Below are 72,089 nucleotides of genomic sequence, written 5' to 3' on the forward strand. Positions count from 1 at the left end.
CCGCATTCCCAACAGAAGAGGATCGATGGGTTGGTGCAGTCGCGAGAAACATGTCTAGCTTCTCCAGCAGCGTCGACAGGCTGCGTTTGGGTTGGCGATGGGGGTGGTGATCATTCGATGTGCCGTTTCGTGTGCTGGAGCGCCGGCCTGGTGCGGCTTCCTTGCGGGTTCCGATGTGTCCCAGTGAGGTTTTCGGAATTGGGACCGATTCGTCCCACTTTCGTTTTGCATTTGTTGCGCCGTTGGCCGCGTGTACCTGGGTGGTTGTCGAGGGGGGATGAGGATCGCCGGTACGTTTCGTTCCTGGATACTCTCGAACTCTGTGGCCAACATTGTTAATTGCGCCAGACTTCTCAGTTCGTGCCTTCGCACGTACAGCTGGTACGCCGGGAGGGTGTTGTCATAGATCCGGCTAAGCTCCTTGGCGTCGTCGTACCCGGCGTGGTGCATGAGCAACCGGAGCTCGATGACGAAGTCCTTGAACGGTTCGCCCACCGTTTGTTTGCGGTCCCTGATCTGGTCTTCCAATTGCTCGAAGTACCGGGGAGGCAGAAAAAAGGCCAGGAATTCCTGGCGGAAATCGGCAAATGAGGCGCTCTGGAGTCGGCTGGTGCGGAACCAACGGTTGGTCGGTGAGGAGCTCTGCCATGGCTCGCGGCAGGTAGTTCATGTCTACCCCGTACGATAGGGCACGCTCTTCCAGTAGTTCGACGAACGACAGTGGGTCGTCCTGCCCGTCGAACTGGATTCCCCACTTTCGGATCCGTTCCGCCATCTGTGCGGCGTGACTGTAGTGTTGACCGTCTGTGGGGCCATTTCCTCCTGCTGTCGGCAAGATCCTTCTCATGGGCAAAGGCCTTGGCTCCGGGGGCGAGGGCTTGGGTAGATCTTCGACGGTTATCGATGACGGTGAGGTGCTGGCTTTGCCCTCCATGACTCAGGGAACTTGTAGGCTGATATTGGGGTCCGTCTTCCGCTTCTCTGTTGGTGCTGAGGTTTCGGGCTGGGGCGATCTGGCTCGTCCTGGCGATCTGGCGTACTGCCGCTCGAGCTCCACCAATCTGACCCAGGCATCGTGTTCGAGGGGCCCGGCGACTAATTCGGCGAAATTTCTCCGCAAATCTTCCACGTTACCCTCGCGACTGATTCCGAATTCCTCCGCGAAGGACTCCAGCTCCTCTCGGCGGCGTTTGTGTATCCAGCCGGTACTCACCCCTGGGTTGGCGACAAATTCTCCAGGGTAATACCCACTGGGCTGTTCCTCTGTATGGGATTTTATCGCTCCGATTGTTACTCGAGTTGGCTGTTTCGCTGGGCTTGCGCTTTTCCTTCACTAGGGCACTGTGTCGAGCTTCGCGGCTGACGCTTCGAATTTCTTCTCGGGGTGACGGCACTGTTCGCGTTTCTCTGTCGCTGTGTCGCGCTTTTGTCTGCTCGTTGCGCAACTCTTGCCGTTGGTATTGCGCGAGGTCGGGGTTTTCTTTGGGTTGTTCTCTAGTGTTCTTGCTCTAGTGGCCGTGGGGTTTTATTCCACAAACCCTACTTCAGGCTGAGGTAAGCTCAGTCACGTCCAGGGGTCAATCCACAAGAAATTTTTAGAAATGGATGGAACCTTAAGGGCGGAGTCGGGGGCGGCCTTTCGTAGAGAGGTGGATCGGGGCTAGAGTAGGCGTCGCTCGTCGTGTATAAGAAACGGCGTGCGTGGACTCGGGGTGGGGTAGTGTCGGTGCCTCGGCTAGTTGGAGTGAACTTACGCAATCGGGGGTAGACACCGATATTATATATTACCGATGTATATATTACAATTTCACTGACGCTCTCCGGATGACGCTGCCTGTGGGTTATGCCCAGAATCTGGTTAACAGTCAGGGTTTCCAGTGAAAGGCTGTCCGTGTCCCAAATGTTCCGGTGATAGGCATTCTTTAGGAGCTTTATGATTGCGCATAAGTCTTTGCGCTGCTTTCGGTTTTCGTCCAGCGTCTGCTATTGCTCCCCACTGACCGACTGAACGCGGTCCATGATCTTGCCGTATGCCTCCCCTTTAATTGCCGACAAGTTCGTGAACATGACGCTGTTGACATTTAGTAGGACGTCCACCCACTCTTGAAAAGTGATCAGGCGCAGCTGGAGTGGGAGGCAATCCAACCCCAGCCTCTGGGGTGGATTGTGTAGGCACTCATCTCGTCCAGCCGTTTTAGGAATGTCTTGTTCAGCTGCAGATTCATCTGAGCGCTCATGTCGTGTGCCTCAGGCAGTTTGTCCACCAGACGGTGAAAGTACTCCGTGGCTATGGGCTCAGTGCGAGCATTGCACCTGGAGTGGTCTTGGTTGCTGTAGTCCGTGAAGACACCGGATTGATTTTCGACATTCCCTGTGTCCTGGTGTAGAGCCTTTTGGCTTTGCTGATCCTTCAGCACCAGCTGTCCCGAGTTCGTGGGAGTATCCGGATTGGACAGCCCCATAGAGTTTGACTCCAAGACGATTATTCCGATTTCTTCGTCCGCATCGACTATTATTCAAAGTTTTATGTTCAAGTCAAGTTTTACTCTACGGAGAAGTGTACGTCTGCCAGGTTTTACAGTTTCGAGATCAGACGTTCACTTCGTAATGGGAATTTAAAGGTACTCGTGATGGGCGTAGCAGTAGCAGTTTTCAGGTCTACGAGCACTCGACTCGACGCTAAACAAAACGAAAACCTCTGCTCTGAAGAACTCACATGTTTTTAGTGCTTTTGTGTGCTTAGACATAATATAAAAGCTTCACTCATACCGTATTTGAATCCCGTGGTGACCCTCACAGGCTCACAGGAAGAAACACATACTGCTAATCTTCCCGTCTTGCTTCCACCTTTCCAAAAAACTAACTTCTCTTTTAGTAACCTATCAGAATGTAAGAGGCTTGCGTAGTAAGCTCAGCATTCTTTTCCGGGATAGTGTTGCATTTGCTTCCCACGTTATTGTGTTTACTGAAACCTGGTTAAAGCCGGACATTCTTAGTACCGAGGTTTTGGCAGGTCTGTACACAACTTTTAGAAAGGACCGTTCGTCTCGACGTGCAGGGGGTTCTAATTGCAGTGGACTCTTACTTCACGTCGGAACACTTCACAGTCCAAGTTCAACAGGAACTGGAATTCCTGTGTGTAAAACTGATTCTTCCCGCTTTCGCTATATTCATTACTTGCTCGTATATCCCACCTTCTTCGGATATTTCAATTTATGAGCAGCACTTGTCCGCTTTAACTGCTGTTTCTTCCTCGCTATCTGATAAAGATCGTATGATAGTTCTTGGTGACTTCAACTTGCCAGGAACTGTTTGGTCTTCGGTAAACGAGTCTAGTATCCTAGTGCCCATGTCACGACATGACTTTGTTGACGGCTTGCTTGACCTCTCCCTGTCTCAAGTCAACCATGTGAAAAATTCCTTGGGTCGATTGCTTGATCTGTGCTTTGTATCGGATCCGACCATAGTGTTGTTAACCCGAGCCCTTCCGCTCACTATAAATGAAGACGCCTACCACCCTACTTTCGAGGTGTCGCTAGATATAGGACCAACTGTATTGGATCGGTCGAGTAGGCTGCCCGAACGTGTCCGCTGCTTTCGTAAAGCCGAGTTTGCGAAGCTTAATAACCTCATTAGGGATTTTGATTGGTCCGCTTTGTACTTGTGCACTGATATCATAAAAGGCACAAACATTTTTTACAATGCTCTTGGCACATTTTTCGATTCTTGTGTCCCGCTTTCTTGTCCGACTAGATCTGGAAAACCCCCTTGGTTTACCAAAGAGTTATCCAGTCTAAAAAACTTAAAATCAAGACTTTATAAAAAATTTCAAGAAGTGGGTTCTCCTACTTCTCACTCTCGCTATGTATTAGCTCGGTCTAACTTTTCAGTTCTTAATGCTCAATGCTATAAGAACTACCTATCTCGATGCAGGATACGTTTTTCTCAGGACCCTAAACAGTTTTACAGCTTCGTAAACAGTAAGCGTAGAACGTCCGCACACCCATCCTCGCTATCATTTTGTAATACGTCGGCAAATAATGATCAGGCAATTGCCGATCTTTTTGCCCAATTCTTCCAAACCACCTATTCTGAGGAAAGCTACTCTGGTCATCCGTACCCATACGGTTTACCGAGGTCGAACGGCATTTTCAGTCCCTTGTTAAATGAATGTTCCCTACTTCATGATCTTCGACTAGTTAAGCCGGTGCTTTCACCGGGTCCAGACGGGGTTCCAGGTTGTGTACTCAGGTACTGCGCCGAGGATCTGTGTGGACCTTTGCTTAAACTATTCACCCTGTCCATTGATTCTTCTTGCTTCCCCCGATCTGGAAGGAATCGTTTATAATTTCTCTCCATAAAAAAGGTAGCAAGTCTGATGCAAAAAATTATAGAGGTATAGCAAAGTTATCCGCTATTCCTAAAATGTTTGAGAAGGTTTTAACTCCGCACTTGCAACATCTCTGCAAGTCACTTATATCTCCAACTCAGCATGGATTTATAAGGCGGCGATCAACCACCACGAACTTGTTAGAGTTTACCTCTTTCATTATTAAAGGCTTTCAATGTAACTTACAGACGGATGTTAATTACGCCGACTTTAGTAAAGCATTCGACTCTGTAAACCATTCCCTTTTAGCGCATAAACTTGACCTTTTAGGGTTTCCGCCCAACCTCCTGAGATGGATTTCTAGCTATCTTTGTTCTAGGTCTCAAAGAGTCCTCTTCAAAAACTCCCTCTCTTTACCAGTAAAGGTTTCTTCGGGAGTACCACAAGGCAGCCATCTAGGCCCCTTACTCTTCACACTCTTTATTAATGACTTACCTTCAGTATTAACATACTCTCGAGTACTTATGTATGCGGATGATGTTAAACTCTGTGTCCAGTACAAGGACATTTCATTTCATTCTCGCTTGCAATCCGATCTCAATAACTTTCAGTCATGGTGTTGTGCAAACTTGTTACACCTTAATGCCTCGAAATGCAAAGTTATGACATTTCATCGTTCTAGCCCTTTGTTGGCTCCCTACACCCTATTTGGTGGTTCTCTTGAGAGAATTACCCTGGTGGATGATCTGGGTGTTATGTTAGACCCCAAGTTAAAGTTTTCCGAACACATTTCTACCATGGTAAATAAGGCCATGGGCGTGCTTGGGTTTATAAAGAGGTGGTCAAAGGAATTTGACGACCCCTATATAACAAAGACTCTCTATGCCTCTCTTGTTCGTCCGATCTTAAAATACGGCTCCTGTGTATGGTGCCCTCAGTACAAAGTACACCAGGACCGTATAGAATCAGTACAGAAAAACTTTTTGCTCTTTGCTCCCATCTTACTCTAGTAGACTACTATTAGTAAACCTCCCATCCTTATTTAACCGTAGAAAAATGCTTGGTGTGATATTTATGCACAACTTGATCAGGGGTGACATAGACAGCCCTGATCTGTTGAGCCGCATAAGCTTCACGATTCCTATTAGACTGACTAGAAATTTTATACCGTTGTTCCTTCCACTTTGTAGATCGAATTATTCCTTGCATGAACCGTTTAGGGTCTTATGCTCGGATTATAATTCCCTCTACCATATTATATCCACCACTAATTCTCTTCCTCTTATTAAATTATTAATCCTTACACACCTTTCTATTAATTAGTAACTGTAGTGGTATTTGTATTTTGATTGCATGCTTAGTTTCTTAGTAAGTTTAGTACTAATTTTCCTCGAATGTTAGTCTAATAGCTATCTTTCTTGCATGTTCGCGTTTGGTTCGGCTACGCACCGCGCGTCATGCGGCAGCGCCCCTCGGTCGGTTGGGCGGGAGGAGGGCTGCGTTTTGCCTGGGATCCGCGCGTAACAGCCTTCTGCTGGTGTCACAAGGGCCACTTGACGGTGCAGTAACTGCATCGCCTCTTGAAAGATGCAGTCATTGCATTTCAACGTCCAAAGATCTCCCTACACCCCTGACTTGGCACTTACCATTGTACCACTTGTTCTTGCCCTGAGTTTCTTTGCATGCTCAGTGGCATGCTCAATAACTATTGAAAAATATACAAACACAAGGCACGCAGCCTCTTGTACAATACATCGCACACGAACACACACAATGTTTGAAACTTCTCTTTGGTATACTGAGACTCCTCTGAGATGTTTTAGTAAATGCACTTAATTTGTTTACTTAAATTCAATTTATCTTTTTTAATTATTCGTTTCGTCACAGCAATACAAAATCAAGAAGTTAAACGACGCACAATGGCGAGTTAGACGAAAAGAGGTGGCAAAAGTCGAAGATTTGTTTACCGCTTAGGATACAAATACAAAAACGGCTATCATAGTTTTTAAATCCTTAAAAGATCATATTGTGACCGTTTTTCGTGCGAGGTTGTGGCAGGTAAATCGTACCTGTCTTTGTGACCAGGTTTTCCATGCAAGAATTATATGTATGTAAGATTAATAATAATGTATCGTTTATTAATAGTGTTTTTCGAAAAAGAGTACAAAGTGTATGATTTAAGATGTGCAATTAATGAGTCTGTTTTTCCGACTTTTTGTTCAACTTTCTGCTTCTCCTTCCAACAACCGAATCCCGTATCGATAACCCCTTATCGGTTAGGTCTTTTAAACATCGGTTAAGTCTGGTTATATCGGTTAGGTCTTATCGATGGTATCTTAAGTTCAAATGTTAACTTAGATAAGATAGTGTTAACTGCTTGATACACTGTCCTTTACATTCGGCCCTCCTGCTCATCTTCATCTGTCCCAGATGATAATATATCATCGTTCTCTGAGACAAAACGCCATAGCTTCATATTGTCACTGCTCGTTGCTGTGATATTTGGCCCCTCGACTTGAGCAACCTTTCTGACGTCGTAGCGACCGTTCCGCTTTACCTTGGTGACTTCATATGGGCCTAGATACTCGCTGGCCAACTTGCGTCCTGCGACGAACTGCGTCCTCTTGATCGCGACCATGTCTCCTAGTCTGTAGCCGTGCTCAGGTCGTCGTTTTTTATCATAATTGCGCTTGTACACCTCATGCGCCTTCTCAATGTTTTGTTTCGCTTGGTCACGCAGTTCTTGGCGCTCGTTGTTCAACTGCGTAACCAACTACTCGTTGAGCACCTCCAATAGTCGACTTTCAGCTTGTCTGTGCATCTTTGTCCCAAAAATGACCTCGAATGGCGACGACTTCAACGTAGAATGCACATGCGAATTAATCGCCATCTGGACCTGTGGCACATGCTTGTACCACTTCGTTGACTCCTGAGCTGAGAGCTTTGCGATGATACCCAAAATTGAACGGTTCACCCGCTCGATCTGACCGTTGCCTCTCGCCACACCTGTCGTTGTACACACATGTTCGACTTTGTTCTCGTTGAGAAACTCTCTGAATGCGTTGGATGTAAACGCTGCTCCTCTGTCGCTGACTATGCGCTTGGGAAAACCAAACACAAATGACCAATCGCTCAGCCTCTTCACAACTTCTTCGTGACCTGTTGACTTAGTTGGGAACAGCCACACAAACTTGGAGAATGCATCTACCACAACAAAAATGTACTTGTATTGCTTGGCTGTCGCATCCATTGGTCCCAAATGATCAACGTGCAGCGTGAATAGTTGTTTGGCACCCTTGTCAATGCAATGAAGATAGCCTTCTTGTTTGCCCAACTTTTTGCTGAAAATTATACAACTGATACAATTTGTAATCAACTTATTTACTTTCCTATACAGAATCCACTGGGAAACTTCTCTGGGTATATCTGCTTTCGTTGTTGTCTGCTTAAACGCCGCACAGTCAGTGGCAAGATCAAATTTGATCCCCAACAGGTAGTGACGAAACTTCTTGAGTGCGAGGTATGCAGCTTTGACCTCCAAATAGTAACTGTGACTTTTGGACTCGGCTTGTGTAGTCTTTTTACTCCAATAGTAAATCGGGTGGAAATTGCCATCAGACTGCTGCAACAGAACTGCTCCGAAACCTTCTTTGGATGCATCCGTGTGGAGTTCCGTTGGCGCCTCTCGTGAGTATAAATGTAATACAGGTGCGATTACAAGCAGATTCTTTAAGGTTTGTAGCGATTGTTGCTCTGCTTCGCCAATGTCGAAAACTGCTTCCTTCCTGAGTAGATTCATGAGCGGCCGGGCAACTTGTGCATAGCCAGGGATGAACTTTCTGAAAAAGCCTGTGAGTCCCAGAAATGCTTGAACTGCTTTAATGTCTTTGGGCGTAGCAAACCGACTGACAGCTGCTGTCTTCTCTTTGCCGGGCCAGATTCTCCCGTCCTCAATGATATGGCCCAGAGAGCTAATGCGTGGCTGCATGAAGCTACATTTCTTCCACTTGATCTTTAGGCCACACTGCGCAGCTGTCTCCAGGACCAACTTCGTCTTCCTCATGCATACCTCGGGCGACGCGGCGTAAACAATTATGTCGTCCATATAAAGCTGCATAATGTCAGAGTTGATTAATTCTTGAAAAATATAGCTTACGAACCGAATGAACGCAGCTGGCGAGTTCTTGAATCCGAAAGGCGCTTTATTAAACTCGAATAATCCCTCCTTTGTGACGAAGGCCGTATACGACTTGCTTTGCTCTTCCATAGGCACATGGAAAAATCCGTTTTTAAGGTCCATTATGGTAAACCACTTAGCCGACTGCAGCTTTTCCAAGACTTCCTCCATGATCGGGACTGGGAAGCAGTCCAGCAATACCATGCTGTTTAACTTCCTGTAGTCTACGCAAACTCTAAGTGTACCATCTTTTTTCTTCACGACGACAACTCTGCTCGCTACATTTGAAGACGACTTGCGCACGATTCCTTGCTCGATCTATTCTTCGACTTGCTTCTTTACGGCACTGGCTTCGTCTGTTGATAAACGACTCGGTGAGTGATGAAACGGCTTGATTACTCCGTCGGGAACTATCTTCAGTTGGATTGGAGACTGCTTTGCAACTTCTGTGGGCATTTGGTAAATGTTTCTTATCTTCTGTTCAACGTCTTTTCGATATTGCGGCGGAGCTACAAAGGATGACTCTGACTCTGACATTATATATAAGAGCATGCTCATCTGTTGGCACAGGATCTGCGTCATGCTTCAAAAACGTGTATCCTTGCATATCAGCGACGAAACGGAACTTTTTAATGAAATCATGCCCCAAAAGTGCGTCGAAATCAATCTGGCTACTGGGGACTACTGAAAACTTCTGTGTGGTCTGCATTAAAGTATCCAACAGGCTTTGTTGATATCTGACCCAGACCGCGCAACATAGTTGTGCACTTCAAAAGTTTAACGTTTTTCATGGTCTTCAACATACTCTCTTTGATTATGGTTACATCTGACCCTGTATCCACAAGACAGTCAACAACAATGCCGTTTATTTGAATTTTTTTCATGCGACTGCGATCCAAAATGACGCGAACTTTATCAACTTTATCAGCTTCATAAGGACAGTTACGCGAAATGTGACCATTCTGATTGCACTTAAAACACTTTGTTTCGGCTTTGCAGTCTGTGACGCCCAGCGCCAGGAAGACCAAGCGCCGGCGCCACAAACACCACAACAATATCACTAGAAACACCAAGACAAGCCATGAAGACTATAAAATAAGTATTAGTAGGATAAGGAGAACATAAGCTACAAATACATGAAGACCTGCCACATAAGAAATAAATATAAATAAACAAACAATAAAAGATACATAAAACCAACCACAGCTGATCACCACCAATGGGCCCGTAGCACAGCCACCCACGGTCACACCCACAGCTGACCGCCCCAAGTGTGACCATAACCCAAGCTCCAACGGGCACACTATCAGCCGATCCGTACAAACGCGTTAGGGACCCCTCAGCACAACGCGCTAGGGACAGACCGTACGATCAGCTGCTTTTCGGAAATAAAAGGGGCTCCGCCAGAGCGATCAGCATCAGTTCGGCTCCGGCCCGTGGAGAGGTAAGCATCAGTAGCAGCCACCAGCAGCCCCAGCGATCGCATTAGACCTCCGCCACCTTTCCCCTCGGAGCGCATTCACCCTCCAGAACATTATTTCTCCTCGAAGCGCATTCACCCTCCGCAACATTATTCCTCCTCGGAGCGCATTCACCCTCCGCAACATCATTTCTCCTCGGAGCGCATTCACCCTCCGCAACATTATTTCTCCTCGGAGCGCATTCACCCTCCGCAACATTATTTCTCCTCGGAGCGCATTCACCCTCCGCAACATTATTTCTCCTCGGAGCGCATTCACCCTCTGCAACATTATTTCTCCTCGGAGCGCATTCACCCTCTGCAACATTATTTCTCCTCGGAGCGCATTCACCCTCCGCAACATCATTTCTCCTCGGAGCGCATTCACCCTCCGCAACATCATTTCTCCTCGGAGCGCATTCACCCTACGCAACATTATTTCTCCTCGGAGCGCATTCACCCTCCACAACATTAGTTCTCCTCGGAGCGCATAAACCCTCCGCAGCATTATTTATCCTCGGAGCGCATTAACCTTCCGCAACATTATTCCTCCTCGGAGCGCATTCACCTTCCGCAACATCATTTCTCCTCGGAGCGCATTCACCCTCCGCAACATTATTTCTCCTCGGAGCGCATTCACCCTCCACAACATTATTTCTCCTCGGAGCGCATTCACCCTCCGCAACATTATTTCTCCTCGGAGCGCATTCACCCTCCGCAGCATTATTTCTCCTCGGAGCGCATTCACCCTCCGCAACATTAGTTCTCCTCGGAGCGCATAAGCCCTCCGCAACATTATTTATCCTCGGAGCGCATCAACCCTCCGCAACATTATTCCTCCTCGGAGCGCATTCACCCTCCGCAACATTATTCCTCCTCGGAGCGCATTAACCCTCCGCAACATTATTTCTCCTCGTAGCCCTTTCACCCTCCGCAACATTCTTCCCCTCGGAGCGCATTAGACCTCCGCGACCTCAACCGACACCGACCAGAAGACTACCAGGACCCGCACGCAACCACCCGCCACGTGCGGCCAACCCGAAGGACGACCCCGAAGGAAGAGCCGGCAGAAAAACACCCGCGCCACTACCAAACTTTGTACCTTTAAGAACAATAAAAATAACTCTATCTCTTTTATTACCGCTCAAAGACCTCCTTATTCTTGAACCACGAGACTCTCTTTCAGCTACCACACCCAGAGATCAAACAAATTTCTGTGGAACCCGGCGCGACGAGCATACCCCGGCCGAAGCGCCGTCACAGTGGCGCCCGAGCAGGTTGTGGTAGCATAAGAAGCATAATCTCAAGGGTCAAGATGGCAAAACAATGGATAAACCAAGCAACGAAACTGGAGTTACAAAACTATTGCGAGGAATTCGGATTGGAGAAACTGGATGGACTAGAAACCCAAAAGAAACAACTACTACAATTTTCGGAGAGAACAGACCTCCCAATACATATTCGAGAGAGGCTAGAACAACTAGCAAATACCCAAACACGAGGGAGAAGCCCGAGAACCAAGAGCCCAAGGCAACGATCACCAAAAGGAGTACCACAAAAACCAACAATGGAAGAGAGCCAAGGGGAGACCAGGACAGGCAGGAAGAAATCGCTATTTCCAAAACAGATAAAGAAAGGATCACCAGAAGCAGTAGCGATAATAGAAAAAATACGCAAGTGGGAACTGATCTTTACAGGAAAAGGAGGGCTGCTAGAATTCCTGAGCAGGATGGAGGAATAAGCAGAAACCTACGGGGTAGAACCGGACCACCTCGTATTCGCAATGCCGATAATTCTGCAAGAAAGCGCACTAGACTGGTGGCACACAAAGCCAGCGCCAGTCACATCATGGGAGGATGCAAAGGTCGGATTATAAGAGAACTTCATATCCCCCAGATACCAAGAGGAGCTTGCAAAACAAGTGGCAGAGCGAAAACATGCGGAAACAGAACCAGTTCGAGACTTTATCCAAGAAATAAGGAAGTTAATGAGGTTCGGAACCTACACAGAGCAGGAAAAACTGGAAATAATATACCAGAACTGCCGGCTGCCGCTGAAACTATACGTGAAGAGGAGAGAATTCCAAACGCTGTCGGAATTCATGATCATCACAGAGGAATTCGAAAAAATTGAGACAGATGCAGGACTCTCCAAGGTTACAGCTCGCCAATGGAATTACCCACAAAACGACCAACCAGCTTGGCAAAGGACGCAATACCGACAAAGGAAATGTCAAAGATGTGGAAACTATGGGCACGAGGCCCGAACATGCAACAGGGAACCCGTACTGTACTGCTGGACCTGCAACAAACAAGGAGTACGCACAATAGACTGCTGCAGAAAACAACCGGAAAACACACAGGGCGCAGGACAAACCCGCGAATCTCCTGTGGCCCAAAACCAGCTGAGCGGGACAACACACAACTAATATTTAACAAGAACCAACTTTTAGGACGGGCCAGGATTGGATCACAACTGATGGATGTAATCATCGATACAGGGGCAACAAGATACATGATAAACGAAAGGGCGGCCGAAAAACTAAAAGAAGAAGGCATCGAAGGAGTGGAAAACAGATTAATCCGTCTCGCGGATGGGAGCACTCGGAGAACAACACGGAGAATCCAACTAACAGTAGAACTAGGGGGAAAAGAGACCACCCAATCATTCCTAATCATGACAGGGGTACCGGACACCCCCATACTAGGGATGGAATTTTTAAAGGATGCAGGCACATCAATAACATGCGGAGAAGCCACAGTAAACTTCAACGGGGAACCAAACCCAAAGAGAAAGGAGGAAAGCGCAAGAAATTCAGTAACAGAGCCGACGGACGAAGAAATCGAAAAATGGATTAAAACGGAGGGACAAAAATCCAACACTCTGGAAGGGGTGAGCTATGTTACGAAACATCGGATATTTCTGAAGGATGACAGACCAGTCAAACAGAGGTATTACCCAAGAAACCCAACGCAAATGGAAATCATCAACAAAGAGATCAGCGAACTCATAACGCAAGATCTAATAGAACCATCACACAGCCCATACAGCTCGCCGATTGTTCTCATAAAAAAGAAAACCGGAGATTGGAGGGTCTGCGTGGACTACCGACTGTTAAACGAAAAAACAGAGAAGGATGCATACCCATTACCACGGATGGACTTTATTCTACATCAGCTTAAAGAGGCTAAATACATTAGCACGCTCGACTTAAAGTCATGGTATTGGCAAATCCCAATGGAAAACCAGAGCCGACACTACACAGCCTTTACAGCTCCCGGGCGAGGATTGTACCAATGGAAGGTCATGCCATTCGGACTCACAACAGCACCTGCTACGTTCCAAAGAGTCCTAGACTAGGTAATCGGACCGGACATGGAACCATTCGCTTTCGCATACCTAGACGACATAATCGTAATTGGGCGGACGAAAGTTGAACACATGCTGAAACTACAAACGGTATTCGAACGACTACGGACAGCAAACCTACGCATTAACGCAGCAAAATGTCACTTTTTCCAAAAGAAACTTAAATACCTAGGACACATGGTGAGCGAGGAAGGAATACACACAGACCCAGATAAAGTGGCGGCCATTAAAGAACTCACCGCACCAACTACACTGAAACAGCTGCACAGTTTTTTGGGCCTGGCATCTTGGTACCGCAGATTCGTACCAGCGTACACCGAACGAGCAAAAGCTCTACAAGACCTATTAAAAAAGGGGCAAAAATTTGAGTGGGGCGAAGCACAAGAGAACAGCTTCCAAGACCTAAAGCTGTGTCTAACGGAAGCACCAATATTAGCATGCCCGGACTTCAGAAAAACATTCATACTGCAAACAGACGCAAGCAACTGCGGCCTAGGAGCGGTGTTGACCCAGGAAGATGCGGACGGAGAACATGTAATTTCCTACGCAAGCCGCAAGCTCAAAAGCGAGGAAACAAAATACTCCGCAACGGAAAAAGAAACCCTAGCCATCTACTGGGGTATACACAAGATGAGGTTCTACCTGGAAGGCTACCAATTTATCGTAATTACAGATCACCTAGCCCTCAAATGGTTAAATTCCATCGAAAGCCCATCCGGACGAGTAGCAAGATGGGCATTGGGACTGCAACCATTCTCATTCGAAATACGATATCGGAAAGGCAAGTTGAACGCAGTGGCGGACGGACTCTCCCGCTTACCACGCGAAGAAACCCGAATAGCAGAAATCGTAGAATGCGCTTGGTATCAAAACAAATGGAACCAAGTAGAGATAACACCAAAAGAAGCTATGGATTATACCATAAAACACGGAAGATTATACCGACACATACCAAGCCAAAACGACGAAGACGATCAACCCTGGAAACTGTGCGTTCCAAAACAAGAGAGACAGAGGGTACTAAACGAAAATCACACAAACCCAACAGCCGGACATCTCGGGATCAGACGCACGAAAATCAGAATAAGGCAGCGATACTTTTGGCCAGGGCTAAGCAGAGACGTAACACGATTTGTACGAACATGCGAAAGCTGCCAAAAATTTAAAGTATCGCAACAAGCAGCGGCAGGCAAAATGCTGACCAAAATCGCAAACGCACCATGGGAAACAATATGCGTCGATTTCGTGGGACCACTCCCAAGATCGCCGCACGGCAACACCGCACTAATCGTGTTTATCGATAAATTTTCGAAATGGTTGGAGGTCACACCGACAAGAAGCGCAACAGCTGACGCATTCCTAAAGGCGTTCAGAGAAAAAATACTGGCGAGGGGAGGTGCACCAAAGCGAGTGATCTCAGACAACGGCGTACAATTTACAAGCAGAAAGACGAAACAGGTAATGAAAACGTTGGGCATCACCCAACAATTCACGGCACCATACACACCACAAGAAAACCCAACCGAACGAGCGAACCGAACACTAAAGACTATGATCGCACAATTCGCGGGAGGGAAACACAACAAATGGGACGAACAACTACCAGAACTAACCCTAGCGATAAATAGCAGCAAGTCAGAAGCAACAGGGTTTAGTCCAGCATACCTGATATTCGGGAGAGAACTTAGATTGCCGGGCAACCTATTCGACGAGGTAACACTAGGGTCAGGGTTCAACAATCAAACAAACCAGGAAAACACCGACAAACGAAAACAAATAGAAACAATAGCCAGGCAAAACATGGAAGAAGCAGCAGCAAAACAAGCAAGACATTACAATTTGCGAAAGCGAGCATGGAAGCCAAAAAGAGGGGACTTAGTATGGGTACGAACGCACCCACTATCGAAAAAAATCGACAAGACAACAGCGAAACTAGAACCGAAATACACCGGTCCGTGCAAGGTACTCGAACTAACCTCTCCAGTGATCATAACAGTACAAGATACGACAACGAACAAAAAACTACGGGCACACGTCTCACAACTAAAACCAGCAAAAATAGAGGAAGCAAACACAATAACGATGCCCTCTCTCTACCTTTTCAGACAGATGGAAGATAAAGAAAATAAATTCAACATTTCGGCCCGGAAATTCAAAGAAAGGATGGCACAGGCCAGCCACAAAAACCGAGCGGCAAAACTACTATCGGCCGCCCCCCACTCAGCTCACGGATGAAAGTATCAGGAACAAAGGTGTCAGCACCCAGGTAAACAGCAACAAACAAAACGATGGAAACCACGGCAGGACACTCGAGAGAGACTCGAGGAGAACAAGTAGCAACGCACAATGAAGTAATCCCAACAAAAAAGAGGATCAGCTGGGCAAACCAGGCCAACCTACAGGAACAAACGGCACGAAGAATCAGCGAACAACGAGGCCCGGAACTTTCCTGGGCAAAACAAGTGGAAGACGAAGAGTCCGACCGGGACGTGCTAGACCTAAACCCCGAGCGGCCAACACCAGAACCGGAAACCGAGAAACCCATCCAGAGAGGCACCATCCCGGGCGAATGGGAGGTCCCGGAAAAATTCGAACTAGCGACCACGGCGATCGAACTAGTCAAAGCAAAACTCCACGACCGCCCAAAACACACGCAACGACGGTACAAACTATGGAACGAGAAACAGGAGACGTGTTAGGTGAAGATCGGCCTATTGGCGAAGCTCCACTGGGAAAGGAGAGGGGAGTGTGACGCCCAGCGCCAGGAAGACCAAGCGCCGGCGCCACAAACACCACAACAATATCACTAGAACCACAAAGACAAGCCATGAAGACTATAAAATAAGTATTAGTAGGATAAGGAGAACATAAGCTACAAATACATGAAGACCTGCCACATAAGAAATAAATATAAATAAACAAACAATAAAAGATACATAAAACCAACCACAGCTGATCACCACCAATGGGCCCGTAGCACAGCCACCCACGGTCACACCCACAGCTGACCGCCCCAAGTGTGACCATAACCCAAGCTCCAACGGGCACACTATCAGCCGATCCGTACAAACGCGTTAGGGACCCCTCAGCACAACGCGCTAGGGACAGACCGTACGATCAGCTGCTTTTCGGAAATAAAAGGGGCTCCGCCAGAGCGATCAGCACCAGTTCGGCTCCGGCCCGTGGAGAGGTAAGCATCAGTAGCAGCCACCAGCAGCCTCAGCGATCCTCCAATCCTCCTCGGAGCGCATTAAACCTCCGCCACCTTTCCCCTCGGAGCGCATTCACCCTCCGCAACATTATTTCTCCTCGGAGCGCATAAACCCTCCGCAGCATTATTTATCCTCGGAGCGCATTCACCCTCCGCAACATTATTTCTCCTCGGAGCGCATTCACCCTCCGCAACATTATTCCTCCTCGGAGCGCATAAACCCTCCGCAGCATTATTTATCCTCGGAGCGCATTCACCCTCCGCAACATTATTTCTCCTCGGAGCGCATTCACCCTCCGCAACATTATTTCTCCTCGGAGCGCATTCACCCTCCGCAACATTATTTCTCCTCGGAGCGCATTCACCCTCCGCAACATTAATTCTCCTCGGAGCGCATTAAACCTCCGCAACATTATTTCTCCTCGGAGCGCATTCACCCTCCGCAACATTATTCCTCCTCGGAGCGCATAAACCCTCCGCAGCATTATTTATCCTCGGAGCGCATTCACCCTCCGCAACATTATTTCTCCTCGGAGCGCATTCACCCTCCGCAACATCATTTATCCTCGGAGCGCATTCACCCTCCGCAACATTATTTCTGCTCGGAGCGCATTCACCCTCCGCAACATTATCTCTCCTCGGAGCGCATTCACCCTCCGCAACATTAATTCTCCTCGGAGCGCATTAAACCTCCGCAACATTATTTCTCCTCGGAGCGCATTCACCCTCCGCAACATTATTCCTCCTCGGAGCGCATAAACCCTCCGCAGCATTATTTATCCTCGGAGCGCATTCACCCTCCGCAACATTATTCCTCCTCGGAGCGCATTAACCCTCCGCAACATTATTTCTCCTCGGAGCGCATTCACCCTCCGCAACATTATTCCTCCTCGGAGCGCATAAACCCTCCGCAGCATTATTTATCCTCGGAGCGCATTCACCCTCCGCAACATTATTTCTCCTCGGAGCGCATTCACGCTCCGCAACATTATTTCTCCTCGGAGCGCATTCACCCTCCGCAACATCATTTCTCCTCGGAGCGCATTCACCCTCCGCAACATTATTTCTCCTCGGAGCACATTCACCCTCCGCAACATTATTTCTCCTCGGAGCGCATTCACCCTCCGCAACATTATTTCTCCTCGGAGCGCATTCACCCTCCGCAACATTATTCCTCCTCGGAGCGCATAAACCCTCCGCAGCATTATTTATCCTCGGAGCGCATTCACCCTCCGCAACATTATTTCTCCTCGGAGCGCATTCACCCTCCGCAACATTATTTCTCCTCGGAGCGCATTCACCCTCCGCAACATTATTTCTCCTCGGAGCGCATTCACCCTCCGCAACATTAATTCTCCTCGGAGCGCATTAAACCTCCGCAACATTATTTCTCCTCGGAGCGCATTCACCCTCCGCAACATTATTCCTCCTCGGAGCGCATAAACCCTCCGCAGCATTATTTATCCTCGGAGCGCATTCACCCTCCGCAACATTATTCCTCCTCGGAGCGCATTAACCCTCCGCAACATTATTTCTCCTCGGAACGCATTCACCCTCCGCAACATCATTTCTCCTCGGAGCGCATTCACCCTCCGCAACATTATTTCTCCTCGGAGCGCATTCACCCTCCGCAACATTATTTCTCCTCGGAGCGCATTAACCCTCCGCAACAATATTCCTCCTCGGAGCGCATTAACCCTCCGCAACATTATTTCTCCTCGGAGCGCATTCACCCTCCGCAACATTATTTATCCTCGGAGCGCATTCACCCTCCGCAACATTATTTCTCCTCGGAGCGCATTCACCCTCCGCAACATCATTTATCCTCGGAGCGCATTCACCCTCCGCAACATTATTTCTGCTCGGAGCGCATTCACCCTCCGCAACATTATCTCTCCTCGGAGCGCATTCACCCTCCGCAACATTATTTCTCCTCGGAGCGCATTAACCCTCCGCAACACTAGTTCTCCTCGGAGCGCATAAACCCTCCGCAACATTATTTATCCTCGGAGCGCATTAACCCTCCGCAACATTATTCCTCCTCGGAGCGCATTCACCCTCCGCAACATCATTTCTCCTCGGAGCGCATTCACCCTCCGCAACATTATTTCTCCTCGGAGCGCATTCACCCTCCGCAACATTATTTCTCCTCGGAGCGCATTCACCCCCCGCAACATTATTTCTCCTCGGAGCGCATTCACCCTCCGCAACATTATTCCTCCTCGGAGCGCATAAACCCTCCGCAGCATTATTTATCCTCGGAGCGCATTCACCCTCCGCAACATTATTTCTCCTCGGAGCGCATTCCCCCTCCGCAACATTATTTCTCCTCGGAGCGCATTCACCCTCCGCAACATTATTTCTCCTCGGAGCGCATTCACCCTCCGCAACATTAATTCTCCTCGGAGCGCATTAAACCTCCGTAACATTATTTATCCTCGGAGCGCATTCACCCTCCGCAACATTATTCCTCCTCGGAGCGCATAAACCCTCCGCAGCATTATTTATCCTCGGAGCGCATTCACCCTCCGCAACATTATTCCTCCTCGGAGCGCATTAACCCTCCGCAACATTATTTCTCCTCGGAGCGCATTCACCCTCCGCAACATCATTTCTCCTCGGAGCGCATTCACCCTCCGCAACATTATTTCTCCTCGGAGCGCATTCACCCTCCGCAACATTATTTCTCCTCGGAGCGCATTAACCCTCCGCAACATTATTCCTCCTCGGAGCGCATTCACCCTCCGCAACATTATTCCTCCTCGGAGCGCATTAACCCTCCGCAACATTATTTCTCCTCGGAGCGCATTCACCCTCCGCAACATTATTTCTCCTCGGAGCGCATTCACCCTCCACAACATTATTTCTCCTCGGAGCGCATTCACCCTCCGCAACATTATTTCTCCTCGGAGCGCATTCACCCTCCGCAACATCATTTATCCTCGGAGCGCATTCACTCTCCGCAACATTATTTCTCCTCGGAGCGCATTCACCCTCCGCAACATTATCTCTCCTCGGAGCGCATTCACCCTCCGCAACATTATTTCTCCTCGGAGCGCATTAACCCTCCGCAACACTAGTTCTCCTCGGAGCGCATAAACCCTCCGCAACATTATTTATCCTCGGAGCGCATTAACCCTCCGCAACATTATTCCTCCTCGGAGCGCATTCACCCTCCGCAACATTATTCCTCCTCGGAGCGCATTAACCCTCCGCAACATTATTTCTCCTCGGAGCGCATTCACCCTCCGCAACATTCTTCCCCTCGGAGCGCATTAGACCTCCGCGACCTCAACCGACACCGACCAGAAGACTACCAGGACCCGCACGCAACCATCTGCCACGTGCGGCCAACCCGAAGGACGACCCCGAAGGAAGAGCCGGCAGAAAAACACCGGCGCCACTACCAAACTTTGTACCTTTAAGAACAATAAAAATAACTCTATCTCTTTTATTACCGCTCAAAGACCTCCTTATTCTTGAACCACGAGACTCTCTTTCAGCTACCACACCCAGAGATCAAACAAATTTCTGTGGAACCCGGCGCGACGAGCATACCCCGGCCGAAGCGCCGTCACAGTGGCGCCCGAGCAGGTTGTGGTAGCATAAGAAGCATAATCTCAAAGGTCAAGATGGCAAAACAATGGATAAACCAAGCAACGAAACTGGAGTTACAAAACTATTGCGAGGAATTCGGATTGGAGATTCTGGATGGACTAGAAACCCAAAAGAAACAACTACTACAATTTTCGGAGAGAACAGACCTCCCAATACATATTCGAGAGAGGCTAGAACAACTAGCAAATACCCAAACACGAGGGAGAAGCCCGAGAACCAAGAGCCCAAGGCAACGATCACCAAAAGGAGTACCACAAAAACCAACAATGGAAGAGAGCCAAGGGGAGACCAGGACAGGCAGGAAGAAATCGCTATTTCCAAAACAGATAAAGAAAGGATCACCAGAAGCAGTAGCGATAATAGAAAAAATACGCAAGTGGGAACTGATCTTTACAGGAAAAGGAGGGCTGCTAGAATTCCTGAGCAGGATGGAGGAATAAGCAGAAACCTACGGGGTAGAACCGGACCACCTCGTATTCGCAATGCCGATAATTCTGGAAGAAAGCGCACTAGACTGGTGGCACACAAAGCCAGCGCCAGTCACATCATGGGAGGATGCAAAGGTCGGACTAAAAGAGAACTTCATATCCCCCAGATACCAAGAGGAGCTTGCAAAACAAGTGGCAGAGCGAAAACATGCGGAAACAGAACCAGTTCGAGACTTTATCCAAGAAATAAGGAAGTTAATGAGGTTCGGAACCTACACAGAGCAGGAAAAACCGGAAATAATATACCAGAACTGCCGGCTGCCGCTGAAACTATACGTGAAGAGGAGAGAATTCCAAACGCTGTCGGAATTCATGATCATCACAGAGGAATTCGAAAAAATTGAGACAGATGCAGGACTCTCCAAGGTTTCAGGTCGCCAATGGAATTACCCACAAAACGACCAACCAGCTTGGCAAAGGACGCAATACCGACAAAGGAAATGTCAAAGATGTGGAAACTATGGGCACGAGGCCCGAACATGCAACAGGGAACCCGTACTGTACTGCTGTACCTGCAACAAACAAGGAGTACGCACAATAGACTGCTGCAGAAAACAACCGGAAAACACACAGGGCGCAGGACCAACCCGCGAATCTCCTGTGGCCCAAAACCAGCTGAGCGGGACAACACACAACTAATATTTAACAAGAACCAACTTTTAGGACGGGCCAGGATTGGATCACAACTGATGGATGTAATCATCGATACAGGGGCAACAAGATGCATGATAAACGAAAGGGCACCGAAAAACTAAAAGAAGAAGGCATCGAAGGAGTGGAAAACAGATTAATCCGTCTCGCGGATGGGAGCACTCGGAGAACAACACGGAGAATCCAACTAACAGTAGAACTAGGGGGAAAAGAGACCACCCAATCATTCCTAATCATGACAGGGGTACCGGACACCCCCATACTAGGGATGGCATTTTTAAAGGATGCAGGCACATCAATAACATGCGGAGAAGCCACAGTAAACTTCAACGGGGAACCAAACCCAAAGAGAAAGGAGGAAAGCGCAAGAAATTCAGTAACAGAGCCGACGGACGAAGAAATCGAAAAATGGATTAAAACGGAGGTACAAAAATCCAACACTCTGGAAGGGGTGAGCAATGTTACGAAACATCGGATATTTCTGAAGGATGACAGACCAGTCAAACAGAGGTATTACCCAAGAAACCCAACGCAAATGGAAATCATCAACAAAGAGATCAGCGAACTCATAACGCAAGATCTAATAGAACCATCACACAGCCCATACAGCTCGCCGATTGTTCTCATAAAAAAGAAAACCGGAGATTGGAGGGTCTGCGTGGACTACCGACTGTTAAACGAAAAAACAGAGAAGGATGCATACCCATTACCACGGATGGACTTTATTCTACATCAGCTTAAAGAGGCTAAATACATTAGCACGCTCGACTTAAAGTCAGGGTATTGGCAAATCCCAATGGAAAAACAGAGCCGACACTACACAGCCTTTACAGCTCCCGGGCGAGGATTGTACCAATGGAAGGTCATGCCATTCGGACTCACAACAGCACCTGCTACGTTCCAAAGAGTCCTAGACTAGGTAATCGGACCGGACATGGAACCATTCGCTTTCGCATACCTAGACGACATAATCGTAATTGGGCGGACGAAAGTTGAACACATGCTGAAACTACAAACGGTATTCGAACGACTACGGACAGCAAACCTACGCATTAACGCAGCAAAATGTCACTTTTTCCAAAAGAAACTTAAATACCTAGGACACATGGTGAGCGAGGAAGGAATACACACAGACCCAGATAAAGTGGCGGCCATTAAAGAACTCACCGCACCAACTACACTGAAACAGCTGCACAGTTTTTTTGGCCTGGCATCTTGGTACCGCAGATTCGTACCAGCGTACACCGAACGAGCAAAAGCTCTACAAGACCTATTAAAAAAGGGGCAAAAATTTGAGTGGGGCGAAGCACAAGTGAACAGTTTCCAAGACCTAAAGCTGTGTCTAACGGAAGCATCAATATTAGCATGCCCGGACTTCAGAAAAACATTCATACTGCAAACAGACGCAAGCGACTGCGGCCTAGGAGCGGTGTTGACCCAGGAAGATGCGGACGGAGAACATGTAATTTCCTACGCAAGCCGCAAGCACAAAAGCGAGGAAACAAAATACTCCGCAACGGAAAAAGAAACCCTAGCCATCTACTGGGGTATACACAAGATGAGGTTCTACCTGGAAGGCTACCAATTTATCGTAATTACAGATCACCTAGCCCTCAAATGGTTAAATTCCATCGAAAGCCCATCCGGACGAGTAGCAAGATGGGCATTGGGACTGCAACCATTCTCATTCGAAATACGATATCGGAAAGGCAAGTTGAACGCAGTGGCGGACGGACTCTCCCGCTTACCACGCGAAGAAACCCGAATAGCAGAAATCGTAGAATGCGCTTGGTATCAAAACAAATGGAACCAAGTAGAGATAACACCAAAAGAAGCTATGGATTATACCATAAAACACGGAAGATTATACCGACACATACCAAGCCAAAACGACGAAGACGATCAACCCTGGAAACTGTGCGTTCCAAAACAAGAGAGACAGAGGGTACTAAACGAAAATCACACAAACCCAACAGCCAGACATCTCGGGATCAGACGCACGAAAATCAGAATAAGGCAGCGATACTTTTGGCCAGGGCTAAGCAGAGACGTAACACGATTCGTACGAACATGCGAAAGCTGCCAAAAATTTAAGGTATCGCAACAAGCAGCGGCAGGCAAAATGCTGACCAAAATCGCAAACGCACCATGGGAAACAATATGCGTCGATTTCGTGGGACCACTCCCAAGATCGCCGCACGGCAACACCGCACTAATCGTGTTTATCGATAAATTTTCGAAATGGGTGGAGGTCACACCGACAAGAAGCGCAACAGCTGACGCATTCCTAAAGGCGTTCAGAGAAAAAATACTGGCGAGGGGAGGTGCACCAAAGCGAGTGATCTCAGACAACGGCGTACAATTTACAAGCAGAAAGACGAAACAGGTAATGAAAACGTGGGGCATCACCCAACAATTCACGGCACCATACACACCACAAGAAAACCCAACCGAACGAGCGAACCGAACACTAAAGACGATGATCGCACAATTCGCGGGAGGGAAACACAACAAATGGGACGAACAACTACCAGAACTAACCCTAGCGATAAATAGCAGCAAGTCAGAAGCAACAGGATTTAGTCCAGCATACCTGATATTCGGGAGAGAACTTAGATTGCCGGGCAACCTATTCGACGAGGTAACACTAGGGTCAGGGTTCAACAATCAAACAAACCAGGAAAACACCGACAAACGAAAACAAACAGAAACAATAGCAAGGAAAAACATGGAAGAAGCAGCAGCAAAACAAGCAAGACATTACAATTTGCGAAAGCGAGCATGGAAGCCAAAAAGAGGGGACTTAGTATGGGTACGAACGCACCCACTATCGAAAAAAATCGACAAGACAACAGCGAAACTAGAACCGAAATACACCGGTCCGTGCAAGGTACTCGACCTAACCTCTCCAGTGATCATAACAGTACAAGATACGACAACGAACAAAAAACTACGGGCACACGTCTCACAACTATAACCAGCAAAAATAGAGGAAGCAAACACAATAACGATGCCCTCTCTGTACCTTTTCAGACAGATGGAAAATAAAGAAGATAAATTCAACATTTCGGCCCGGAAATTCAAAGAAAGGATGGCACAGGCCAGCCACAAAAACCGAGCGGCAAAACTACTATCGGCCGCCCCCCCACTCAGCTCACGGATGAAAGTATCAGGAACAAAGGTGTCAGCACCCAGGTAAACAGCAACAAACAAAACGATGGAAACCACGGCAGGACACTCGAGAGAGACTCGAGGAGAACAAGTAGCAACGCACAATGAAGTAATCCCAACAAAAAAGAGGATCAGCTGGGCAAACCAGGCCAACCTACAGGAACAAACGGCACGAAGAATCAGCGAACAACGAGGCCCGGAACTTTCCTGGGCAAAACAAGTGGAAGACGAAGAGTCCGACCGGGACGTGCTAGACCTAAGCCCCGAGCGGCCAACACCAGAACCGGAAACCCAGAAACCCATCCAGAGAGGCACCATCCCGGGCGAATGGGAGGTCCCGGAAAAATTCGAACTAGCGACCACGGCGATCGAACTAGTCAAAGCAAAACTCCACGACCGCCCAAAACACACGCAACGACGGTACAAACTATGGAACGAGAAACAGGAGACGTGTTGGGTGAAGATCGGCCGAGCTGGAGATGTCCGCATCAGCGCATGGTTCCAAACAAAGTCAATTGGCGAAGCTCCACTGGGAAAGGAGAGGGGAGTGTGACGCCCAGCGCCAGGAAGACCAAGCGCCGGCGCCACAAACACCACAACAATATCACTAGAAACACCAAGACAAGCCATGAAGACTATAAAATAAGTATTAGTAGGATAAGGAGAACATAAGCTACAAATACATGAAGACCTGCCACATAAGAAATAAATATAAATAAACAAACAATAAAAGATACATAAAACCAACCACAGCTGATCACCACCAATGGGCCCGTAGCACAGCCACCCACGGTCACACCCACAGCTGACCGCCCCAAGTGTGACCATAACCCAAGCTCCAACGGGCACACTAGCAGCCGATCCGTACAAAAGCGTTAGGGACCCCTCAGCACCGAACACTAAAGACGATGATCGCACAATTCGCGGGAGGGAAACACAACAAATGGGACGAACAACTACCAGAACTAACCCTAGCGATAAATAGCAGCAAGTCAGAAGCAACAGGATTTAGTCCAGCATACCTGATATTCGGGAGAGAACTTAGATTGCCGGGCAACCTATTCGACGAGGTAACACTAGGGTCAGGGTTCAACAATCAAACAAACCAGGAAAACACCGACAAACGAAAACAAACAGAAACAATAGCAAGGAAAAACATGGAAGAAGCAGCAGCAAAACAAGCAAGACATTACAATTTGCGAAAGCGAGCATGGAAGCCAAAAAGAGGGGACTTAGTATGGGTACGAACGCACCCACTATCGAAAAAAATCGACAAGACAACAGCGAAACTAGAACCGAAATACACCGGTCCGTGCAAGGTACTCGAACTAACCTCTCCAGTGATCATAACAGTACAAGATACGACAACGAACAAAAAACTACGGGCACACGTCTCACAACTAAAACCAGCAAAAATAGAGGAAGCAAACACAATAACGATGCCCTCTCTCTACCTTTTCAGACAGATGGAAAATAAAGAAGATAAATTCAACATTTCGGCCCGGAAATTCAAAGAAAGGATGGCACAGGCCAGCCACAAAAACCGAGCGGCAAAACTACTATCGGCCGCCCCCCCACTCAGCTCACGGATGAAAGTATCAGGAACAAAGGTGTCAGCACCCAGGTAAACAGCAACAAACAAAACGATGGAAACCACGGCAGGACACTCGAGAGAGACTCGAGGAGAACAAGTAGCAACGCACAATGAAGTAATCCCAACAAAAAAGAGGATCAGCTGGGCAAACCAGGCCAACCTACAGGAACAAACGGCACGAAGAATCAGCGAACAACGAGGCCCGGAACTTTCCTGGGCAAAACAAGTGGAAGACGAAGAGTCCGACCGGGACGTGCTAGACCTAAACCCCGAGCGGCCAACACCAGAACCGGAAACCGAGAAACCCATCCAGAGAGGCACCATCCCGGGCGAATGGGAGGTCCCGGAAAAATTCGAACTAGCGACCACGGCGATCGAACTAGTCAAAGCAAAACTCCACGACCGCCCAAAACACACGCAACGACGGTACAAACTATGGAACGAGAAACAGGAGACGTGTTAGGTGAAGATCGGCCGAGCTGGAGATGTCCGCATCAGCGCATGGTTCCAAACAAAGTCTATTGGCGAAGCTCCACTGGGAAAGGAGAGGGGAGTGTGACGCCCAGCGCCAGGAAGACCAAGCGCCGGCGCCACAAACACCACAACAATATCACTAGAAACACCAAGACAAGCCATGAAGACTATAAAATAAGTATTAGTAGGATAAGGAGAACATAAGCTACAAATACATGAAGACCTGCCACATAAGAAATAAATATAAATAAACAAACAATAAAAGATACATAAAACCAACCACAGCTGATCACCACCAATGGGCCCGTAGCACAGCCACCCACGGTCACACCCACAGCTGACCGCCCCAAGTGTGACCATAACCCAAGCTCCAACGGGCACACTATCAGCCGATCCGTACAAACGCGTTAGGGACCCCTCGGCACAACGCGCTAGGGACAGACCGTACGATCAGCTGCTTTTCGGAAATAAAAGGGGCTCCGCCAGAGCGATCAGCACCAGTTCGGCTCCGGCCCGTGGAGAGGTAAGCATCAGTAGCAGCCACCAGCAGCCTCAGCGATCCTCCAATCCTCCTCGGAGCGCATTAAACCTCCGCCACCTTTCCCCTCGGAGCGCATTCACCCTCCGCAACATTATTTCTCCTCGGAGCGCATTCACGCTCCGCAACATTATTTCTCCTCGGAGCGCATTCACCCTCCGCAACATCATTTCTCCTCGGAGCGCATTCACCCTCCGCAACATTATTTCTCCTCGGAGCGCATTCACCCTCCGCAACATTATTTCTCCTCGGAGCGCATTCACCCTCCGCAACATTATTCCTCCTCGGAGCGCATAAACCCTCCGCAGCATTATTTATCCTCGGAGCGCATTCACCCTCCGCAACATTATTTCTCCTCGGAGCGCATTCACCCTCCGCAACATTATTTCTCCTCGGAGCGCATTCACCCTCCGCAACATTATTTCTCCTCGGAGCGCATTCACCCTCCGCAACATTAATTCTCCTCGGAGCGCATTAAACCTCCGCAACATTATTTCTCCTCGGAGCGCATTCACCCTCCGCAACATTATTCCTCCTCGGAGCGCATAAACCCTCCGCAGCATTATTTATCCTCGGAGCGCATTCACCCTCCGCAACATTATTCCTCCTCGGAGCGCATTAACCCTCCGCAACATTATTTCTCCTCGGAGCGCATTCACCCTCCGCAACATCATTTCTCCTCGGAGCGCATTCACCCTCCGCAACATTATTTCTCCTCGGAGCGCATTCACCCTCCGCAACATTATTTCTCCTCGGAGCGCATTAACCCTCCGCAACATTATTCCTCCTCGGAGCGCATTCACCCTCCGCAACATTATTCCTCCTCGGAGCGCATTAACCCTCCGCAACATTATTTCTCCTCGGAGCGCATTCACCCTCCGCAACATTATTTCTCCTCGGAGCGCATTCACCCTCCACAACATTATTTCTCCTCGGAGCGCATTCCCCCTCCGCAACATTATTTCTCCTCGGAGCGCATTCACCCTCCGCAACATCATTTATCCTCGGAGCGCATTCACCCTCCGCAACATTATTTCTCCTCGGAGCGCATTCCCCCTCCGCAACATTATTTCTCCTCGGAGCGCATTCACCCTCCGCAACATTATTTCTCCTCGGAGCGCATTAACCCTCCGCAACACTAGTTCTCCTCGGAGCGCATAAACCCTCCGCAACATTATTTATCCTCGGAGCGCATTAACCCTCCGCAACATTATTCCTCCTCGGAGCGCATTCACCCTCCGCAACATTATTCCTCCTCGGAGCGCATTAACCCTCCGCAACATTATTTCTCCTCGGAGCGCATTCACCCTCCGCAACATTCTTCCCCTCGGAGCGCATTAGACCTCCGCGACCTCAACCGACACCGACCAGAAGACTACCAGGACCCGCACGCAACCATCTGCCACGTGCGGCCAACCCGAAGGACGACCCCGAAGGAAGAGCCGGCAGAAAAACACCGGCGCCACTACCAAACTTTGTACCTTTAAGAACAATAAAAATAACTCTATCTCTTTTATTACCGCTCAAAGACCTCCTTATTCTTAAACCACGAGACTCTCTTTCAGCTACCACACCCAGAGATCAAACAAATTTCTGTGGAACCCGGCGCGACGAGCATACCCCGGCCGAAGCGCCGTCACAGTGGCGCCCGAGCAGGTTGTGGTAGCATAAGAAGCATAATCTCAAAGGTCAAGATGGCAAAACAATGGATAAACCAAGCAACGAAACTGGAGTTACAAAACTATTGCGAGGAATTCGGATTGGAGAAACTGGATGGACTAGAAACCCAAAAGAAACAACTACTACAATTTTCGGAGAGAACAGACCTCCCAATACATATTCGAGAGAGGCTAGAACAACTAGCAAATACCCAAACACGAGGGAGAAGTCCGAGAACCAAGAGCCCAAGGCAACGATCACCAAAAGGAGTACCACAAAAACCAACAATGGAAGAGAGCCAAGGGGAGACCAGGACAGGCAGGAAGAAATCGCTATTTCCAAAACAGATAAAGAAAGGATCACTAGAAGCAGTAGCGATAATAGAAAAAATACGCAAGTGGGAACTGATCTTTACAGGAAAAGGAGGGCTGCTAGAATTCCTGAGCAGGATGGAGGAATAAGCAGAAACCTACGGGGTAGAACCGGACCACCTCGTATTCGCAATGCCGATAATTCTGGAAGAAAGCGCACTAGACTGGTGGCACACAAAGCCAGCGCCAGTCCCAGCATGGGAGGATGCAAAGGTCGGACTAAAAGAGAACTTCATATCCCCAGATACCAAGAGGAGCTTGCAAAACAAGTGGCAGAGCGAAAACATGCGGAAACAGAACCAGTTCGAGACTTTATCCAAGAAATAAGGAAGTTAATGAGGTTCGGAACCTACACAGAGCAGGAAAAACTGGAAATAATATACCAGAACTGCCGGCTGCCGCTGAAACTATACGTGAAGAGGAGAGAATTCCAAACGCTGTCGGAATTCATGATCATCACAGAGGAATTCGAAAAAATTGAGACAGATGCAGGACTCTCCAAGGTTACAGGTCGCCAATGGAATTACCCACAAAACGCCCAACCAGCTTGGCAAAGGACGCAATACCGACAAAGGAAATGTCAAAGATGTGGAAACTATGGGCACGAGGCCCGAACATGCAACAGGGAACCCGTACTGTACTGCTGTACCTGCAACAAACAAGGAGTACGCACAATAGACTGCTGCAGAAAACAACCGGAAAACACACAGGGCGCAGGACCAACCCGCGAATCTCCTGTGGCCCAAAACCAGCTGAGCGGGACAACACACAACTAATATTTAAAAAGAACCAACTTTTAGGACGGGCCAGGATTGGATCACAACTGATGGATGTAATCATCGATACAGGGGCAACAAGATGCATGATAAACGAAAGGGCACCGAAAAACTAAAAGAAGAAGGCATCGAAGGAGTGGAAAACAGATTAATCCGTCTCGCGGATGGGAGCACTCGGAGAACAACACGGAGAATCCAACTAACAGTAGAACTAGGGGGAAAAGAGACCACCCAATCATTCCTAATCATGACAGGGGTACCGGACACCCCCATACTAGGGATGGAATTTTTAAAGGATGCAGGCACATCAATAACATGCGGAGAAGCCACAGTAAACTTCAACGGGGAACCAAACCCAAAGAGAAAGGAGGAAAGCGCAAGAAATTCAGTAACAGAGCCGACGGACGAAGAAATCGAAAAATGGATTAAAACGGAGGTACAAAAATCCAACACTCTGGAAGGGGTGAGCAATGTTACGAAACATCGGATATTTCTGAAGGATGACAGACCAGTCAAACAGAGGTATTACCCAAGAAACCCAACGCAAATGGAAATCATCAACAAAGAGATCAGCGAACTCATAACGCAAGATCTAATAGAACCATCACACAGCCCATACAGCTCGCCGATTGTTCTCATAAAAAAGAAAACCGGAGATTGGAGGGTCTGCGTGGACTACCGAATGTTAAACAAAAAAACAGAGAAGGATGCATACCCATTACCACGGATGGGCTTTATTCTACATCAGCTTAAAGAGGCTAAATACATTAGCACGCTCGACTTAAAGTCAGGGTATTGGCAAATCCCAATGGAAAAACAGAGCCGACACTACACAGCCTTTACAGCTCCCGGGCGAGGATTGTACCAATGGAAGGTCATGCCATTCGGACTCACAACAGCACCTGCTACGTTCCAAAGAGTCCTAGACTAGGTAATCGGACCGGACATGGAACCATTCGCTTTCGCATACCTAGACGACATAATCGTAATTGGGCGGACGAAAGTTGAACACATGCTGAAACTACAAACGGTATTCGAACGACTACGGACAGCAAACCTACGCATTAACGCAGCAAAATGTCACTTTTTCCAAAAGAAACTTAAATACCTAGGACACATGGTGAGCGAGGAAGGAATACACACAGACCCAGATAAAGTGGCGGCCATTAAAGAACTCACCGCACCAACTACACTGAAACAGCTGCACAGTTTTTTTGGCCTGGCATCTTGGTACCGCAGATTCGTACCAGCGTACACCGAACGAGCAAAAGCTCTACAAGACCTATTAAAAATTTGAGTGGGGCGAAGCACAAGAGAACAGCTTCCAAGACCTAAAGCTGTGTCTAACGGAAGCATCAATATTAGCATGCCCGGACTTCAGAAAAACATTCATACTGCAAACAGACGCAAGCGACTGCGGCCTAGGAGCGGTGTTGACCCAGGAAGATGCGGACGGAGAACATGTAATTTCCTACGCAAGCCGCAAGCTCAAAAGCGAGGAAACAAAATACTCCGCAACGGAAAAAGAAACCCTAGCCATCTACTGGGGTATACACAAGATGAGGTTCTACCTGGAAGGCTACCAATTTATCGTAATTACAGATCACCTAGCCCTCAAATGGTTAAATTCCATCGAAAGCCCATCCGGACGAGTAGCAAGATGGGCATTGGGACTGCAACCATTCTCATTCGAAATACGATATCGGAAAGGCAAGTTGAACGCAGTGGCGGACGGACTCTCCCGCTTACCACGCGAAGAAACCCGAATAGCAGAAATCGTAGAATGCGCTTGGTATCAAAACAAATGGAACCAAGTAGAGATAACACCAAAAGAAGCTACGGATTATACCATAAAACACGGAAGATTATACCGACACATACCAAGACAAAACGACGAAGACGATCAACCCTGGAAACTGTGCGTTCCAAAACAAGAGAGACAGAGGGTACTAACCGAAAATCACACAAACCCAACAGCCGGACATCTCGGGATCAGACGCACGAAAATCAGAATAAGGCAGCGATACTTTTGGCCAGGGCTAAGCAGAGACGTAACACGATTCGTACGAACATGCGAAAGCTGCCAAAAATTTAAGGTATCGCAACAAGCAGCGGCAGGCAAAATGCTGCAAAATCGCCGCACGGCAACACCGCACTAATCGTGTTTATCGTTAAATTTTCTAAATTGGTCGAGGTCACACCGACAAGAAGCGCAACAGCTGACGCATTCCTAAAGGCGTTCAGAGAAAAAATACTGGCGAGGGGAGGTGCACCAAAGCGAGTGATCTCAGACAACGGCGTACAATTTACAAGCAGAAAGACGAAACAGGTAATGAAAACGTGGGGCATCACCCAACAATTCACGGCACCATACACACCACAAGAAAACCCAACCGAACGAGCGAACCGAACACTAAAGACGATGATCGCACAATTCGCGGGAAGGAAACACAACAAATGGGACGAACAACTACCAGAACTAACCCTAGCGATAAATAGCAGCAAGTCAGAAGCAACAGGATTTAGTCCAGCATACCTGATATTCGGGAGAGAACTTAGATTGCCGGGCAACCTATTCGACGAGGTAACACTAGGGTCAGGGTTCAACAATCAAACAAACCAGGAAAACACCGACAAACGAAAACAAACAGAAACAATAGCAAGGAAAAACATGGAAGAAGCAGCAGCAAAACAAGCAAGACATTACAATTTGCGAAAGCGAGCATGGAAGCCAAAAAGAGGGGACTTAGTATGGGTACGAACGCACCCACTATCGAAAAAAATCGACAAGACAACAGCGAAACTAGAACCGAAATACACCGGTCCGTGCAAGGTACTCGAACTAACCTCTCCAGTGATCATAACAGTACAAGATACGACAACGAACAAAAAACTACGGGCACACGTCTCACAACTAAAACCAGCAAAAATAGAGGAAGCAAACACAATAACGATGCCCTCTCTGTACCTTTTCAGACAGATGGAAAATAAAGAAGATAAATTCAACATTTCGGCCCGGAAATTCAAAGAAAGGATGGCACAGGCCAGCCACAAAAACCGAGCGGCAAAACTACTATCGGCCGCCCCCCCACTCAGCTCACGGATGAAAGTATCAGGAACAAAGGTGTCAGCACCCAGGTAAACAGCAACAAACAAAACGATGGAAACCACGGCAGGACAGCGCGAGACTCGAGGAGAACAAGTAGCAACGCACAATGAAGTAATCCCAACAAAAAAGAGGATCAGCTGGGCAAACCAGGCCAACCTACAGGAACAAACGGCACGAAGAATCAGCGAACAACAAGGCCCGGAACTTTCCTGGGCAAAACAAGGGGAAGACGAAGAGTCCGACCGGGACGTGCTAGACCTAGGCCCCGAGCGGCCAACACCAGAACCGGAAACCCAGAAACCCATCCAGAGAGGCACCATCCCGGGCGAATGGGAGGTCCCGGAAAAATTCGAACTAGCGACCACGGCGATCGAACTAGTCAAAGCAAAACTCCACGACCGCCCAAAACACACGCAACGACGGTACAAACTATGGAACGAGAAACAGGAGACGTGTTGGGTGAAGATCGGCCGAGCTGGAGATGTCCGCATCAGCGCATGGTTCCAAACAAAGTCAATTGGCGAAGCTCCACTGGGAAAGGAGAGGGGAGTGTGACGCCCAGCGCCAGGAAGACCAAGCGCCGGCGCCACAAACACCAAAACAATATCACTAGAAACACCAAGACAAGCCATGAAGACTATAAAATAAGTATTAGTAGTATAAGGAGAACATAAGCTACAAATACATGAAGACCTGCCACATAAGAAATAAATATAAATAAACAAACAATAAAAGATACATAAAACCAACCACAGCTGATCACCACCAATGGGCCCGTAGCACAGCCACCCACGGTCACACCCACAGCTGACCGCCCCAAGTGTGACCATAACCCAAGCTCCAACGGGCACACTATCAGCCGATCCGTACAAAAGCGTTAGGGACCCCTCAGCACAACGCGCTAGGAACAGACCGTACGATCAGCTGCTTTTCGGAAATAAAAGGGGCTCCGCCAGAGCGATCAGCACCAGTTCGGCTCCGGCCCGTGGAGAGGTAAGCATCAGTAGCAGCCACCAGCAGCCTCAGCGATCCTCCAATCCTCCTCGGAGCGCATTAAACCTCCGCCACCTTTCCCCTCGGAGCGCATTCACCCTCCGCAACATTATTTCTCCTCGGAGCGCATTCACCCTCCGCAACATTATTTCTCCTCGGAGCGCATTCACCCTCCGCAACATCATTTCTCCTCGGAGCGCATTCACCCTCCGCAACATTATTTCTCCTCGGAGCGCATTCACCCTCCGCAACATTATTTCTCCTCGGAGCGCATTCACCCTCCGCAACATTATTTCTCCTCGGAGCGCATTCACCCTCCGCAACATTATTCCTCCTCGGAGCGCATAAACCCTCCGCAGCATTATTTATCCTCGGAGCGCATTCACCCTCCGCAACATTATTCCTCCTCGGAGCGCATTAACCCTCCGCAACATTATTTCTCCTCGGAGCGCATTCACCCTCCGCAACATCATTTCTCCTCGGAGCGAATTCACCCTCCGCAACATTATTTCTCCTCGGAGCGCATTCCCCCTCCGCAACATTATTTCTCCTCGGAGCGCATTCACCCTCCGCAACATTATTTCCCCTCGGAGCGCATTCACCCTCCGCAACATTAATTCTCCTCGGAGCGCATTAACCCTCCGCAACATTATTTCTCCTCGGAGCGCATTCACCCTCCGCAACATTCTTCCCCTCGGAGCGCATTAGACCTCCGCGACCTCAACCGACACCGACCAGAAGACTCCCAGGACCCGCACCCAACCATCCGCCACGTGCGGCCAACCCGAAGGACGACCCCGAAGGAAGAGCCGGCAGAAAAACACCCGCGCCACTACCAAACCTTGTACCTTTAAGAACAATAAAAATAACTCTATCTCTTTTATTACCGCTCAAAGCCCGCCTTATTCTTGAACCACGAGACTCTCTTTCAGCTACCACACCCAGAGATCAAACAAATTTCTATGGAACCCGGCGCGACGAGCACACCCCGGCCGAAGCGCCGTCACAAGTCTTTGCGTTTGTGTTCTCCTGATCCACAGTTATAGCAATATTCTTTTTTACCGCTTTGCCCTCTTTGCTGCTTGAAACTCGTTTTATGCTGTTCGTTATTGCCCTTCTTCTCCGATATGTTCAAACGATCATAGATATCGAACTCTTCTTTCAAGGCCCTTACAGCGATACATGGCATACTTATACTCGTTTCTTATGTCCAGACCGTTCACAATATGGCTTATAACAGCCGCGTCTTCAACAGTCCGACTGCTGCTATTTTTCTCATCTGCAGCAAGTACTCGTGCATCGACTCACTACTCTTCCTCTTTCTTTCTTGCAGCAGCTTATGAATGCACTGTTATAGCTACATGTGAATTCATCCAATAATACGTTCTTGAGTTCCTCATAGGTGCACACGCATTCTGCTTCAAGGAAAAGCTTAGCTGCACCGGTCATTTTTCCTCTGGCCTGCACATACTTTTGCTTTTCAGTAAGCTCATATGCGTCGGCATTTTTTTCGAATATCTCAAACCATTTTTCTATGGGAACCGATTTTCCATCACAATCGCTCACAACTTTTGTAAAATGATCTGGAGCGGTCTTCATTTCTCTTTGCTCATCGCAAAGCAGTTTCAAACTTAGCAACTTTATCATTTGATCAATCTTGTCATCATTATTTTTTTCTGCATTTTCTAAATCTTCCTTCTCGTTTGTACTCGGGCGCGACGTTCCTGGTACAGCTTCTTCCTTCTCTCTCTCTTTCCAGTGCAACGGCGGCGGTGTTTGCATCATTTTGCGGCTCTTTTCGACTTGTGTCTGTGTACCCGACGAGTGCTTGTCTTTTCTGTTTATAAGTGTGTATCAAACACAACGTGTCTGTGCGTGTTTTTTCTGCTTGCGTATGTACTGCGCACGGACAAGGCGACGCTGCGGCGCTACAATGAATTTCACAATTTTCCAACCGAATTAAACGACCGATCTTTTATTAAACTCCGTGTCTACTGTTATGCTCACAGAATTTGGATTGTTCAACTTAATGTTTATAGCCACCAACAACTTTAACAACTTTTCAACATTCCTCTTCTTGCATCAGCTTCTGCTTTCTTCTGTTTTTCTTTTTCACACACTCCGAGCTCTGTATTCGACGCGGACGAGCCCCAAATGTAAGATTAATAATAATGTATCGTTTATTAATAGTGTTTTTCGAAAAAGAGTACAAAGTGTATGATTTAAGATGTGCATTTAATGAGTCTGTTCTTCTGACTTTTTGTTCAACTTTCTGATTCTACTTCCAACAACCGACTCCCGTATCGATAAACCCTTATCGGTTAGGTCTTTTAAACATCGGTTAAGTCTGGTTATATCGGTTAGGTCTTATCGATGGTATCTTAAGTTTAAATGTTAACTTAGATAAGATAGTGTTAACTGCTTGATACACTGTCCTTTACATGTATGGAGTTCATTTTAAAACTTACATATACAATTCCACGAGAGTGAACGAAAAATTCTTAGACAAACTATTACTGAAGGTTGACTTCCCAAACAAGGATTTGGAATCACAAACGATGGAAACTCATCACGGACAATCTTTGAGAAAACCCAAATTACTGCAGACATAATTGGGATGGATATAGACATTATCAAAAGAATGGTTGTAATTTTGAATATTTAAAACTGCAAAGAAAAAATAAATACCCGCAATATTGTAACGAACCTAAAAGGGCTCGCTACAACGCCCCTCCCAACGTGCAATAATACTACAGATCAACCTACCATCCGAGCAGTCAGCACGTTTAAACTAAGAAAACTAGAGAAATACAAGAAGTTTAAATTATAAGTTCAGCTACAATAAACCCAAGTTATAAACGCCAAAAACGATTTCGCTGCGTAAGTTCATTTGACACCACCCCTCACCCATCCACATACGCCACTCGCCGTACGCTACTCGCGCTACGCCGCCAGCGACGCCCGCCCGAACCACGACTCTCCCGCACCGACAGGCCACCCTCGACGTCCTACTTTAAAGTTCCATCCATTTCTACAAATTTCTTGTGGATTGACCCCTGGACGTGACTGAGGATACCTCAGTCTGAAAAAGGTACATCACAAGTGGCGCCCGAGCAGGAACCTAAGGGAAAATCAACAAGGGTTCGTGGAATCAAACCCCACGGCCACTAGAGGGCCAAGAAAAACATAACCCCAAGAATACCCAGACCTCGCGTAATACCAACGCCACGAGTTGAAACGCAACAAAGAAACGCGAACGGTGCTGTAACACCGAGGGGAAATTCGAAACGCCCGCGGCGAAGCTCGACCCAGTGCCCCAGTGCCAGAAAACGCGAGCAAAACAAAACAGCAAACGCAGACAACGAACGGAGCAATGGAATCCCACACAGAGGAACAGCCTGGCGAGCCCTACTCTGGGAATTTGTCGCCCACCCAGGGGTGAGTACCGGCTGGATACATAAGCGCCGCCGAGAGGAGCTGGAGCCCTTCGCGGAGGAGTTCAAATTCCGCCGCGAAGGTACCGTGGAAGATTTGCGGAGCAACTTCGCCGATCCCCACAGCCCAGCACCTCGGCACAAGCGGAGAAGCGAAAGGCAGACCCCGAGCTCAGGCTACGAGTCCCTGTAACTGCGGAGAGCAAAGCCAGCATCTCACCGACATCGACAAACGTCGAGGATCAACCGAACCCCCCGCCCCTGGAGCCAAGGCCTTCACCCATGAGAAGGATGTGGCCAACTGCGGGAGGGAACAGCCCCACGGACGGCCATTTCTACAGCCACGCCGCGCAGATGGCAGAACGCATTCGGAAGTGGGGAATCCAGTTCGACGGGCAGGACGACCCACTCTCTTTCGTTGAGCTTCTGGAAGAGCGTGCGCTCTCGTACGGGGTAGACAAGAACTACCTGTTGCGAGCCATGGCGGAGCTCCTCGTCGACCGAGCCAACCTGGACTTCTTCCTGCCCCCGCGGTACTTCGAGCAATTTGAAGACCAGATCAAGGACCGCAAACAAGCGGTAGGCGAACCGTTCAAGGACTTCGTCATGGAACTCCCGTTGCTTATGCACCACGCCGGGTACGACGCGGCAAAAGAACTCAATAGGATCTACGACAAAACCCTCTCAGCGTACCAGCTATACGTGCGAAGACACTCACGATGTTGGCCACGGAATACGAAAGTAAACAGGATCGGAATAGCCTGGCAACGCCCGTTCCGCCCCGACAACTCCCCAGGTACTCGCGACCAGCAGCCCAACGAGCGCAAAACGAAGGGGAGACGGAGCGGGCCCAATTCCGAAAAACCCCCTCTGGGACTCCCCGGAACCCACGAGAGGGCCACACCAAGCCGGCGCTCCAGCCCGGGAAGCTACGCAGCGGATGATTACCACTCCAATCGTCAACCCCCATGCGGCCTGTCGGCGCTGTGGAGAGGCTGGACACGCTGCCCGCGACTGCACCAACCCATCGATCCTCTTCTGCTGGGAATGCGGTAAGCGCGGAACGCGCACTACGGGTTGTTGCCATTAGCACCCGGGACACGGGATCAGCCGGGGCACGACGCGCTCTCCAACATCAGACTAAAGAACGCGCTACAAGTACAAGGCGGCCGGATAGTGGCGAAAGTGACCATCGGAGGACGGCGCACGGCAGCCACGGTCGACACCGGGGCGTCCCGAAGTTTCATCAACGCCGACCTCGCCCGCCGACTCGGCGGCGATAACGCCCTACAAGACGCACGCGTCCCGATACGCCTTGCCGACGGCTCAACGCGCGAGATAACTCAGATCTTGCTAGCGCGCGTCAACTTAGGAGGTACAGATGCCGTTAGTTCGACAGTCGACAGTTAGACAATTGATTATCGTTATAATTAATAAGAACTAAGTGAACCCAATTAGTATTCTTAAAAGTTTTTGCAAGAAAGTTCCACAATTGGCTACGTTACTAAACTATCCGGGGAACAAGTAACTACCAGTAACAAGTAATTACCCAGAACGAGCACATAAACCATGTTATTGTTTCCCAATCAAGCCCGACTATCTCAATCTTCAGAGCCAATCCTTTTCCCGCTTACGGATTGTAGTGTTCAGACTTCGCCAGTTAGTTAGGGCCAGAGCCTATTTAGGCTCTAACTCCGACATTGGCCAATAGATGGTTTTTTCCTGACCTCATGTTAATAGGAAGCTATGTTCGAAGGCACGCATTCTTGCTGTGCGGGGGTCCAGCTCGTCGGATTGGTCGGGGTTCTTTCTCCCCTAGCTACACAGTTTTCCTGACACAAATCAATATAATGCGCTTCAAAAAAAATAAACAGGATCTCGACATTAATATCAATAACCAATAAAAACTCCTTTTCACTCTGCGCCGAAGCGCATTTAGAAAACGCTTAGAAAAAGTGTAGTTCGTCTTCTGTCTGATGGAGGGAACAGCGGTGATATATGTCCTTAGTCTTTACCCACCCAACCATGATAAACGCGTTTACATTCGGGCGTTGTCCCAATTCAAGGATCCAACATCTTCTAGTGCATTTTGAGAGAGATAAGCATAAGTACTTGACGGACGGAGACAATTTTTAGTTTAGGAAGACATATCCATGATTACAAATTCCTTTTATTTTTATGTTAAATGTCCCTAGCCATAAGAGACTGTATTGATATATATATTTTTTTACATAAATTACAGATATAATCCGATTTCTTACATTTACAAATAAACAAAAATATACAGACTTCCTTCTTCTTGGATCAGCAAAAAACTTAATTATTTGAGCATTTTAGGGGGAAATATTCTTTCAAATCAGTATATATAATATATCTACTTTAACAAACTTACGCCTGCATTGGTGTATAGGCATTGTGGTTTCAGCCACTAGCGGTACTCACAGTAATTTGTTAAACTCATCGGTGTATCGTTGGGCCCAAGATGACTTTGACGGATTCATTTGTATACGCTGTGTAATTTAGAGGTTGGTCAGTTTAAATGTATATAGTTAAATATCCGTAACTCGATTTTAAGTTTTTTAAAAAAGACTTATTTTACAACTTAAATATCTTTATGTCACAAGATTTAAATGAATTCCCCGACTTGACTTTGGGTCTGCTTGTCTCAAACGGAACTGATCTCTCTGCTGCTGGCTAGTTTCCATGAGCCCTTCTCTTGGAACTCCCGACTCTGGCTTCGGGCGTTGCTTTCTTCGGCTGCATCTTCGTGTCGGTGGCGTACGTGCCTGGATCGATATTTGGGGATGCGTCGGCTTTGATGAAAGGCATCCACTGCTGGCGATCGGTGTTGCATTACATGACGGAGCTAGGAATGTGATACTCCTTGGTTTTATGTCTAGCTTTGATTGGTCCTCATGAGTGGCGTGATTCTAAAGAATCGATTTCTCGAGAGTGGCGTGATTCTAATGTTGATGAAACAATGTGGTCCATTGTTTATATTATGGGGGCCCTAGCTTGGAGTATGGGAAGAAACAGTTATTGATTCTTGAGTGGGGTCCTGTTACTTGTGTGGATGGGGTGGATGAATTGTACATAAACATAATGTGTATGGGATGTGGGGAATTATGGATATGTCACTCCCCCAACGATTGTTATTAGCCTGTCCCTAGGCGATTACCCTCGGGTATAGTGACGGGGTGTCAAGTGCGGTGGCTGAGGTTGGTTCCTCTTCTGCTTCTATTATAGGGTTAATACATTTAACCGTGACTCTTTTAGAAGTTTTCTTAAATTTAACAGCTACATAACTTAGTAGTACTAATATAATTATGACAAATGAAATTAGTAGACTTATTTGTAATAGGTTACTATATTTGGTGTATTGCATAATTATTTCATTAGCTTGGACATACGACAGTGGTTTTATTTTAGTTATGTTGTTGTTGACATAAACATTCTGGGCAAAATCTAACATTGTGTTTGATATTGTAAATTCATTTAATTGGATTGAACAGTTGTAGATTTTTATAATGGTATTTCCTTCCGCTATGATTTCTTGGTTTACACAATTCTGGTTTAGCGTTGTTTTTGGAAGATTCCTTGTGATTAGTATATTGGGTTCAATAAAGTTTATTTGAAAGTTTTGAAAAGTTTTGGAATATGGACACATAGTGGAAATTTGCATTAAAATTCCTTTTATACAATTGTCATTGGTTTTCAATCTAGTTTCTTCAACAAATACTTCTTCATTTTGTATGTAGTACTTGTCGTATGTCATATCTGTTAACATGTTATTTAATTCGTCTGGATACGGAACGATTTTATAGATTGGTACTTTTGTAATGTCTTTGGGAATGTTGGAAATTATTAGAATTTCGTTGGTATCGGATTTTAGCCATGTGGAGGTTTTTATATTTAGTATTTTCTCAGAATTTATTTGTTCCAGGTAGTCTTGTTTTAATAATTTTGGATTAAATATACCGAGCCTAGTTAATTGCATACCTAGTTCTATATCTTCGATATATTCTGTGAAATGTTGTAGATTGAATATCAAAATTTCTATTTGTTGATTCCTGTCTTTTTCTTCATTTAGTTTGTTTATGACGTTTATTCCGCTATTAACTGCATCTATTACCAAATTTAGTTCATTCATTTGAATGCTATGGCTGGCTAAATTTTCTATTTTTTGTTCCAAATCGACTTTATCTTCCTGATCTAGTGTTCCAAAGAGATATTTGTAGGCTGTTCCTACTATATTGATTAGGCCTCTTTTATTTCTTTTGGTTATTTTTAGCCCGTTTATTTCTCTTTGCAATTTGTCTACTAGATATTTTATTTGGATTATGTCCTGGAATTTAGTGGCTTGCATTAATAAATTTTGGTATAGTTCTTCGGTTTTAGTTACATTAACAGTTAGATAATGGTATTCGTAATTGATAGGTATGTTAATCGATCCAGTTTTGAATATCATATATCCGTTTTGGGATTTTATAGGATTTATTTCTATGTTTTGGCCCTGTGCCATTACGATGGTAATTATGAGGAAGATGAGGATTTTAATTGTTGTGAAGTTCGCCGATTCCATTAACTTCCTCGGTTTCTCTGGAATTATTATATTTGCTTCTATTAGATTTCTTCTTTTTCTTGAATTTTGATTTATAATGAGTTATTTTCCTACCCCTATTATTTTCTTCATAATGTTTTTCGTCTACCTGTCTAATTTCGCCCGTCCTTTTGAAAGGATTTGTTACCTTAGACTTAACTAGAGGTGATAGTTTATAGCGGGTATCTACTTCATTTTTTTATTCACTTTATTTAGTTGGGTGTCATAATCAGGTGAGCCTGCATAAATGAATATATCAGCTGGTGTCCTATTTGTGGTATTATATTTGGTTTTATGGTTATAAGTATAAAGAATTAATTCAAACTTCGTGAATCTATCTTCTGGGTTATCCTCGCTAGATATTATTCTTAATTTTTCATTTACTGTTTTATGAAATCTTTCTACGTCAGATATTACATTTTTGCTGGAAGTGATCTCTACTTTGACGTTTTCCGCATTCAGCCATGCTTGCAATGCTGTGCACATAAAAGCTGAATCTTTATCGGCTTTGAATTCAATTGGTTTGCCCATCTCGTTAAAAACTTTCATGATGGCTCTTTTTGCTTCTAACCAGTCACGACTTTTTACTTCTACAAGAGTGGCAAACTTCGAGTATACGTCAATACATGATAGGAACTGTTGGTTACCAACCATATAGAAATCTATGACGTATTTCTCTCTGATGTTCAGTATTTCCGGTGTAGTTTCGAATGCCAACTTCGTATTTCTATGCTCTGTTTTTGCAATATTAAAAGTAGGACATTTGTTTATGATGTTTTGGATTAGTTTTTGATAATCCGGGTAATAGTATTTTCCCCTAAACCAATTGACGGTTTTCTCTATCCCTGGATGGAGTAAGCCTTTATGATTCTTTAATATGGTTTCGTTAAATTCAGCGTAATTCTGAATATCTAGGAGTTTCGTGCTTGATTTAATAGCTTTTGTTATATTGTTAGAATTAATGATTTCTAAATAGGCTTTTTGGAATGGAGGAAAATCTATTTCGTTATGGAAATATAATGCGCTCTTTTTGGTGCATAGATATTCCTTTATTATATCCTTCGCTAAGGTGTTAGTCATTTCCTTATATGTGATCTTGATGATTAGCTTGTGAAAATAACGAGTTGTTTCTACCTTATCTTCATTTCCTTTTATTAGCTCAATTTGCCGATTGTAATAGTTAATTGGTCTTTCCGTGATAGCAATGTGATTTAGATTGTCTTCCTGTGCGCTATGTACAGTTGCACCAACGCTATTGGAAGCTTCTCCAAGGAGATTTTCATTAATCTTTACCCTTGATAAGGCATCAGCTACATGATTTTCTTTGCCTGGTAGATATTTCATTTTAAAATCAAACTCATTCAGTTTTATTTTCCACCTTTGTAATTTCATATTTGGCTCCTTGAGGTTGTTCAACCAAATCAAGGGTTTATGATCGCTTTGTATCTCGAATGTTCTACCGAACAGGTATGAACGGAAATACTTGGTTGCCCATACGATCGCTAATAATTCCTTTTCGATGGCTGAATAGTCTATTTCATGTTCATTTAGGGTTCTGCTAGCGTAGCAGATCGGTTTGTGTTCTTGTGACAAAACCGCTCCCAATGCTATGTTACTAGCGTCGGTTGTTACCGTGAACATTTTGTCAAAGTCTGGGAACGCAAGGATGGGGTCTGAGGTGATGAGTACTTTTAGTCTCTCAAATGCCTAGACGTACTTTTCTTCCTTGGGGTCTATGACAGCTCCTTTCATGGGTGTCATGGGTTTTGCTATGTTTGCAAAATTAGGAATGAATTTCCTGTAGAACCCGCACAGACCTAAGAATGACTTTATTTGTTTAGTCGTTTCTGGTATTGGAAATTTGACAATGGCAGAGATTTTGCCTGGATTTGGTACTATTCCTTCAGTAGTGACTACATGACCTAGGAATTCAGTTTCCTTTTTCATGAATTCACATTTATCCATTTGTAGCTTCAAGTTGGCGTCTCTCAACTTTCCAAATACTCTCCTTAGTGACAACAAGTGTTCTTCCAATGAAGTGGAAAATATAATGATGTCATCTAAGTATACAAAGCAATCTTTGAAGATTAACTCTTCTAGCAGATTGTTCATACATCTTTGGAAGGTAGCTGGGGCAGTGGTTAGCCCAAAGGGCATACGAGTGAACTCGTAATGTCCATGCTTAGTGGAGAACGCAGTTTTGGGGATTGAACTAGGTTCCATGGGTATTTGATGGAAACCTTTTGCTAAATCGATTGTCGTAAAATACTGACATTTACCTAGTTTGTCTAGGATTTCATCCATTTGTGGAGTTGGGAATTTGTCCTTAACTGTTATTTCATTTAGACTTCTATATTCTACTACCATTCGATATTTTTGCTTTCCTGAAGCATCTATCTTCTTCGGAATCATAGATATGGGCGAGCAGTAAGGAGAATTCGACTTTCGAATTATTCCCTGCCTGATCATATCTTTGATTTGCTGGTTTACCTCCTGATCATGTATCTGGGCATATTTGTATGGTCGTCTGTAGACCGGGTCTTCATGTTGAGTTTTGATCTCGTGCTTGATTGTACTTGTGAAAGTCAAATTGTCACCTTCTCTGTACTGCACATCCTTAAACTCATATAAGACCTTCTTTAACTCTTCCCTCTCTTCGTCGCTTAAGTGTTCCAATCTTAATTGATTACATTCCCTTAATTCACTGTCTAGAGCGGAAGCGAAGTATTGATCTCCCTCTGGAGATGGGTCAAGGCACTTAGGTGCGATCTTCTCTTCTTTTGTAGAGGGATCAGTGCACTTCTGTGCGGTCTTGCCGGCTTCAATAGTTTCTTCACTCTGAATGATTGGGTACGACCTAGCTCCTAGTGTTACAGTGTCATTTCTGTAATCGATGACGGCTTTACTTACCATCAAGTATTCTCTTCCTAATAAAATATCATAATTTTCGTAAAAGTTATGTATGTAGAACTTTTGTTCGGACGGACATGTTTTGTTCGCATTCCTCATTATACTCTTAGTTAAACGGACAGGTCCATTGATGGTATGGACCGTAAGGTTATCGTCTTTTATCTCGGAATCTGTATTATTTTCTTTCATGATGTTGATCGATGATCCCGAGTCAGCGATACACCTTAATGTTCTTTTATTAACGGTAATGTTTATATAGGGTCCTTCTCGGTTTCTTCCGAGGCGGCTTGATGAAAATTTACGTCCATCTTCGTTTGGCCACTCTGGCTCTCCCTCCCTCTTTTAGTAGGTTGGTTGGGTCCACTCCCACTAGCTTGGTTTTGAGATATTTGCTGATTGAATGGATTCTGAGCCCTACCTTGATTCAAGGAATTTTTGAACTCATTGTATAATCCAGGATTTTGGGAATTTTGATTTTGATTTGTTCGATTAATCTGACCTGTTCCAGATGAACTCTGAGTTTGATTGTGATAGTTAGTAGTATTATAATTTGGATAATAGTTTCCAACATTCTTTCGATTTGATTGAGACGATTTCGATTGATCTTTATTTGTACCTGAATCTGTTGTACTAGCTTCGTACAATCCTTCTTCTTGTGCTGCCTTCTTAAGATTAGACAATGTGGTAATATCTTTTCTTGCTAAGGTCATGAACATTCTGTCAGGAAGTTTTCGAGTAATGACATCTTTAATTGTGTTGTTCAAAGCGTTTTTATAAATGACATTATTTTCTGGTATGTTTTCTAAGTTTAGCTTATTGTTTATTATTAATGCTTTTATCTCTAATTCTTCTATAAACTTACGAAGACTGCCGTTGAATCTGGTGGTGTATAGTTGTCGTAAGAGTTTTTCATATGGTGTGTGATTTTTGAACTCGTTGATCAGCGCCGTCTTCAGTTCGAGCCACGTGTTGGGTTGTATCATTTGCGATATGCGTTGTGCCTCTCCTGACAGTTGGATCTCGGTCGCTCCAAATAGGATCCTTTGTTGGCGAAGATCTTCAGTTGGATATAATCCGCATACATATTCGATTCGTTTGATAAATGAGCTTAGCTGTCCAGATGAACCGTCATAGGCAGGTATTTGTCTGATCGACAGCAGTGCCTGGTTCAAGTGGATTTCGCTCAATGATGGTGGTGGTAACGCCATGTTGTTGGTGTTGATTGGGTTTTGTTTTGTTTTCTGTAGTTTTTAACTTTATTTTGGTTCACTTGTAAGTTTTTTGATTTTGTATTTAGTGTTTCACTGTTCTTGGTGGATCACTATCTCCGCTTACTTCAGTTCACTTAATTTTAGTTTTGCAAATCGTATGTGCTCGTAACACATAGGTTCTTTGGCGGATTTCACAATTTTATTAACGATTCCGGGATTACGTGATCACCGTAATTAGAAATTACACAAGCTGACCATTACCGAAATATAGGAGTTAATTTTAAACGAAATCCTACCGACTGCGCCAGTTAAATATCCGCAACTTATTAGCCGGTTGTTCCGACGTTTCATTTGGTTTACGTTTCTGCGCTTGATTTGCGTTAGATTGATTATTCGGTACTACGTTTGCCCTAAAATGCTGAGCTTGGTTATAATTGTAATTATTTCTCCTATAATAACCATTATTATTCCCCCGATAATATCTATTATTATTATTATTATTATTATTATTATTTCCCCTGAATTGATTGCTGTTCTGTCGGTTCTGGATTTGTAATGATTCGTCTACATCCATTGGTTCTAGGGCCTGATTTTGTTGTCTATTACCCAAGAAATAGGGTTGTCCCCATGACATGTTATTCCTCTGAAAATCCCTTTTTTGGTCGAATGGTGAACTATTAGTCCTTGGTTGTCGTTGGTTGAATCTTAATGTATTGTAATTATTATTCCCTGAATTTCTGGGGCCACTGAATTGGTAGGCAAATTGGGCCCGAATGTTATTTGATTGCAATTCCTGTACCTTTGCCAAGGCATTCGGTAAATCTGGGGGATTTAATGAAAATAGGCCGTTTAGGCCAGTGACAAAAATGCGTAAGGCATTGTCTCTAATTTTTTTATTTGATTCTTTTGTGATTTCACTGTCCTTTCCGTGAGTCATTATTGTCTTATTTATTAACAAGGTCATTTTCTTGTTAACCTCGTTATAGAAATCTATTAATGAAAGGTTCCCTTGTCGGAGAACGCTTAACTCCTGTTCTATTATGTAAATTGGTCTCTTGTCACTGTAAACAAAGTCAAGTCGTGAAAGTATGGCATCAAAATTTAAAACTGTCCCGTGGTTGGTCAGTGCGTCATGTGCTGGTCCTGTTATTTTGTTTCTTAAAATTGTTAAGGCAATATAAAATTGCTTACTTCCTTTCTTATATAATTTCACTGCAGTTTCTGCAGCTTCCCTCCATCCTACGTATTGGTTCAAGCCACCATTGAAAATTGGTAGGGATTCTATTACCTTTAATGTGGTGTCATCTTTTATTGTCTCGTCTATTGTTTCTGCCTGATAATCTAATACCTGATCGGATTTAGTTTCTATTTGTTGTTTCAAATTTACTATTTGCTCCTGTACTTGTCAAATTTGAAGTGCTATCAATTGTTTGACCAGATCTGCAGTGAGATCGGTCCTTGTCTGTGAGTTAATCATTTTTAGTTTTCCAAAGTCTAAAGTTAGTTGATCCACCTTTAATTTTTCTTATATGTTTGTTCTTATATTCTTGACCACCGCTGGGCTTAAACCTAATTGAACTTATATATTTAGTACTACAACTTTCGCTCACTAACTATCCGGTAGAGTCGTCCTTCTTAGGCTCTTCCTTCTTGGTTTGGCTGACAATTCTTCGAACGGGTCTTCCTTCGTAAATTTCTTTGCTGTTTAACTGGGTCTTCTGGGGTCTTCCTTCTCTGGTTTAGCTGGTTGTTTCACTTTCTTTGTGTTTTGTTTTGATTTGTTTTTTTTTTGTTTAAAGATTTTGGTTTTTTTTTTTTCGTATTTTTGAATTGTATTGATTAGCTTTTTTGTATTTATTTTTGCACACCCTAAGCTCCGGTTTGTTTCCTTTTTATCTCACTTTTTCTTATCTAATATCTCACAGTCACTCCGCGTTTTTATATTGAAGGATTTATTCCATTAATTAATTGTCCTTCGGGTTTCGGCACGACGCAACACTTTTATTATTCGGTGCTTTTTATACAACGTCGCCCCACGTTGGGCGCCAATTAAATAACTGCGGTAGCGGATTGCGTTTTTAAAAAGTTTTTATTTAACTTCTAAGTTTACAGATATAGATTTAAGTTGAGGGTCACAAAGGATTCCGGACAAAGGGTTTGCGCGATCTTAGTTCTTAGCTCGACTTTTCGGTGTCGCTTCTGGATCAAGACTGACTTGAACTTTTTGATCTTTGCATCGTCGATCCCTTTCGGGAATAGTTTTTCTATAAACATTTCAATTGATTTCGCCATCCCGAGTATTGGATTTCGTCATCCAAAGAGAGAACTGTAAAATGCCTAAAGTGCAGGATCTGCAGAAAGCCGGGTGTGAGATTGTTTATGAGAAGCCGGGTGTGGGCAAACATTGGTTTTCCATTTAGGCGAGTGTCAAAGATTGGGATTGTGGCGGGAGCCATTGAGATTGTACATCTTAGAAATCAATTAGGCGGAGGCCCAAGATTGAAATTGTTTTCGTTTTGGAAAGCCAAAGATTGTTTACAACTCGTATAAGAGCTTAATAGAATTGGGTACGTTAACTTGCATATGAAATGGGTGTGTGTGTTTTATGTTATATTACGAAATTATTGCATCATCCATTTACACACATGCACTCATACATGGTCAGAAATGGAGTAGCCAGATCAATGGATTTACTTCCAACATTATAAAACGTTAAAAATTACTTAAAATCAGCACTTTCAGAGGAGTGGGCGAAAAATGACCTGAAAAATGGTCGACTCGATGCAAAATACTTTCAACTTATATAAACAATAAACAATAAAGAGAGCTTTTAGACTTCAGATCGTATTAATATTATAGTCAGAATGATAAAAACAATCTTATTCTTTCTCGCTCTGTCTCTCACTGACACACAAATTTCATGGTCGGCTTTGCCTATCGCAAAAAGTGAGCGCCTAGACGCCCGACGACATGTTGGGACACGTTTTCTGTCTCTCCCGAACGCAGACATTGTCGCTCAATGTAGCCATACTGACTACATATGAATCGGGTATAAATGTAGAGTTGCGGTCGCAGCAGCAACTCAAAACGTTCCCCCTCGTTCTTATTGTCCTTAATACAGAAACTAGGCACGTCCTTAATATCCTGCAGGTAGCCAGCTTTTTGGGAAAGCCAATCATCACCGATCGTGGTGACCCTTTCTAAGTAAGATGAAAAGTATTGTAAATCGAATAATGTAAAGCCTATACTCAATGCTGTAAGGACATCAAGAGATAACAATGCACAATGGCGAGTTAGACGAAAAGAGGTGGCAAAAGTCGAAGATTTGTTTACCGCTTAGGATACAAATACAAAAACGGCTATCATAGTTTTTAAATCCTTAAAAGATCATATTGTGACCGTTTTTCGTGCGAGGTTGTGGCAGGTAAATCGTACCTGTCTTTGTGACCAGGTTTTCCATGCAAGAATTATATGTATGTAAGATTAATAATAATGTATCGTTTATTAATAGTGTTTTTCGAAAAAGAGTACAAAGTGTATGATTTAAGATGTGCAATTAATGAGTCTGTTCTTCCGACTTTTTGTTCAACTTTCTGCTTCTACTTCCAACAACCGACTCCCGTATCGATAACCCCTTATCGGTTAGGTCTTTTAAACATCGGTTAAGTCTGGTTATATCGGTTAGGTCTTATCGATGGTATCTTAAGTTCAAATGTTAACTTAGATAAGATAGTGTTAACTGCTTGATACACTGTCCTTTACATTCGGCCCTCCTGCTCATCTTCATCTGTCCCAGATGATAATATATCATCGTTCTCTGAGACAAAACGCCATAGCTTCATATTGTCACTGCTCGTTGCTGTGATATTTGGCCCCTCGACTTGAGCAACCTTTCTGACGTCGTAGCGACCGTTCCGCTTTACCTTGGTGACTTCATATGGGCCTAGATACTCGCTGGCCAACTTGCGTCCTGCGACGAACTGCGTCCTCTTGATCGCGACCATGTCTCCTAGTCTGTAGCCGTGCTCAGGTCGTCGTTTTTTATCATAATTGCGCTTGTACACCTCTTGCGCCTTCTCAATGTTTTGTTTCGCTTGGTCACGCAGTTCTTGGCGCTCGTTGTTCCACTGCGTAACCAACTACTCGTTGAGCACCTCCAATAGTCGACTTTCAGCTTGTCTGTGCATCTTTGTCCCAAAAATGACCTCGAATGGCGACGACTTCAACGTAGAATGCACATGCGAATTAATCGCCATCTGGACCTGTGGCACATGCTTGTACCACTTCGTTGACTCCTGAGCTGAGAGCTTTGCGATGATACCCAAAATTGAACGGTTCACCCGCTCGATCTGACCGTTGCCTCTCGCCACACCTGTCGTTGTACACACATGTTCGACTTTGTTCTCGTTGAGAAACTCTCTGAATGCGTTGGATGTAAACGCTGCTCCTCTGTCGCTGACTATGCGCTTGGGAAAACCAAACACAAATGACCAATCGCTCAGCCTCTTCACAACTTCTTCGTGACCTGTTGACTTAGTTGGGAACAGCCACACAAACTTGGAGAATGCATCTACCACAACAAAAATGTACTTGTATTGCTTGGCTGTCGCATCCATTGGTCCCAAATGATCAACGTGCAGCGTGTATAGTGGTTTGTCACCCTTGTCAATGCAATGAAGATAGCCTTCTTGTTTGCCCAACTTTTTGCTGAAAATTATACAACTGATACAATTTGTAATCAACTTATTTACTTTCCGTTCAAGGTGCGGAATCCAGTATTGCTGCTGAACTGAGTGCATTGTCTTCGCTGTGGAGAAATAACCAACTTCATGCGATCCTTGAATGATTTCCCTTTCCATCAGCCTTGGAACCACCAATACGTCATTGCCATTTACATATTTGAAGAGAAGACCTCCTTTAAGCTTGTAGTCTTGATATGGGTGCTGCTTCAGGATCTCAACTGTGGCTTTGATGAAATCGTCATCCTGCTGTGCTTTCTTTATCCGAGCTGTTAGCTCCGTCGTCACGAACATGCATGTCTGCGGAAAACGACTGAGACAGTCCACGTGTCTCATTCTGTCCCCTGGGCGGTGTACTGCTTTGAATGTAAAGTCCTCCATATACAGAATCCACTGGGAAACTTCTCTGGGTATATCTGCTTTCGTTGTTGTCTGCTTAAACGCCGCACAGTCAGTGGCAAGATCAAATTTGATCCCCAACAGGTAGTGACGAAACTTCTTGAGTGCGAGGTATGCAGCTTTGACCTCCAAATAGTAACTGTGACTTTTGGACTCGGCTTGTGTAGTCTTTTTACTCCAATAGTAAATCGGGTGGAAATTGCCATCAGACTGCTGCAACAGAACTGCTCCGAAACCTTCTTTGGATGCATCCGTGTGGAGTTCCGTTGGCGCCTCTCGTGAGTATAAATGTAATACAGGTGCGATTACAAGCAGATTCTTTAAGGTTTGTAGCGATTGTTGCTCTGCTTCGCCAATGTCGAAAACTGCTTCCTTCCTGAGTAGATTCGTGAGCGGCCGGGCAACTTGTGCATAGTCAGGGATGAACTTTCTGAAAAAGCCTGTGAGTCCCAGAAATGCTTGAACTGCTTTAATGTCTTTGGGCGTAGCAAACCGACTGACAGCTGCTGTCTTCTCTTTGCCGGGCCAGATTCTCCCGTCCTCAATGATATGGCCCAGAGAGCTAATGCGTGGCTGCATGAAGCTACATTTCTTCCACTTGATCTTTAGGCCACACTGCGCAGCTGTCTCCAGGACCACCTTCGTCTTCCTCATGCATACCTCGGGCGACGCGGCGTAAACAATTATGTCGTCCATATAAAGCTGCATAATGTCAGAGTTGATTAATTCTTGAAAAATATAGCTTACGAACCGAATGAACGCAGCTGGCGAGTTCTTGAATCCGAAAGGCGCTTTATTAAACTCGAATAATCCCTCCTTTGTGACGAAGGCCGTATACGACTTGCTTTGCTCTTCCATAGGCACATGGAAAAATCCGTTTTCAAGGTCCATTATGGTAAACCACTTAGCCGACTGCAGCTTTTCCAAGACTTCCTCCATGATCGGGACTGGGAAGCAGTCCAGCAATACCATGCTGTTTAACTTCCTGTAGTCTACGCAAACTCTAAGTGTACCATCTTTTTTCTTCACGACGACAACTCTGCTCGCTACATTTGAAGACGACTTGCGCACGATTCCTTGCTCGATCTATTCTTCGACTTGCTTCTTTACGGCACTGGCTTCGTCTGTTGATAAACGACTCGGTGAGTGATGAAACGGCTTGATTACTCCGTCGGGAACTATCTTCAGTTGGATTGGAGACTGCTTTGCAACTTCTGTGGGCATTTGGTAAATGTTTCTTATCTTCTGTTCAACGTCTTTTCGATATTGCGGCGGAGCTACAAAGGATGACTCTGACTCTGACATTATATATAAGAGCATGCTCATCTGTTGGCACAGGATCTGCGTCATGCTTCAAAAACGTGTATCCTTGCATATCAGCGACGAAACGGAACTTTTTAATGAAATCATGCCCCAAAAGTGCGTCGAAATCAATCTGGCTACTGGGGACTACTGAAAACTTCTGTGTGGTCTGCATTAAAGTATCCAACAGGCTTTGTTGATATCTGACCCAGACCGCGCAACATAGTTGTGCACTTCAAAAGTTTAACGTTTTTCATGGTCTTCAACATACTCTCTTTGATTATGGTTACATCTGACCCTGTATCCACAAGACAGTCAACAACAATGCCGTTTATTTGAATTTTTTTCATGCGACTGCGATCCAAAATGACGCGAACTTTATCAACTTTATCAGCTTCATAAGGACAGTTACGCGAAATGTGACCATTCTGATTACACTTAAAACACTTTGTTTCGGCTTTGCAGTCTGTGACGCCCAGCGCCAGGAAGACCAAGCGCCGGCGCCACAAACACCACAACAATATCACTAGAAACACCAAGACAAGCCATGAAGACTATAAAATAAGTATTAGTAGGATAAGGAGAACATAAGCTACAAATACATGAAGACCTGCCACATAAGAAATAAATATAAATAAACAAACAATAAAAGATACATAAAACCAACCACAGCTGATCACCACCAATGGGCCCGTAGCACAGCCACCCACGGTCACACCCACAGCTGACCGCCCCAAGTGTGACCATAACCCAAGCTCCAACGGGCACACTATCAGCCGATCCGTACAAACGCGTTAGGGACCCCTCAGCACAACGCGCTAGGGACAGACCGTACGATCAGCTGCTTTTCGGAAATAAAAGGGGCTCCGCCAGAGCGATCAGCATCAGTTCGGCTCCGGCCCGTGGAGAGGTAAGCATCAGTAGCAGCCACCAGCAGCCCCAGCGATCGCATTAGACCTCCGCCACCTTTCCCCTCGGAGCGCATTCACCCTCCGCAACATTATTTCTCCTCGGAGCGCATTCACCCTCCGCAACATTATTCCTCCTCGGAGCGCATTCACCCTCCGCAACATCATTTCTCCTCGGAGCGCATTCACCCTCCGCAACATTATTTCTCCTCGGAGCGCATTCACCCTCCGCAACATTATTTCTCCTCGGAGCGCATTCACCCTCCGCAACATTATTTCTCCTCGGAGCGCATTCACCCTCTGCAACATTATTTCTCCTCGGAGCGCATTCACCCTCCGCAACATTATTTCTCCTCGGAGCGCATTCACCCTCCGCAACATAATTTCTCCTCGGAGCGCATTAACCCTCCGCAACATTATTCCTCCTCGGAGCGCATTCACCCTCCGCAACATTATTCCTCCCCGGAGCGCATTAACCCTCTGCAACATTATTTCTACTCGGAGCGCATTCACCCTCCGCAACATTATTTCTCCTCGGAGCGCATTCACCCTCTGCAACATTATTTCTCCTCGGAGCGCATTCACCCTCCGCAACATCATTTCTCCTCGGAGCGCATTCACCCTCCGCAACATCATTTCTCCTCGGAGCGCATTCACCCTACGCAACATTATTTCTCCTCGGAGCGCATTCACCCTCCACAACATTAGTTCTCCTCGGAGCGCATAAACCCTCCGCAGCATTATTTATCCTCGGAGCGCATTAACCTTCCGCAACATTATTCCTCCTCGGAGCGCATTCACCTTCCGCAACATCATTTCTCCTCGGAGCGCATTCACCCTCCGCAACATTATTTCTCCTCGGAGCGCATTCACCCTCCGCAACATTATTTCTCCTCGGAGCGCATTCACCCGCCACAACATTATTTCTCCTCGGAGCGCATTCACCCTCCGCAACATTATTTCTCCTCGGAGCGCATTCACCCTCCGCAGCATTATTTCTCCTCGGAGCGCATTCACCCTCCGCAACATTAGTTCTCCTCGGAGCGCATAAGCCCTCCGCAACATTATTTATCCTCGGAGCGCATCAACCCTCCGCAACATTATTCCTCCTCGGAGCGCATTCACCCTCCGCAACATTATTCCTCCTCGGAGCGCATTAACCCTCCGCAACATTATTTCTCCTCGGAGCGCATTCACCCTCCGCAACATTCTTCCCCTCGGAGCGCATTAGACCTCCGCGACCTCAACCGACACCGACCAGAAGACTACCAGGACCCGCACGCAACCACCCGCCACGTGCGGCCAACCCGAAGGACGACCCCGAAGGAAGAGCCGGCAGAAAAACACCGGCGCCACTACCAAACTTTGTACCTTTAAGAACAATAAAAATAACTCTATCTCTTTTATTACCGCTCAAAGACCTCCTTATTCTTGAACCACGAGACTCTCTTTCAGCTACCACACCCAGAGATCAAACAAATTTCTGTGGAACCCGGCGCGACGAGCATACCCCGGCCGAAGCGCCGTCACAGTGGCGCCCGAGCAGGTTGTGGTAGCATAAGAAGCATAATCTCAAAGGTCAAGATGGCAAAACAATGGATAAACCAAGCAACGAAACTGGAGTTACAAAACTATTGCGAGGAATTCGGATTGGAGAAACTGGATGGACTTGAAACCCAAAAGAAACAACTACTACAATTTTCGGAGAGAACAGACCTCCCAATACATATTCGAGAGAGGCTAGAACAACTAGCAAATACCCAAACACGAGGGAGAAGCCCGAGAACCAAGAGCCCAAGGCAACGATCACCAAAAGGAGTACCACAAAAACCAACAATGGAAGAGTGCCAAGGGGAGACCAGGACAGGCAGGAAGAAATCGCTATTTCCAAAACAGATAAAGAAAGGATCACCAGAAGCAGTAGCGATAATAGAAAAAATACGCAAGTGGGAACTGATCTTTACAGGAAAAGGAGGGCTGCTAGAATTCCTGAGCAGGATGGAGGAATAAGCAGAAACCTACGGGGTAGAACCGGACCACCTCGTATTCGCAATGCCGATAATTCTGGAAGAAAGCGCACTAGACTGGTGGCACACAAAGCCAGCGCCAGTCACATCATGGGAGGATGCAAAGGTCGGACTAAAAGAGAACTTCATATCCCCCAGATACCAAGAGGAGCTTGCAAAACAAGTGGCAGAGCGAAAACATGCGGAAACAGAACCAGTTCAAGACTTTATCCAAGAAATAAGGAAGTTAATGGATTCGGAACCTACACAGAGCAGGAAAAACCGGAAATAATATACCAGAACTGCCGGCTGCCGCTGAAACTATACGTGAAGAGGAGAGAATTCCAAACGCTGTCGGAATTCATGATCATCACAGAGGAATTCGAAAAAATTGAGACAGATGCAGGACTCTCCAAGGTTTCAGGTCGCCAATGGAATTACCCACAAAACGACCAACCAGCTTGGCAAAGGACGCAATACCGACAAAGGAAATGTCAAAGATGTGGAAACTATGGGCACGAGGCCCGAACATGCAACAGGGAACCCGTACTGTACTGCTGTACCTGCAACAAACAAGGAGTACGCACAATAGACTGCTGCAGAAAACAACCGGAAAACACACAGGGCGCAGGACCAACCCGCGAATCTCCTGTGGCCCAAAACCAGCTGAGCGGGACAACACACAACTAATATTTAACAAGAACCAACTTTTAGGACGGGCCAGGATTGGATCACAACTGATGGATGTAATCATCGATACAGGGGCAACAAGATGCATGATAAACGAAAGGGCACCGAAAAACTAAAAGAAGAAGGCATCGAAGGAGTGGAAAACAGATTAATCCGTCTCGCGGATGGGAGCACTCGGAGAACAACACGGAGAATCCAACTAACAGTAGAACTAGGGGAAAAGAGACCACCCAATCATTCCTAATCATGACAGGGGTACCGGACACCCCCATACTAGGGATGGAATTTTTAAAGGATGCAGGCACATCAATAACATGCGGAGAAGCCACAGTAAACTTCAACGGGGAACCAAACCCAAAGAGAAAGGAGGAAAGCGCAAGAAATTCAGTAACAGAGCCGACGGACGAAGAAATCGAAAAATGGATTAAAACGGAGGTACAAAAATCCAACACTCTGGAAGGGGTGAGCAATGTTACGAAACATCGGATATTTCTGAAGGATGACAGACCAGTCAAACAGAGGTATTACCCAAGAAACCCAACGCAAATGGAAATCATCAACAAAGAGATCAGCGAACTCATAACGCAAGATCTAATAGAACCATCACACAGCCCATACAGCTCGCCGATTGTTCTCATAAAAAAGAAAACCGGAGATTGGAGGGTCTGCGTGGACTACCGACTGTTAAACGAAAAAACAGAGAAGGATGCATACCCATTACCACGGATGGACTTTATTCTACATCAGCTTAAAGAGGCTAAATACATTAGCACGCTCGACTTAAAGTCAGGTTATTGGCAAATCCCAATGGAAAAACAGAGCCGACACTACACAGCCTTTACAGCTCCCGGGCGAGGATTGTACCAATGGAAGGTCATGCCATTCGGACTCACAACAGCACCTGCTACGTTCCAAAGAGTCCTAGACTAGGTAATCGGACCGGACATGGAACCATTCGCTTTCGCATACCTAGACGACATAATCGTAATTGGGCGGACGAAAGTTGAACACATGCTGAAACTACAAACGGTATTCGAACGACTACGGACAGCAAACCTACGCATTAACGCAGCAAAATGTCACTTTTTCCAAAAGAAACTTAAATACCTAGGACACATGGTGAGCGAGGAAGGAATACACACAGACCCAGATAAAGTGGCGGCCATTAAAGAACTCACCGCACCAACTACACTGAAACAGCTGCACAGTTTTTTGGGCCTGGCATCTTGGTACCGCAGATTCGTACCAGCGTACACCGAACGAGCAAAAGCTCTACAAGACCTATTAAAAAAGGGGCAAAAATTTGAGTGGGGCGAAGCACAAGAGAACAGCTTCCAAGACCTAAAGCTGTGTCTAACGGAAGCACCAATATTAGCATGCCCGGACTTCAGAAAAACATTCATACTGCAAACAGACGCAAGCGACTGCGGCCTAGGAGCGGTGTTGACCCAGGAAGATGCGGACGGAGAACATGTAATTCCCTACGCAAGCCGCAAGCTCAAAAGCGAGGAAACAAAATACTCCGCAACGGAAAAAGAAACCCTAGCCATCTACTGGGGTATACACAAGATGAGGTTCTACCTGGAAGGCTACCAATTTATCGTAATTACAGATCACCTAGCCCTCAAATGGTTAAATTCCATCGAAAGCCCATCCGGACGAGTAGCAAGATGGGCATTGGGACTGCAACCATTCTCATTCGAAATACGATATCGGAAAGGCAAGTTGAACGCAGTGGCGGACGGACTCTCCCGCTTACCACGCGAAGAAACCCGAATAGCAGAAATCGTAGAATGCGCTTGGTATCAAAACAAATGGAACCAAGTAGAGATAACACCAAAAGAAGCTATGGATTATACCATAAAACACGGAAGATTATACCGACACATACCAAGCCAAAACGACGAAGACGATCAACCCTGGAAACTGTGCGTTCCAAAACAAGAGAGACAGAGGGTACTAAACGAAAATCACACAAACCCAACAGCCGGACATCTCGGGATCAGACGCACGAAAATCAGAATAAGGCAGCGATACTTTTGGCCAGGGCTAAGCAGAGACGTAACACGATTTGTACGAACATGCGAAAGCTGCCAAAAATTTAAAGTATCGCAACAAGCAGCGGCAGGCAAAATGCTGACCAAAATCGCAAACGCACCATGGGAAACAATATGCGTCGATTTCGTGGGACCACTCCCAAGATCGCCGCACGGCAACACCGCACTAATCGTGTTTATCGATAAATTTTCGAAATGGTTGGAGGTCACACCGACAAGAAGCGCAACAGCTGACGCATTCCTAAAGGCGTTCAGAGAAAAAATACTGGCGAGGGGAGGTGCACCAAAGCGAGTGATCTCAGACAACGGCGTACAATTTACAAGCAGAAAGACGAAACAGGTAATGAAAACGTGGGGCATCACCCAACAATTCACGGCACCATACACACCACAAGAAAACCCAACCGAACGAGCGAACCGAACACTAAAGACTATGATCGCACAATTCGCGGGAGGGAAACACAACAAATGGGACGAACAACTACCAGAACTAACCCTAGCGATAAATAGCAGCAAGTCAGAAGCAACAGGGTTTAGTCCAGCATACCTGATATTCGGGAGAGAACTTAGATTGCCGGGCAACCTATTCGACGAGGTAACACTAGGGTCAGGGTTCAACAATCAAACAAACCAGGAAAACACCGACAAACGAAAACAAATAGAAACAATAGCCAGGCAAAACATGGAAGAAGCAGCAGCAAAACAAGCAAGACATTACAATTTGCGAAAGCGAGCATGGAAGCCAAAAAGAGGGGACTTAGTATGGGTACGAACGCACCCACTATCGAAAAAAATCGACAAGACAACAGCGAAACTAGAACCGAAATACACCGGTCCGTGCAAGGTACTCGAACTAACCTCTCCAGTGATCATAACAGTACAAGATACGACAACGAACAAAAAACTACGGGCACACGTCTCACAACTAAAACCAGCAAAAATAGAGGAAGCAAACACAATAACGATGCCCTCTCTCTACCTTTTCAGACAGATGGAAAATAAAGAAGATAAATTCAACATTTCGGCCCGGAAATTCAAAGAAAGGATGGCACAGGCCAGCCACAAAAACCGAGCGGCAAAACTACTATCGGCCGCCCCCCCACTCAGCTCACGGATGAAAGTATCAGGAACAAAGGTGTCAGCACCCAGGTAAACAGCAACAAACAAAACGATGGAAACCACGGCAGGACACTCGAGAGAGACTCGAGGAGAACAAGTAGCAACGCACAATGAAGTAATCCCAACAAAAAAGAGGATCAGCTGGGCAAACCAGGCCAACCTACAGGAACAAACGGCACGAAGAATCAGCGAACAACGAGGCCCGGAACTTTCCTGGGCAAAACAAGTGGAAGACGAAGAGTCCGACCGGGACGTGCTAGACCTAAACCCCGAGCGGCCAACACCAGAACCGGAAACCGAGAAACCCATCCAGAGAGGCACCATCCCGGGCGAATGGGAGGTCCCGGAAAAATTCGAACTAGCGACCACGGCGATCGAACTAGTCAAAGCAAAACTCCACGACCGCCCAAAACACACGCAACGACGGTACAAACTATGGAACGAGAAACAGGAGACGTGTTAGGTGAAGATCGGCCGAGCTGGAGATGTCCGCATCAGCGCATGGTTCCAAACAAAGTCTATTGGCGAAGCTCCACTGGGAAAGGAGAGGGGAGTGTGACGCCCAGCGCCAGGAAGACCAAGCGCCGGCGCCACAAACACCACAACAATATCACTAGAAACACCAAGACAAGCCATGAAGACTATAAAATAAGTATTAGTAGGATAAGGAGAACATAAGCTACAAATACATGAAGACCTGCCACATAAGAAATAAATATAAATAAACAAACAATAAAAGATACATAAAACCAACCACAGCTGATCACCACCAATGGGCCCGTAGCACAGCCACCCACGGTCACACCCACAGCTGACCGCCCCAAGTGTGACCATAACCCAAGCTCCAACGGGCACACTATCAGCCGATCCGTACAAACGCGTTAGGGACCCCTCAGCACAACGCGCTAGGGACAGACCGTACGATCAGCTGCTTTTCGGAAATAAAAGGGGCTCCGCCAGAGCGATCAGCACCAGTTCGGCTCCGGCCCGTGGAGAGGTAAGCATCAGTAGAAGCCACCAGCAGCCTCAGCGATCCTCCAATCCTCCTCGGAGCGCATTAAACCTCCGCCACCTTTCCCCTCGGAGCGCATTCACCCTCCGCAACATTATTTCTCCTCGGAGCGCATTCACGCTCCGCAACATTATTTCTCCTCGGAGCGCATTCACCCTCCGCAACATCATTTCTCCTCGGAGCGCATTCACCCTCCGCAACATTATTTCTCCTCGGAGCGCATTCACCCTCCGCAACATTATTTCTCCTCGGAGCGCATTCACCCTCCGCAACATTATTTCTCCTCGGAGCGCATTCACCCTCCGCAACATTATTTCTCCTCGGAGCGCATTCACCCTCCGCAACATTAGTGGGTGGGAGTGGGTGGTGAAAAAAACCCGGGTCGGTCGCGCGCCTCCGTTGCTCCTGTGTTTGCGCCGCGCTCCGTGTGTCTGCGGAGCCGCCGGGGCTGGAATAGGCCCTGGGCTGACGAGGTACCGTTCTGGCTATCAGGGCTGGTCGAGCTCCTCCTCGCTGCGCCCGCCTCCGATCCAGGCTGGTGGTTCTTTTCTTCCGAGTCGGCGGTAGCAGCCCCTGAGTGAAGTGACTGGCTATAACTCAAAGAGAGAGTGATCAACGGTAAGCGAGCGTACATCCACCCATACTTACCCTATGGGCGCGATGCCTACTGAGCTTTACTCTGGACTCCTGGCCCGAGCAGACCCTGTCCAAACCCAAGAAGGTCGTCAATCAGGATTTTAAAGCAATCTGCCATGGCTAAATTAATTTGGGGTTTGTCACTCAAACTCCAACTCACTCATAACACTCACGAAGCTCCCGGGGTGAGTTTCTCTCCTCCTCTCACCGGCCCAAGATGGATGGCGACGGAGTTGCCATGTCAGGCAACTGAGTTGCCTGCACCGCGCGAGTATGCGGTTGGCCGTTTTAAGGCCCGACATAATGCACCAGTTGCCCCAGCTTCTTTAGGATGAGCTCCACGTTTTTCTGTAGGTCTGATCAGAGCAACAGCTGCTGACCAGGGCTACAAGACGGCGATAGCCTACTCATCGCAGGCGTGTCCCACCGTCAGAGGGTGCTGCTACGTAGCACGTAGAGGAAGACGAGCACCGGCAGATGGCGCTGCATCATACATCCTAGAAGTATACCACGACTTTTCGGCCCCCTCACCACGGGTCTATAGGATGTGGCAAAGTGGAACTGATGGGGATATTTAGAGGCTCACACTGCACATCGGCGCTTTCTGAGGCCATCGGGTACACAACGGGTCCCGGAGCTGTCCTCCTGCCAACCCCAGCGCTACGGCGGCGTACCCTTTAACGGGGTGCTGGATACCGAGAAGCGGCGGTATAACCCCAGCGACTATCGTCTGGATGAAATTCCCGGCCATCGCGGGATGCCCAGGATAAGCCTTTATAGTGGACCCATCGGTGCCATAGGCGCCTTGGTAGGTACTATACCGCCCGTAACACCGAGACCAGTAAGGTGTTACGTACGACCCACTGGAACCCCCCTTACGTACATTAGACTGTGGGCTGACGGCGTCGGCATTCTATGACCTGAGTAGGCAGGCTGAACCCCTGTTAAAATGGCTCATAGGTTAATGTCTCCACCGCCCCCGTCTCGTTAAAACCTTGGCAGGCCTCGTTTAACGCTTCCTGGCCATCCCACTATGGTGGTTGCGTAGGCTTGGTTGATTCATATCCCAACTAGCACCGATCTGGCTCTGAACCCTGGTGCTCATAAGGCCCAGGGTCAACCCTCGCATGGACCTCACTCCACGGAAAGACACCCATGGGATCACCACGGTGACTACGTACTGCGGCCAGGAATAACGAACTCGAGTGGAGATTCTTTTCACATGGAAAACACCCCTCACACACCAAACACACAGATAGAGAAGATGACTGAGGACGCAGTCTTTGGTAGGCGCAACGCCCTTACCAGATCCCCACCACCGTCAGCACCTGCGAAAGCTCAGGGATCGAGCATGTTCAAGCCCGGCCCGGATGGCAAAGAGAAGGAGCGACCGCACTCTGACCCATTAGAGCTGCTAAAAACCTGGGTACTCGGGCCAATGAGCTGGTCAAGAGGATGAACGACCAGCGGCATGTGGACAACGTGATGAAAGATTTAGCCCTGAGAGTGGTAACCCTTCAGGCCCTGGTGGTCAAGAATTTCGAGAAGCTGCACACCAGGACAATTGAGACCGCCACCACTGGTACCCAAACAGCTGCGAAGCCGCCACACACCGGCTCAAAGAGGCTGCGCGAGTCGCCTCAAATGGCTGCGGAGCCCACAAAGAGGCAGAGAGGCACAAAGCTTCAACAGGCGTCGACCCAGCTCAAACCGCCGGCGCAGTCCAGGATGAACTAACCCCCTCGGGTACAGTGGACCATGGTGCCACCCCAGCCGCTAAGAAACAGCTCAAGTGGCAGCAGGTGGGCCCTAGGGTAAGGAAAAAAAGGGAGCCCCGTGAGCGCGAGCCAAGGCCAGACGCAATAATTATTCAACCCCAGGGCGAGCTTAGCTATAGCGACATCCTCCGTATGGTCACCAGGCGCCAGGATGGCAAGCTTCAGGAGGTAGGGGATAATGTTAACAGAATCCGGAGGACGGCAAAGGGCGAGCTGCTGCTCGAGCTCAACGGCGCGAGCAAAAGCAACACAGCTAAGCTCAAGGAGGATATCAGCGCGGCACTGGGACTGCAGACGGGCATCAGGGCGGTGTCAGAAGAACTCTGCGTGGAGGTCAGGGATCTCGACAGCCTGGTCGAGAAGGAGGACATCGCAGCAGCGATAGCTGCATCGATAGACGCCCCCAGCGTGGACACCAGCGCCATTAAAAGTCTGAGGCCATCGTTCGCTGGTACGCAACTGGCAGTTGTGTGCCTGCCGCCCGTGCAGGCAAGAGCCCTACTCATGGTGGGGAAACTTAAAGTCGGATGGACAAGCTGTAGGATCCGGGAGCGGACAGCTCAACGACGATGCTACAGGTGTCTGGAGTTTGGGCATCTAGCAATCAGGTGCAAGAGCGCGGTGGATCGCACCGGATGCTGCCTCAGATGCGGCGTGAACGGGCACAAGGCGGCAACCTGTCAAAGCGATCCGCGGTGTTTCATCTGCACCGCTAACAACAGCAATGAGACGAACCATTATGCGGGTAGCAGGAGATGTCCAGCAGCCAGGAGCGTGCCCAGCTTGCCGGCCCAATAATGAAGGTTATGCAGCTCAACCTCAACCACTGCGCTGCGGCTCAAGACCTGCTGAGCCAATCCATAAGAGAATTGGCAATTGACCTCGCCATCCTCAGCGAGCCATATCAAACTAGGGAGTCCCCTGGGTTCATCTTGGATGCCACCAAAAAGGCCGCGATATGGCTATGCGGGGCCACGCCATTGCAGCTTTCCCTCTCAAGCGCTGCTGCTGGGTTTGTGCGCGCCAAGGTCGGAGGTGTGTGGATATACAGCGTCTACCTTGCCCCAAGCCTGACGCTCTCCGAGTTCGCAGGTACTCTAGACAACCTAGCGGCTGATGCTAGAGGACGTCACCCAATAGCCATTGGAGGGGACTTCAACGCGTGGGCTGAGGAGTGGGGAAGCGTGGCGACGAATGCGAGAGGTAGAGCTCTGCTGGAGATCATTGCGCCCCTGGACATCGCGCTCCTCAACGAGGGAAACCAGCATACCTTCTCCAGAGCAGGAACAGGATCGGTCATCGACCTTACATTTGTCAGCAGCTCACTTTTTAATTCATCGGGCTGGAGCATCAGCAACATCTACACAGGGAGCGACCACAGGGCAATTATATGGGACACAGGCCAACAGACGTGTAGCGTAGAGACAGCTGCGCCCAGATGGAGATGCTATCGCGCCGAAACGCTCAATACGGCCCTGTTCATGGAGCTTATGTCCAACCTCACGGCGAATGGAAATGCTGAATGCATGGCCAACCATGTCATGGAGCATCTGGAGGCAGCATGCAATGCCACCATGGCGCAGAGGAAGCACTACGGTCGCCACCACCAACCTGTGTTCTGGTGGAACGAGGACATTGCCGCGCTACGCCGGGAATGCAACCAAGCTCGACGCCGCTACCAGCGCTCGCGCGGAAGCACTGCCTTTCCGCAATGGCAATCCACGTTCAGGGACTGCAGAAGGGCCCTCAAGGCGGCCATTAGGGATAGCAAGCGCCAGTGCTTTCTCAAGCTATGCGACTCTGCGGAGCAGGACCCATGGGGAAGGGCGTACAAGTTGGTGACGAACAAACTTTGCGCCAAGAGGCAGGCACCCCCATCGGACCCCGACACGACAAGATCTATCGTGGAGGAACTCTTTCCGCACAGGGCTGACCACATCGGGGATGTCCGTTGCCTCACACTGCAGCCGCACAGTCAGGCACACATCGAGGAGGTGTCACTCGAGGAAGTCGAAAGCGCAGCCAGGAGCATCAGCCCGAACAAGGCTCCTGGGCCGGACTCTATCCCGAACAGAGCCCTCTTGCTCGCCCTCTCCACGCGTCCGGACATCTTTGCGAAGCTGCTAAATCAGTGCCTTCGGGAAGGAGTGTTCCCTGTGAGGTGGAAAATACAGAAGCTGGTGCTTATTCCCAAGCCAGGCAAGCCGCCGGGGACAGCGTCGTCGTATAGGCCTATCTGCCTGATCGACACCGCGGGTAAACTGCTTGAGAAGGTGGTCTGCGCGCGACTGGAACGCTCCATCGCGGAGGCTGGCGACCTCTCACCGCACCAATACGGCTTTCGCAAGGCCCGATCCACGATAGACGCCGTTCGTAAGGTGGTGGACATTGCCTCCGGTGCAATTGCCGGCACTAGGTGGAAAGGCGGCGGGAAAGAGTACTGCCTAGTAGTCACCCTAGACATTAAGAACGCGTTCAACACGGCGAGGTGGAGCTGCATCCTAAGGGCGCTGGAGAGTTTCGACACACCCAGGTACCTGCAGCGGATGGTACAAAGCTACTTTGAGAGAAGGCTGCTTTTGTACGACACGCAGGCTGGCACGGAGGAATACGAGGTATCGGCAGGCGTCCCGCAGGGTTCAGTGCTAGGCCCCACTCTGTGGAACGCAATGTATGACGGCATCTTGCGACTCAGCCTCCCCCACGGAGTACACATGGTGGGTTTTGCAGACGATGTGGCTGTCCTAGTGGTGGCAAAAGACCTGTCCGTCGTGGAAACGACCTGCAACCAAACGATAGCGCGCATTCAACAGTGGCTGGACCTGGTCGGGCTCGAACTCGCACCCCACAAAACAGAGGCAGTGCTAGTATCCAGCCGGAAGAAAGTCGAGACGGCCAACATCTCAGTGGCAGGTACCCCGGTTTCGTCTAAGCGCGCTATCAAATACCTTGGTGTCCTGGTGGACACACGTCTCTGCTTTCGGGAGCACTTGGCCTACATGGGCACGAAGGCGGCGACCACCAACGGTGCGCTCTCGAGGCTAATGCTGAACACCCGAGGACCAAAGCAATGGCGGCGACAACTGCTAACGAGTGTCACGAGATCGGTGATGCTATATGCGGCGCCAATCTGGGCAAAGGCCCTTCGAACAGCGAGCTACGCACGGGGTCTGGCAGCCACGCACCGCCTCTCTTCGATTCGGATCACCAGTGCCTTCCGAACGGTCTCGGACGAGGCAGCACACGTGATCGCGGGCATAGCACCCCTGGAATTCCTGGCGGATGAACGGTCCACATACTACCAGGAAACACATGGCAGAGGAATGGACGCGGCGGCGAAAAGGCAGGTACGCATGGCGTGCAAACAGGAGAGTCTCAGAAGGTGGCAACAGCGCTGGGACACGACCACTAAGGGGCGTTGGACCCACCAGCTTATCCCGTCCATCGACGCGTGGGTAAGCAGGAAGCACGGGCAGGTCAACTTTTACCTGACTCAGCTCCTCAGTGGTCACGGCTGCTTCCGAAGCTACCTTCATCGCTTCGGGCACGCGGACTCCGCAACATGCTCTTGGTGCGGGCACTACGTGGAGGAGGATGCCGAGCATGCGATATTTTCGTGTGGCAGGTTCGCAGCGCAGCGCCAGCGGCTAGAAGAAGCGCTGGGTGGAGCCGTAGTCAAGCAGAGCTTGGTGCCGTGCATGCTCCTGTCCCCGGAAAACTGGGAGGCGACGAGCTGCTTCGCGGCGACCATTATGAGGGAACTGCGCGCTGTTGAGCACCAGACAAGAGTCCAGCTAGTCTAAACGAAGCCTGCACATGTGTGAAGCATTGCTTCACGGCCGTACCACACATGTTGGGCTTCATAGCCTAACCTTTATTATAGTTTGCTTTAAGTATAAAATAAGTTGTAAATACAAGCAATTAAATGGAATTTAAAAAAAAAAAAAAACATTATTCCTCCTCGGAGCGCATAAACCCTCCGCAGCATTATTTATCCTCGGAGCGCATTCACCCTCCGCAACATTATTTCTCCTCGGAGCGCATTCACCCTCCGCAACATTATTTCTCCTCGGAGCGCATTCACCCTCCGCAACATTATTTCTCCTCGGAGCGCATTCACCCTCCGCAACATTAATTCTCCTCGGAGCGCATTAAACCTCCGCAACATTATTTCTCCTCGGAGCGCATTCACCCTCCGCAACATTATTCCTCCTCGGAGCGCATAAACCCTCCGCAGCATTATTTATCCTCGAAGCGCATTCACCCTCCGCAACATTATTCCTCCTCGGAGCGCATTAACCCTCCGCAACATTATTTCTCCTCGGAGCGCATTCACCCTCCGCAACATCATTTCTCCTCGGAGCGCATTTACCCTCCGCAACATTATTTCTCCTCGGAGCGCATTCACCCTCCGCAACATTATTTCTCCTCGGAGCGCATTAACCCTCCGCAACATTATTCCTCCTCGGAGCGCATTCACCCTCCGCAACATTATTCCTCCTCGGAGCGCATTAACCCTCCGCAACATTATTTCTCCTCGGAGCGCATTCACCCTCCGCAACATTATTTCTCCTCGGAGCGCATTCACCCTCCACAACATTATTTCTCCTCGGAGCGCATTCACCCTCCGCAACATTATTTCTCCTCGGAGCGCATTCCCCCTCCGCAACATCATTTATCCTCGGAGCGCATTCACCCTCCGCAACATTATTTCTCCTCGGAGCGCATTCACCCTCCGCAACATTATTTCTCCTCGGAGCGCATTCACCCTCCGCAACATTATTTCTCCTCGGAGCGCATTAACCCTCCGCAACACTAGTTCTCCTCGGAGCGCATAAACCCTCCGCAACATTATTTATCCTCGGAGCGCATTAACCCTCCGCAACATTATTCCTCCTCGGAGCGCATTCACCCTCCGCAACATTATTCCTCCTCGGAGCGCATTAACCCTCCGCAACATTATTTCTCCTCGGAGCGCATTCACCCTCCGCAACATTCTTCCCCTCGGAGCGCATTAGACCTCCGCGACCTCAACCGACACCGACCAGAAGACTACCAGGACCCGCACGCAACCATCTGCCACGTGCGGCCAACCCGAAGGACGACCCCGAAGGATGAGCCGGCAGAAAAACACCGGCGCCACTACCAAACTTTGTACCTTTAAGAACAATAAAAATAACTCTATCTCTTTTATTACCGCTCAAAGACCTCCTTATTCTTGAACCACGAGACTCTCTTTCAGCTACCACACCCAGAGATCAAACAAATTTCTGTGGAACCCGGCGCGACGAGCATACCCCGGCCGAAGCGCCGTCACAGTGGCGCCCGAGCAGGTTGTGGTAGCATAAGAAGCATAATCTCAAAGGTCAAGATGGCAAAACAATGGATAAACCAAGCAACGAAACTGGAGTTACAAAACTATTGCGAGGAATTCGGATTGGAGAAACTGGATGGACTAGAAACCCAAAAGAAACAACTACTACAATTTTCGGAGAGAACAGACCTCCAAATACATATTCGAGAGAGGCTAGAACAACTAGCAAATACCCAAACACGAGGGAGAAGCCCGAGAACCAAGAGCCCAAGGCAACGATCACCAAAAGGAGTACCACAAAAACCAACAATGGAAGAGAGCCAAGGGGAGACCAGGACAGGCAGGAAGAAATCGCTATTTCCAAAACAGATAAAGAAAGGATCACCAGAAGCAGTAGCGATAATAGAAAAAATACGCAAGTGGGAACTGATCTTTACAGGAAAAGGAGGGCTGCTAGAATTCCTGAGCAGGATGGAGGAATAAGCAGAAACCTACGGGGTAGAACCGGACCACCTCGTATTCGCAATGCCGATAATTCTGGAAGAAAGCGCACTAGACTGGTGGCACACAAAGCCAGCGCCAGTCACATCATGGGAGGATGCAAAGGTCGGACTAAAAGAGAACTTCATATCCCCCAGATACCAAGAGGAGCTTGCAAAACAAGTGGCAGAGCGAAAACATGCGGAAACAGAACCAGTTCAAGACTTTATCCAAGAAATAAGGAAGTTAATGGATTCGGAACCTACACAGAGCAGGAAAAACCGGAAATAATATACCAGAACTGCCGGCTGCCGCTGAAACTATACGTGAAGAGGAGAGAATTCCAAACGCTGTCGGAATTCATGATCATCACAGAGGAATTCGAAAAAATTGAGACAGATGCAGGACTCTCCAAGGTTTCAGGTCGCCAATGGAATTACCCACAAAACGACCAACCAGCTTGGCAAAGGACGCAATACCGACAAAGGAAATGTCAAAGATGTGGAAACTATGGGCACGAGGCCCGAACATGCAACAGGGAACCCGTACTGTACTGCTGTACCTGCAACAAACAAGGAGTACGCACAATAGACTGCTGCAGAAAACAACCGGAAAACACACAGGGCGCAGGACCAACCCGCGAATCTCCTGTGGCCCAAAACCAGCTGAGCGGGACAACACACAACTAATATTTAACAAGAACCAACTTTTAGGACGGGCCAGGATTGGATCACAACTGATGGATGTAATCATCGATACAGGGGCAACAAGATGCATGATAAACGAAAGGGCACCGAAAAACTAAAAGAAGAAGGCATCGAAGGAGTGGAAAACAGATTAATCCGTCTCGCGGATGGGAGCACTCGGAGAACAACACGGAGAATCCAACTAACAGTAGAACTAGGGGGAAAAGAGACCACCCAATCATTCCTAATCATGACAGGGGTACCGGACACCCCCATACTAGGGATGGAATTTTTAAAGGATGCAGGCACATCAATAACATGCGGAGAAGCCACAGTAAACTTCAACGGGGAACCAAACCCAAAGAGAAAGGAGGAAAGCGCAAGAAATTCAGTAACAGAGCCGACGGACGAAGAAATCGAAAAATGGATTAAAACGGAGGTACAAAAATCCAACACTCTGGAAGGGGTGAGCAATGTTACGAAACATCGGATATTTCTGAAGGATGACAGACCAGTCAAACAGAGGTATTACCCAAGAAACCCAACGCAAATGGAAATCATCAACAAAGAGATCAGCGAACTCATAACGCAAGATCTAATAGAACCATCACACAGCCCATACAGCTCGCCGATTGTTCTCATAAAAAAGAAAACCGGAGATTGGAGGGTCTGCGTGGACTACCGACTGTTAAACGAAAAAACAGAGAAGGATGCATACCCATTACCACGGATGGACTTTATTCTACATCAGCTTAAAGAGGCTAAATACATTAGCACGCTCGACTTAAAGTCAGGTTATTGGCAAATCCCAATGGAAAAACAGAGCCGACACTACACAGCCTTTACAGCTCCCGGGCGAGGATTGTACCAATGGAAGGTCATGCCATTCGGACTCACAACAGCACCTGCTACGTTCCAAAGAGTCCTAGACTAGGTAATCGGACCGGACATGGAACCATTCGCTTTCGCATACCTAGACGACATAATCGTAATTGGGCGGACGAAAGTTGAACACATGCTGAAACTACAAACGGTATTCGAACGACTACGGACAGCAAACCTACGCATTAACGCAGCAAAATGTCACTTTTTCCAAAAGAAACTTAAATACCTAGGACACATGGTGAGCGAGGAAGGAATACACACAGACCCAGATAAAGTGGCGGCCATTAAAGAACTCACCGCACCAACTACACTGAAACAGCTGCACAGTTTTTTGGGCCTGGCATCTTGGTACCGCAGATTCGTACCAGCGTACACCGAACGAGCAAAAGCTCTACAAGACCTATTAAAAAAGGGGCAAAAATTTGAGTGGGGCGAAGCACAAGAGAACAGCTTCCAAGACCTAAAGCTGTGTCTAACGGAAGCACCAATATTAGCATGCCCGGACTTCAGAAAAACATTCATACTGCAAACAGACGCAAGCGACTGCGGCCTAGGAGCGGTGTTGACCCAGGAAGATGCGGACGGAGAACATGTAATTCCCTACGCAAGCCGCAAGCTCAAAAGCGAGGAAACAAAATACTCCGCAACGGAAAAAGAAACCCTAGCCATCTACTGGGGTATACACAAGATGAGGTTCTACCTGGAAGGCTACCAATTTATCGTAATTACAGATCACCTAGCCCTCAAATGGTTAAATTCCATCGAAAGCCCATCCGGACGAGTAGCAAGATGGGCATTGGGACTGCAACCATTCTCATTCGAAATACGATATCGGAAAGGCAAGTTGAACGCAGTGGCGGACGGACTCTCCCGCTTACCACGCGAAGAAACCCGAATAGCAGAAATCGTAGAATGCGCTTGGTATCAAAACAAATGGAACCAAGTAGAGATAACACCAAAAGAAGCTATGGATTATACCATAAAACACGGAAGATTATACCGACACATACCAAGCCAAAACGACGAAGACGATCAACCCTGGAAACTGTGCGTTCCAAAACAAGAGAGACAGAGGGTACTAAACGAAAATCACACAAACCCAACAGCCGGACATCTCGGGATCAGACGCACGAAAATCAGAATAAGGCAGCGATACTTTTGGCCAGGGCTAAGCAGAGACGTAACACGATTTGTACGAACATGCGAAAGCTGCCAAAAATTTAAAGTATCGCAACAAGCAGCGGCAGGCAAAATGCTGACCAAAATCGCAAACGCACCATGGGAAACAATATGCGTCGATTTCGTGGGACCACTCCCAAGATCGCCGCACGGCAACACCGCACTAATCGTGTTTATCGATAAATTTTCGAAATGGTTGGAGGTCACACCGACAAGAAGCGCAACAGCTGACGCATTCCTAAAGGCGTTCAGAGAAAAAATACTGGCGAGGGGAGGTGCACCAAAGCGAGTGATCTCAGACAACGGCGTACAATTTACAAGCAGAAAGACGAAACAGGTAATGAAAACGTGGGGCATCACCCAACAATTCACGGCACCATACACACCACAAGAAAACCCAACCGAACGAGCGAACCGAACACTAAAGACTATGATCGCACAATTCGCGGGAGGGAAACACAACAAATGGGACGAACAACTACCAGAACTAACCCTAGCGATAAATAGCAGCAAGTCAGAAGCAACAGGGTTTAGTCCAGCATACCTGATATTCGGGAGAGAACTTAGATTGCCGGGCAACCTATTCGACGAGGTAACACTAGGGTCAGGGTTCAACAATCAAACAAACCAGGAAAACACCGACAAACGAAAACAAATAGAAACAATAGCCAGGCAAAACATGGAAGAAGCAGCAGCAAAACAAGCAAGACATTACAATTTGCGAAAGCGAGCATGGAAGCCAAAAAGAGGGGACTT

At 47.3% G+C, this 72,089-nt stretch overlaps 3 protein-coding genes across 5 annotated transcripts; 2 read left to right on the plus strand and 1 right to left on the minus strand.

The window, feature by feature from the left end:
• Positions 1-2,114: 2,114 nt before the first annotated feature.
• On the minus strand, positions 2,115-2,462 carry LOC117191719. The gene has a single exon (XM_033396505.1). It carries the CDS (start codon positions 2,460-2,462, stop codon positions 2,115-2,117), a length of 348 nt encoding a protein of 115 aa, XP_033252396.1.
• Positions 2,463-23,289: 20,827 nt separating this feature from the next.
• On the plus strand, positions 23,290-25,306 carry LOC117191933. 2 transcript variants are annotated; one of them, XR_004474115.1, is made up of 2 exons: positions 23,290-24,193; positions 24,337-25,306. XR_004474115.1 is itself a non-coding variant. In XM_033396681.1 (2 exons), the coding sequence occupies exon 2, from the start codon at positions 24,521-24,523 to the stop codon at positions 25,025-25,027; it is 507 nt and encodes a 168-aa protein (XP_033252572.1). In that variant the 5' UTR covers positions 23,290-23,689; positions 24,337-24,520; the 3' UTR covers positions 25,028-25,302. The 2 variants fall into 2 exon arrangements, 1 of the variants encoding a protein (XP_033252572.1); XM_033396681.1 differs by having other exon boundaries at positions 23,290-23,689; positions 24,337-25,302.
• A 6,778-nt stretch (positions 25,307-32,084) lies between these two features.
• Positions 32,085-33,585, plus strand: LOC117192074. Of its 2 annotated transcripts, none has more exons than XR_004474188.1 (2): positions 32,085-32,719; positions 32,863-33,585. XR_004474188.1 is itself a non-coding variant. In XM_033396780.1 (2 exons), the coding sequence occupies exon 2, from the start codon at positions 33,047-33,049 to the stop codon at positions 33,548-33,550; it is 504 nt and encodes a 167-aa protein (XP_033252671.1). In that variant the 5' UTR covers positions 32,085-32,215; positions 32,863-33,046; the 3' UTR covers positions 33,551-33,585. The 2 variants fall into 2 exon arrangements, 1 of the variants encoding a protein (XP_033252671.1); XM_033396780.1 differs by having other exon boundaries at positions 32,085-32,215.
• The last annotated feature ends 38,504 nt before the right edge of the window (positions 33,586-72,089 follow it).

This window comes from Drosophila miranda, assembly GCF_003369915.1.
Source record: "Drosophila miranda strain MSH22 chromosome Y unlocalized genomic scaffold, D.miranda_PacBio2.1 Contig_Y1_pilon, whole genome shotgun sequence".
Lineage (NCBI taxonomy): Eukaryota > Metazoa > Arthropoda > Insecta > Diptera > Drosophilidae > Drosophila > Drosophila miranda.

Excerpts from the sequence above, each read along its gene's own strand:
- LOC117191719 (XM_033396505.1), bottom strand. The coding sequence starts at position 2,462 with ATGGGGCTGTCCAATCCGGATACTCCCACGAACTCGGGACAGCTGGTG.
- LOC117191933 (XM_033396681.1), top strand. The coding sequence starts at position 24,521 with ATGGAAACCACGGCAGGACACTCGAGAGAGACTCGAGGAGAACAAGTA.
- LOC117192074 (XM_033396780.1), top strand. The coding sequence starts at position 33,047 with ATGGAAACCACGGCAGGACAGCGCGAGACTCGAGGAGAACAAGTAGCA.